Consider the following 72,089-nt stretch of genomic DNA (forward strand, 5'->3'; position numbering starts at 1 on the left):
AATATTTTCAGGTGTTGGGAAGTGGTTAATTAATACTGTGAGATGCTTCCTTAAGGTACAACTACACAGACGATTTCCCCGTGATTGTGCCGGATTTGACACGATGCACCAAAATGCAGGCGTCAAGTCGGATGCGACGGAAAACAAGGTAAGAAATACAAATGTCGGATGGTATCTGACGCGACACGACTGTCCGATGCAGACGCAGCATGAATCGTCATCATCCGGCAGTCGCGTTGGACAAACGCTGCAACACCATCCGACATTTGTATTTCTTACCTTGTTTTATGTTGCATCTGACTTGATGCCTGGGTTTTGGAGCAGCGCGTCGATTCTGGCACAATCGCAGGGAAATTGTCCGTATAGTTGCACCCTTAGGGCTCTCTTTTCTGCGCTCCCTTCGGTTCAGCTGCAGGGGAGCGCAGGAGTCGACGCACTCAATTATTGTGAAGGGGGCTGGACTCACACAGACGCATGTATGCACCTAATGCAGGTGAAATGCAACATGCTGCGTCCCAACCTGCGTTTGGCGCATAACTGCGTCTGTGTGAGTCCAGCCCCCTTCACAATAATTGAGTGCGTCGACTCCTGCGCTCCCCTGTGGCTGAGCAAAATACTTTTTATCCAATATCTGCTGTTTGGCTGTTTGGCTGACACTCTAGGGAACTTGTTCCATGGTCAGTCTTTGCCCTGGAGTGATGTCACAATGAAGCAGCACAGAGGCATAAAGCAGAGCAATAATGTTGCTCCTCTTGCACATTCCAAGTTTAAACCTGAGAAGAGAGAGAGCAGCAGAACCCTTTCCCCCTTGGCCTGTTTAAATGAGGTGCATTCTTTCAGGGCTGGCAGTGTCAGATTGTCTCCCATATATCTCAGTAATTGGACACAGATGCCGGCAGAGCGCAGACACTAAATCAATCCAACATGTAAATAACAAGATATCAGCTCTTGCAGGTGCTGGGATCTCTCACACACTCACGTGCCCTTTCCCATAGAGCCCTGTATTAACAGGGGAAGGCTGGTGCCTGTGAATTCAGCCTCTGGGGAACTATAACAGAGTAGATTGTAAGCTCTTTGGGGCAGGGACCCATTGTGTATAGAAATCACTTATGTATTTATTCTGGTTAGGTTTTTTTATTGCATGCATGTTGTGTAAAGCACTACATAGACTTGTGGAGATTACATTACAAACAAAATAGGCCCTTAGACTGTAAGCTCATCGGGGCAGGGACTGATGGGGATGATGTCTACATTGACACACAGGCCACTAAACCGAAAGCGTTTCCAATTCTGTGTTGTGTTGATAGTACAACACTAGAGGGCAGCAGTTAAGCACTGATTTCAATGTAGCGTTGGATTTGGATCTAAATTCATTCGAATTATGGAATGTTGTTTTTGCAATTTTTTATATTGAATTTCCTCACTTTGTTGCCAGGAAAACATACCTCCTACAACTGTTATATATTCTAACGTTGGTATCATCTCCAGCTGCTCTTTGCTACTCTGTTACTCTGTTACTCTGTTACTCTGTTAAGGGTAAATGTAGTTAATCTGATCCAATTTGTCTTCTTTGCTGACATGGCGAAGGCAAGTCTGGAGAAAAATGTAACGTTCTGCATCTTAGTTCATTTGCGGAGTAACGTCCATTCGCCAGAGCGAAAATTCGAATGGCGATAGAGTGCAAATCACAATTAGCGGCTGTCTCTTTCGCTAGGGAAGTTACGACTGCGCCCGTTAGTAAATCGGCCTGAAAGCGGTAACGCTGGCGAATCGTCACCAGCTTTACTCACTTCGCCCTTTAGTAAATCTGCCCTGGCAGGTTTCCCTTTGGTTTTCGCAGGGCATCTGCTTTATATTAAAATGGAATTTTAGCTTTGTGTTCGGTACACTCAGGCCACACTGGCGACTAATAGCTGCTGAGTTTCCTCCTTCCAAGGCCTGGAGCAATTCTGGTCATTTTCCTTGCTGGAAATAGCAACAATAGTTGTGAGTCCCTTCAAAAATCAGTCAGAGGTAGTTAAAGGGATACTGTCATGGGAAAAAAAAAATTTTTCAAAATGAATCAGTTAATAGTGCTGCTCCAGCAGAATTCTGCACTGAAATCCATTTCTCAAAAGAGCAAACAGATTTTTTTATATTCAATTTTGAAATCTGACATGGGGCTAGACATATTGTCAATTTCCCAGCTGCCCCAAGTCATGTGACTTGTGCTCTGATAAACTTCAATCACTCTTTACTGCTGTACTGCAAGTTGGAGTGATATCACCCCCCTCCCTTTTCCGCCCAGCAGCCAAACAAAAGAACAATGGGAAGGTAACCAGATTACAGCTCCCTAACACAAGATAACAGCTGCCTGGTAGATCTAAGAACAACACTCAATAGTAAAAACCCATGTCCCACTGAGACACATTCAGTTACATTGAGAAGGAAAAACAGCAGCCTGCCAGAAAGCATTTCTCTCCTAAAGTGCAGACACAAGTCACATGACTTGGGGCAGCTGGGAAACTGACAATATGTCTAGCCCCATGTCAGATTTCAAAATTGAATATAAAAAAATCTGTTTGCTCTTTTGAGAAATGGATTTCAGTGCAGAATTCTGCTGGAGCAGCACTATTAACTGATGCGTTTTGAAAAACATTTTTTTCCCATGACAGGATCCCTTTAAAGATACAAAAATATTTATTAGGACATAGTGGACAACGGCCTAACGCCTTTCGTGCCTGTTGGGGCACTTACTTGCTAGAGCCTATGAGTAAGTGCCCCAACACGCACGAAACGCTTTAGGCCGTTGTCCACTATGTCCTAAAATATAAATATTTTTGTATTTTTAACTATCTCTGACTGATTTTTGGAGGGACTCACAACTATTGCTGCTATTTTCTGGATATGCACCAGTGGACTGGGGTGAACTGTGACTATATCCTCCTCCTCCTCGCACTCATTTTATGCCTGTTTGCATCATTTATTGCAACTTTATTGATTGTGGTAGTGGATACATTGGCCTTTGGCACCTGTTCTTTTTGTTATCATTTTCCTTGCTGCCTATGGAAGCCGTCAATTCTCCCTCCCATCCCCTGTCCTTACAACTTGTGCCGGGTACAAATTCATACCTCCCAACATTTTGGAAGTAAAAAGAGGGACAAAAAATTTTTTTCCGCATGTAGCGCAGCAATTTTTTGACCACACCCCTTTATGTGGCCACACCCCCTAATTACCATGTTTGTTTTACAAAATTTGGCAGGTTATGAAAGTTTGAAAATATTTCTCCTTATCTTAACTGTGTTTTTGTGTCTCAAAATTGTTACAAAGTATCTTATTTGCACCTGTTAGCTGTTCTGGGCTCTCTGCTAAAAGCCAATTAAGTGAGAAACTTTGTTTCTTTTTCTGGCTGTTCAGTGCAGAGAAAAGAGGGACTTTCCAGTACAAATGAGGGACTGCGGGTTGAGCTGTCAAAAGAGGGACTGTCCCTCCGAAAAAGGGACAGTTGGGAGGTATGAAAATTACTGACAACAGGTGACTTGTTATAGCAGGAGACCAGGGGAGACGGGCTTAAATCAGAGGGAAAAGCCTTAAATCCAAGCCCCATACTCTACCCCTATGGAGGCCATACATTTTTAATATTAGTTTACAATACACAAAAGCCATGAATATCTTCTAAATTATATCCTTATAAATGGTGACTAGTGATGTCATCAGTTACAAACGGTGAGTAGTGATGTCATTTTTGTCACATGACTCACTAAAACTTGTGTATTATAATAAATAAAGTTCCCCTTGTTGGAAAATATGAGGATATTAGAAGTAACCTCGGAGTTCCAAGACCTGTATAAAAGCTTTTATATGGTCATGAAACTCCTCGGTGACTTATAATATCCTTATATTTTACAATAGGGGGTACTTTATTCACTATATATTGGTATATGTCTGTTCTAGTGATAAATTCGGCAGGTGCGAATTTGTGGTGAGATTTCCCGCTTTTCACCACCGGCAAATGACTTTGCGAAACTGCGGCGAAAATTCACCGGCATCAATAAATTTTTTTTGATGTCTGTGAATTTTTGCTGCAGTTTCGCAAATTCATTTGCCGGTGGTGAAATGCGGAAATTCGCCACAAATTCGCACCTGCCAAATTTATTCGCCCATCACTTGTGGCGAATTTCCGCGTTTCACCGCTGGCAAATGAATTCGTGAAACTGCAGCAAAAATTCACCGGCATCAAAAAAATTTTTGACGCGCATCAGAATAGTCATGCGCATAAAAACTGCCACGCGTCAAAATTATTTGGATGCCCAATCACGTTAATGCATTTGGAAAAGATAGGCGCGCGTCAAATTGTTGTGGACGTCAAAATTGTCAAGAGCGTCAAAATTGACGTGGGCATCAAAATTTGTTTTCGCAAATTTTTCGCCGTTTCGTGAATTTCTCAGAAGAAAATTCACCCATCACTAGTCTGTTCTAGTAGGGCTCTAACCCAGGGGTGACAAACCTGTTGTCCAACAGTGTTACTAAAGGACAACTCTCCCAGCTCTGCACAACAGCTTTTAGGTAGGGCTGGAACTAGAGAGAGGCAAAAGGGCCACTTGCCTAGGATGCAACTGTGTGGGTGGGGGGTGCTAGGTACATACTTCTTCTGAATGACTACCCCAAAGTCCAGACATTCTGTAGCTTTTCACCTCTCCTACCCCTCAATGTCCCTCCACAATTCTATAGTGCTGGTATCAGTACAGCAGGGGCAATTGGGGAGATTTCTTGCACTGGGTATGGGAATGAACGGGGTCCTGCCTTGGGTGCGTTCAAGGTTTGGCCCACCACACTGCTTTTAGACGCCGGAAAATAAGGAGAGCAATGGATCAAGGAATATATCATTAGAAGGTCAAAAAACTCTGGCTCATGGGGTACTGATTTTATTTCTGATGATGACTATACTCCAATATGCCTTGGGTAAGCCTCCCTGTGTGCCAATAATGAAACCTGCATTGTATAATCTATGGTCAGTAGGGATGTAGCGAACGTCGGAAAAAAAGTTCGCGAACATATTCGCGAACTTGCGTCAAAAATGCGAACGGTTCGCGAACGTCGCGAACCCCATAGACTTCAATGGGAAGGCGAATTTTAAAAGCTAGAAAATACTTTTCTGGCCAGAAAAATGATTTTAAAGTTGTTTAAAGGGTGCAACGACCTGGACAGTGGCATGCCAGAGGGGGATCAAGGGCAAAAATGTATCTGAAAAATACATTGTTGACACAGCGCTGCGTTTTGTGCTGTAAAGGGCAGAAATCACACTACGTCACTCAGGTGATGTTTCTGGACACGGAATGTGAAAAAGCTCACACAGCTAGGTGGCACTTGGTTAAAGACTGGGCAAACAATGCCTGCAAGGGCAACGTATACAGTAGTGGATACGGAATATATTATTGCTGCTGTATCACTCAGGTGATGTTTACGGACACAGAATTATTATTGTTATTTAGACAGAATGTGAAAAAGCTCACACAGCTAGCTGGCACTTGCATACCTCCCAACTGTCCCTCTTTTGACCACTCAACCCCCTGTCCCTCTTTTGTACTGGAAAGTCCCTCTTTTCTCTGAACTGAACAGCTAACTTAATTAGCTTTTGGCAAAGAGCTCAGAACAGCTAACAGGTACAAATAAGATACTTTGTAACAATTTTGACTCTGGTTGGTGCTGGTAGTGGTGAACTACTAGGAGGAGCAGCACACCAGTCCCACTCCCCAACACAGCTAGACTAATAGCACTGGGCTCTTACAGTAGCAAAGTAAAAAAACAAAAAAGAAAATAAAAGCAGTCCTTACAAGGACTATTGGGTTACAGGCAGCAGTCAGCAGATGAGATCAGAAGCAGTGCCCACAGCAGCTACATACAGAGCACTGCAGTAGAAGGTAGATTACTAGCCAGCAAAGCTACCTAACCTAAAATGTCCCTCAAATCCCTGCAGAGTTCTGTCCCTACAATACAGAGCAGTATCAAGTAGATTACTAGCCAGCAAAGTTACTATCAACTGTCCCTCAAATCACTAAACAGCTCTCTCCCTACACTAGCTCTTCCAAGCACACACAGGCAGAATGAAAAAACGCTGCAGGGCTTCAGTTTATATATGGAAGGGGAGTGGTCCAGGGGGTGTGGGGGTGGTCCAGGAGGGAGAGCTTCCTGATTGGCTGCCATGTATCTGCTGGTCTGGGGTGAGAGGTCAAAAATAAGCGCCAGCTAAGGCGAACCCAAATTGGCGAACGTCGCGTGACGTTCGCGAACATTCGGCGGACGCGAACAGTCGATGTTCGCGCGAATTAGTTCGCAGGCGAACAGTCCGCGACATCCCTAATGGTCAGAAGGCTTTTTATGCTTGACGTTGGGCTTCTTCTGGGTACTCAGGTTCCCTCTTACACTCCAAAAACATACAAGCAGCTAAACTGGCTCCAGATAACAGTGGCCATTATGAGTATGAATGTGATAGGGGCCTTAGATTGTAAGCTCCACTGGGGCAGGGACTGATGTCAATGGTTAATTAGGATATAAGTAACTCAGTCCCTCGGTGTATTTGTCTGTGGGTATGAGATACAGTTCAGGGGTCGCAAGGAAGCTTGTTTCCTTTCATGACTTCTTTTACTTTTAAAGTGTGTTTTGCCCTCCTGAGCTCCTCTCCTGAATGTTACATGCTATGGGCAGTGTTTGTTTTCATATGTCATGCTGGTTTATGGCCTGGGAAGTTCAGTATTGGCTGTCACAGGGGCGCAATAATTCACTGCACTTTGCTGGGTTTTGGGCTGGGAAGGATATCTCTGGAAAGAAACCTCACGCCTGTTCTTTCACAGGTCGCCTCTCAGAATACAATACAAACACAGGCCATATGAAGCAGCCTGTAAACTAAGGAGATGATACACAAACTTGGTACAAATATATCCCTTTCCATAAACCAATCAATTAGCTTGTCCAAGCAGCCACTGTCTCTTTGGATTTCAGACCGCCCATACTGTATGTCTCCTATTGTGTTATAACTCAAATATAAGAAGCCAGAAGGGGGCATGACCTAGGCAACTCCAAAACTCTTAGAGAGGAATATCATGAGAGCATGTTTTGTCACCCCTATTTTATTTAATTGTTGAGAAAAAGGGGTTGTGAATTTTCCTACCTACCCAGGAGTCTAGACCAGTACATGTAATAGGTGGTTTCTCGTGCCAGATATTGGACGCTGGATCTTATTAAAATGATGTCATACAAAGATGGAGCACTTGAGTAGACTGGAAGCCATAAACGCACCTTCCAACTGGAAAGATACAGTATTTGTAGCTCAAAGGGTATGGACTTACAGTACATAAAACATATGGATGTGTAGCCATCATATCAATGAAGAAGAACAAGATCCCAAATTCTCATCGGAGCATCAAGGAGAAGAGGCTCAGAACATAACTCAGAAAGACAAGTGGTTTGTAACCAACAGCTTCAAACATCAAAGGCAGCCATAAGATAAATCCCTCAGCCTGACAGCCTATCACTGCTTTTCTCTCCCAAAGGTTTCTGTGTATCGTCCTGCCCATGGCTTAGACTGTCAGCTAATAAGAATAAGGAGACTAATTTAGGGATAAGGTAGATTGTGTTGTATCAGTAGAGATGACCCTACACTATAAGGGTAAGGGCACACTCGAAGATTCGGGGAGATTTAGGCGCCCGGCGATTAATCAACTCTGCTTCAGGGCGACTAATCTCCCCAAACTGCCTTCCGCCGGCTAGAATCTAAATCGCCGACAGGATGGCACTGGAAGCGCTTCGTTTTCCAAAGTCACCCGAAGACTTCAGAAACCGAAGAGCACAGATTGCCATCCCGCCGGCGATTTACATTCTAGCCAGTGGGAGGCAGTTCAGGGAGATTAGTCGCCTCAAAGAAGAGGAGATTTGCAGCTGGGTGACTTATCTCCCCAAATCTGAGTGTGTGTCTCTGCCCTTAGATCCGCTTGTTTGGCAAGGTCGTCAAACAAGCAGATATTTCCCCTTATATGTCCACCAAAAGCAGGACGATACCAAGCTAATCTGATCGTTCGGCCCTAGGGCCAAACAATCAGATTACAATGATAGAAATAGGTGCTGACAGGACTAGGATCGCATCAACTAGCCAATGCTGTCATTGATCGCAGGGGAAAATCTAACCTGCCTGATCGATATCTGTCTTATTTTTGGGAAGATATCGGTCGTAGAGGCCAATTGGAAGACCCCATACATAGGCAAATAAACTGCTGAATCGGCCTAAAGGCCTAAAAGTGTATGGTCACCTTAAAGGGATACTGTCATGGGAAAAAAAGTTTTTCAAAATGAATCAGTTAATAGTGCTGCTCCAGCAGAATTCTGCACTGAAATCCATTTCTCAAAAGAGCAAACAGATTTTTTTATATTCAATTTTGAAATCTGACATGGGGCTAGACATATTGTCAATTTCCCAGCTGCCCCAAGTCATGTGACTTGTTCTCTGATAAACTTCAATCATTCTTTACTGCTGTACTGCAAGTTGGAGTGATATCACCCCCCCCCCCAGCAGCCAAACAAAAGAACAATGGGAAGGTAACCAGATAATAGCTCCCTAACACAAGATAACAGCTGCCTGGTAGATCTAAGAACAACACTCAATAGTAAAATCCAGGTCCCACTGAGACACATTCAGTTACATTGAGAAGGAAAAACAGCAGCCTGCCAGAAAGCATTTCTCTCCTAAAGTGCAGGCACAAGTCACATGACCGGGGCAGCTGGGAAACTGACAATATGTCTAGCCCCATGTCAGATTTCAAAATTGAATATAAAAAAATCAGTTTGCTCTTTTGAGAAATGGATTTCAGTGCAGAATTCTGCTGGAGTAGCACTATTAACTGATGCGTTTTGAAAAAAAACATGTTTTCCAATGACAGGATCCCTGAGTCGGTGACCACAACAATAGTGTGTTCCCTGCAGAGACCTCCAGTAGATTTGCCATTATTCAAACGTCTACAACATTCCTCAAGAGGGTTGGTCCAGATGTTTAGGAGCAAAAAATTGCTGCAGCAGACAAAACCGTGATTTGGAATTCTATCACCTCAGTTATTATATGTGTTTATGTTTTTGTATCAATTTTAGATTTATTATATGTTTATATTATTATATATCTATGCTTAATTATATTTCTTTTCTTTAATATGTTGGTTAAAACTGAATTTTTTTTGAGTTTGAGAAACGTGTGGACAGAAAAGAAATTCAACAAACAAAAAGAGAAGATTCAACAAACAAAGCTTTGTTTTTGTCTCAAACAAGTGACAAGGGTACACAGATGAAAAGAAAACAAATGATGGGCTCTCTATCACCTTTCTCCCTGTTGCTCTGTTAAGGTTTAGAAGGTGGGTTTTAAGGAGATGGAATTTTGCTTATTAGAACAAAACATTAGATGCTTGAACTTTCTCTATGGAACCTTGGGGTGAGTTAATGGCAAATATTAAAGAGATAGTCATCATATCAGATTTTGAGACCTCAAAAAGTGTTCTATAGTAACAGCATGAAGGGCTCCAAACTGTAATTAGGGTATACAGCATCTAGTGGAGATAGTGGACATTCTGAGTGTTCTACCATCTGAGTGGCTTCTTGAGTTCAGCTGAGTTGCAGGGAATTCTCTGGCATTTTAAGCTCTTAAAGGGATACTGTCATGGGAAAAAAAAAATGTCAAAATGAATCAGTTAATAGTGCTGCTCCAGCAGAATTCTGCACTGAAATCCATTTCTCAAAAGAGAAAACTGTTTTTTTTATATTCAATTTTGAAATTTGACATGGGGCTAGACATATTGTCAATTTCCCAGCTGCCCCAAGTCATGTGACTTGTGCTCTGATAAACTTCAATCACTCTTTACTGCTGTACTGCAAGTTGGAGTGATATCACCCCTCCCTTTCCTTCCCCAGCAGCCAAACAAAAGAACAATTGGAAGGTAACCAGATAACAGCTCCCTAACACAAGATAACAGCTGCCTGGTAGATCTAAGAACAACACTCAATAGTAAAAACCCATGTCCCACTGAAACACATTCAGTTACATTGAGAAGGAAAAACTGCAGCCTGCCAGAAAGCATTTCTCTCCTAAAGTGCAGGCACAAGTCACATGACCAGGGGCAGCTGGGAAATTGACAAAATGTCTAGCCCCATGTCAGATTTCAAAATTGAATATAAAAAAATCTGTTTGCTCTTTTGAGAAATGGATTTCAGTGCAGAATTCTGCTAGAGCAGCACTATTAACTGATTCATTTTGAAAAAAAATGTTTTCCCCATGACAGTATCCCTTTAAGGGTCACCAAAAAATAGTTTGACTGAACTTATTCAAGTAGACAGCATCGAACTGAAGGGGCCCCACCCCCCTCCCTCGGGACCCCCCTGCCCCAGCTCATTTAATTTTAGTTTCATCTAAATCCAATGGAAATTGGATTCATTTTTCTCCAAGAGTGTCTGGCAGTCTTTGTGTTCTTAGTCAATAAATGACTTTCTTCTGCAGCTCTCCATTTTGAAATTAAGACTGAAAGAATCTGTTGTTTATTGCTCTAGGGGATGCTGGGTGATGTAGTCCAGCAGCAGCTGTAAGTGACAACCTTGATGTATACTGTAGCAGGCACTGCATTCTACACTCAGGGTGAATATGAGGGTCTGACCTATGTGTATGTTGTCACCTTGGGTTAATTAGCATACTAACGAAGCTTGTCCTTTTCTAGTTTGTAATATTCTCATGGTATCTGATGTCCAACATAAACATGTCCACTACAGCAACAGTCATCTACTGAGCATTATAACTGGAGAATACCTCTGCTACCCTAACACGTAACTGTCCTGAAGAAGGGAGGCTGTGTCCCCCCGAAACGTTGATTATTGATTGTTGGTGGCATTAATAAAAGGGGCACAATCCCCGACTGCAATATTGGTGTGTGCGGACCGTTTTTCGAAATTACAGACCATTAATAACACCACCATTTATAACACCCACCAGCCTATGCTCCAGTAACTCTAGGTCATTCATTACCCAAGACACCATTGACCCTCAGCTATATATCAATGTGCCCTACATTATTAATTAGGGTATTGATACTTTCTAACTGTTTCTGGTTCATCTCTAACTTAGTGTTCCTACTCTCCAAGAAGTGGTTAGGGTGGGAATGTCCATCCCTTTATTTGGGAGATGCACATCACCCAACATTCCAGGCAGCCAACAGCAGTCAGATATCTGATCTCATCATCATCAGAGCCCCCACTGATGTAAATAAACACATCTCTGCATGCAAAGCCCACGTTTATAAGGAAAGAGTACATGGTACTTTCCAGGCTTTCTATCCTTACTGAAGACAACTGAGAATGCCTTGCCTAAGCCAACATTAAGTGTTACTTTCCCTTAAGCATCATTATCAAGGTTGAAAAGCCCAACACAAAGCTAACAGCTAGACAAAAACAAGAGTCCTCTGCACTCAACCCAATATCAGTATATTTAAGACACTGAGACATTTTGTGCTTTTTGTGTTTAAAGCTTACCCTTTAAACAAAACAGGGATTGTTTGTCCATATATTGCAATATATTTAAGCTGGCCAACTACGTCAAATTTATCCCATATCTGTCTTACGCTCAATTTTCATCTGATTCATTAAAGGGATCCTGTCATCGGAAAACATGTTTTTTTCAAAACGCATCAGTTAATAGTGTTACTCCAGCAGAATTCTGCACTGCAATCCATTTCTCAAAAGAGCAAACAGATTTTTTTTATATTCAATTTTGAAATCTGACATGGGGCTAGACATTTTGCCAATTTCCCAGCTGCCCCTGGTCATGTGACTTGTGCCTGCTCTTTAGGAGAGAAATGCTTTCTGGCAGGCTGCTGTTTCTCCTTCTCAATGTAACTGAATGTGTCTCAGTGAGACATGGGCTTTTACTATTGAGTGCTGTTCTTAGATCTACCAGGCAGCTGTTATCTTGTGTTAGGGAGCTGCTATCTGGTTACCTTCCCATTGTTCTGTTGTTTGGCTGCTGGGGGGAGAAGAGGGGTTATATCACTCCAACTTGCAGTACAGCAGTAAAGAGTGATTGAAGTTTATCAGAGCACAAGTCACATGACTTGGGGCAGCTGGGAAATTGAAAATATGTCTAGCCAAAAAGGAACACTTAGGGGCAGAGTTATCAAGGGTCGAATTTCGAAGTAGAAAAAGCTTCGAAATTCGACCATCGAATTGGAATACTTCGACTTTCGAATATCAAATTTGAAGTTTTTTTACATCGAATTTGGCCATTTGCGGTCAAAGTAAAATCGTTCGATCGAACGATGAAATCCTTTGGATCGAACGATTCGAACGATTTTTCTTCGACTTCAAAAAACTTAGAAAAATGCTCTAGAAGGTCCCCATAGGCTAGCAATAGACACGTACTTTCACATACGGATGCGCCGCTCTCGCATACGTCTTTAGGGCTGAAGGTGTCAATAGACGTACTGACCTGCCAGTATAGTAAACTACGTGCCAGTACGTGTCTATTACTAACACCTTCAGCAACAGGCAGCAGTATAGACCAAGTGGCAGATCATTTCACTAATGTGCCCAAATATTACAGTTACGGCTAGGCGATTCCTTGTTTAAATGGGTTAAATGATGTTAATGGTTCAAAGAATGTCAGGCTGAATGGTCCGCCCCCACACATTTTCACCTCACCAAATCTGGCCCTCATTGCAAAAAGTTTGGACACCCCCGGCCTAAAGTTTCATATTTAATGCAATTAGGAAAGTAAACTGAGAAAGAGCCAAAAAAAGCAGTGCTTGCTGCAAAGGTGTTTTATTCCAATGACATGTTTCGGGCTCAAAGCCCTTTATCAGGTATACTTGTAAGTGGTCTTTTTTGGCTCTTTCTCCGTTTTCTTTCCTAATTGCATTTTGCTATTACACCTGAGGCAGGGGTGTATACTGAAGATTAGAGCCTGGAATTGCCCCACACTTAGCCACCTATTAATATGCTTATGCCATCATAAGACGTTGGCCTTATTAAACTGATATCATTTAATACACTGGAATATAGGATTGCGAGGATTCTCTGATTCTCTTACAGAGCTTTTCCATTTGTACATAGGTATGTGAGCCACAAGGTCCTAAATAAAACCATGTATTTCACTTAACAGGCAATGAACAAATGACCTGTCCAATGTGGTTTTCCCTGAAAGTTAGCTTTGATATATGTCACCAGGCATCCTTGCTCAGATTTATATAAGGCCCTTAAAACACAGCTTCTCCGCGGAGCCTCTGGCTTTCTAAATCCAACAACTATTTCTAAAATGTGACTTATTCTCATAGGATACAAAAGCCTGGCTGAGGTCAAGATTCCTTGGAATTGAGTACAATTTATGGCTGTGGGCTGAATAAATAGAATAGAGAGGAAAATAAGGTGGAAAGTGCAGGCACTTCGGTGAAATATTTGACTCCAAATACATCAGTGTGGAACATAAAAAGAAGTCATACTCTAGTTGAGCATCTAAAGGGAAATGACCTACTTTTCCCATATGGAATAGCATGTGCCTTTTATCAAGCCAGGATGACACCAGCATCTATAGGGAGATATAAGAGGAGGGTAAATCTTATGGCGGAGGTCTCTTGGTTTTTCATCTCAATCTCCAAAAACTTACAGGCAGGTTCATTGGCTCCTTATAAACTTGACATCAATGTGTGAATGTGTATGGGACCTGTTTTCCAGAATGTTCGGGTTTTCCGGATAACAGATCTTTCTGTAATTTGGACCTTCATACTAGTCTACTAGAAAATCACGTGAACATGAAATAAACCCAATAGGCTGGTTTTGCTTCTAATAAGGATTAATTATTTGGATCAAGTACAGGCTACTGTTTTATTATTACAGAGAGAAAAAAAATCATTTTTAAAATCTTTTTTTTAAAAATTGGAGTTTTCTGGATAATGGGTTTCCAGGTAACAGATCCCGTACTCGTACTTAAAGGGGGTTATTTATCAAGGTCCCGAATTTATCTCAGTATTTCTAATATCCAACTCCGAGCAACTCCGAATTCCTGAATGGACCTTATTAATGAAGAAAAAAGCCCAAAAAAATAGGGCGGGGCAAACTTCTGAGCTTTCCCCGAAAACTCTGAATAGTTTGGAGTTTTCCGCAAAACTACGATTTTTTTTTGAGTTTCTTTAAGTTTTTTGTGCAGAAACCCTGAAATCATTGGATATCAGTATAGACATCAGCGCATACACCGGGACCTTCCCCATTGACTTATACCGGACCTCGAGAGCTTTTAGATTCCAGGGTTTCGGATTCAGAGGTTTTAGACCATTGGACTTTAATAAATCTTGAAAAATTCATTGTTTTTTTTTGCTCCGAAAACGACTTATTATTCTGGGTTCGGATATTCGGACCCTGATAAATAACCCCCAAAATGTTGGTTCCAGCATCCCTTCAATGGAAGCATTTACAAATGAAACAGCAGCAAAATATGCCAAAATGTGCCTCCAAGTAGGGGACAAAATTGGAAAATATGATCCAAATTTGAAAATATCTCACTTTTTCCCACCTTGTCTCCACCTTTTACACATTTTTGTTCTCACTTTGATGCATTTCTATAGATCCTTGCCATCCTCTTCAACCAAAATAACTTGTTTTGGGCAAAAGGAGACGTTGATATTTTGTTCAATTTCGGTAAAATTTGACTTTAAAATGTAACATTAAATTCTCTAAATTTAAACTTGCAGTACAGCAGTAAAGAGTGACTGAAGTTTATCAGAGCACAAGTCACATGACTGAAGGCACCTTAGAAACTGACATGTCTAGCCCCATGTCAGATTTCAAAATTAAATATAAAATCATTTGTTTGCTCTTTTGAAAAATGGATTGCAGTGCAAAATTCAACTGGAGCAGCACTATTAACGAATGCATTTTGGAAAAAAAACTCCCATGACAGTACTGCAAACAAAAATTGCATGGTTCCATTTATTTTCAACGAGTTTGTAAAAATGTCCTTGTTTCAAAAATCTCAAAAGATAAAATAGCTTGAATTTCTAATATACACTACCCACAGGTTTTATCTGTTGGAAAGTTTTCAAGATTTTTGTGATTGCTAAATTGTGAACATTGAGTTGACTTTGAAGAAATGTAAGATTTTTTTGTGTTGTTGAAGCGTGGAATAAAGCATGATCAAAGAATTGTTATACATGTAATTAAAGGGCATGTAAAAGCAAAAACATAAAATCCCATTTTTACTTTCTATAATGAAAAATAAACCTATTTCCAATATACTTTATTTAAAAAATGTATACCGTTTTTATAAGAATTTTTCTAAATTCTCCCTTCATTTACTGCTGTGGATAGGAATTGTCAGACGGTCCCTAACTGCTCTGCAGGGAAACAATCATACTTATGAACAGCAGGGGGAGCCCCCGCCTTACTTCCCAGCCATGCAGAACTCAAGCAGCTTTGTTTGTTTCCCTGTAGAGCAGTCGGCGACTGTGTAAAGATTTGTACTGGATATATATTTTTGCCTTTACATCTGATCCCTCTTTACTGTTTCCAACTCCAGCTGCAGGGACAAAGATCATGGAGCCAGATTTAAAGAGATAAACTGGGATTCTATTTGGAGGATTATTTTGCTGCAGCCACTGGTTCTGCAGAGTTGGAGAAAGTTTGTATTAAACAACACAAAAACTATAAAATCCACATTAGATTACATGACAACACAGGACCCAGTGCAGTCTGTATATTCTAATTATTAATCAGTCTTGTTGTATCAGCTTCTGGCAGATATTATATGACTTGTGCTGTTTTGATAATGTATGATGATCCCTAAGCAGCCCAGACCACACTGAGCATGTGCACAGTCTTGGTCTTGCAAAGATGTTTAACAAAGTTACAAGATGGTGACCCCCTGTAGCCAACTTTGAAAGCATAAACCATTTGTTTGATTAGGCTTGTGGTGCCGTAAACTCATGTTTATGTTTAGTATACAAAATACAGCATTTCTCAGCTCAATCATAAGAAGTCACCAAAATTTGAATCCTACTATTCGGCCGAATCACAAAACGAATTCTAGTCAATGAACTTTGTTTATTTCTATTTATTTTATTTATTATTTTCTCGTCTGTGTAGTATCTGCAATGCAGCCGAGACCAAACAAGTTGAGTAGGCAATGAGTTTAGACTGTGTAGCTCCGCAGATTAAGGCAGAACATCTCTGTAATGTCATTTGCTGCCCAAGCTGCCAAAACGCTTTAATATCAGCAGCTTTATCTGAACTCCGGTGTGTTGGAAGAACTCATTAGGACAGTATGTGATACTGAAACAGAAGGCTGCCTGTCTCAGGCTAGCGATGAGCAAGTCCCAGCTGAACTTTACAACTGATAAAGACTGGCAGATTCATTCTTTTTCTTCCCCTTCACTAGGCCATCTGTGTCCAGTCAAGGATAACTGCCCTTTCTAAGAAAGCTATCCATCTTGTTCAACCCAACACAACTTTCTCTTGAAGCTCTTGGGCAGAAGAACAAACATGGTTAATATACTCATCTGGAGCCAGAGGTCAAGACTGCTTTAGACAAACCAATGTCATAATAATATACAGAAGCATTGAAGTTATTTTGTATGTTTATGAAACCTGGTACCCAGGTCCATTGTTATCAGGCCTGACTATCAATTATTCAGCTGCTTTCAAGCCAGAGGCCCATAAATCTTGAAATCAGTGGGGTTTTTTTGACTCGGCTTGTTAGACTTTCATTTTATCACCTATTTATGTGTGTGCGGTGCATTTGGCGTATGAAATATTGCTGCTCCTTCCCCAAAGATATGTATTGTACTTGTATTTACTCTATGTCTAGACTCTTCTGGTTCCTCCCAGGTTAAGGGCTTATTGTGAGACTCTCTACAAAGTAATAACACAAAGACACTGGGCATGAAACTGATAATGCTAACAATCGATCTATTAAAGGAATTGTTCACCTTTAAATTAACTTTTAATATGGCGTGGAGAAGATAAATAACTAGTTAATAAATGGGAAGGAATTAATGGACAAAGATAAAAATTAGGGATGCACCAAATCCAGGATTCGGTTCGGGATTTGGCCAGGATTCTGCCTTTTTCAGCAGGATTCGGATTGAGCCAAATCCAAATCCTAATTTGCATATGCAAATTAGGGGTGGGGATTGAAATTGCGTGCCTTTTTATCACAAACCAAGGAAGTAAAAAATGTTTTCCCTTTCCCACCCCTAATTTGCATATGCAAATTAGGATTTGGGTTTGGTATTCGCCCGAATCTTTTGCAAAGGATTCAAGGGTTCGGCCGAATCCAAAATAGTGGATTCGGTGCATCCCTAATAAAAATTGATGCAACAATGGATAAAAAAAACCGAATTACATAAAACAATTAAAACTGATAACATTTTTGTGACAGTCACCTGAAGGACCACTAACAAGGCTGGTTTAAAGCACCAAAAAAAATTTGTTTGTATAGAACCAAAAAAAGACACCAAGACGACATATGTTACTTTATAATAGCCAAGTCATATAACTTACCAAAACTCCGCTTGCGCTTCTCTTCAGAAAAGGCGACAGGGCGACAATCCATCGTGCGGCGCTCGATTTCTCCTCCCTGCCTTTATATATGGCTTGGTGGGTTTTTTTCGTTCTGTACAAACAATTTATTTTTTTTATATTTTAAATTGGCGTTACTGGTCCTTTAAGTAAGATATAGTTCAGCTGGGTTAAATGCACAACAGCATTTTTTTAAAAAAAAAAGTTTTTTGTTGCTTTTTCACATTGTAAAAAAGGGTTAATAACTGTCTGAGCTAAAACATCCAGTTAAATAATCAACAATATCACTTCCCGACTTGTGTTTTAAAAAGTTGCCTGTGTTAATTATGCCTATGACTACATATCTTAGGATACGAAATGCGTCAGGACTTGATGTTTTTAATCTGCTGAAATAAAGTTGCTTTTTACCTTATGAGTGATGTCTGGAGTGCTTGCCGATACTTCTCTACAATTGGAGAGTGATAGTCTGAGATTAGTCGCAACTGGTTTAAATTTCTTTACTATTTGTGGTCTTCGAGTTATTTCGCTTTTTTTATTCAGCAGCTCTTCAGTTTGCAGTCAGCAGTCTGGTTGCAAGGGTCCATATTACCCTAGCAACCATGCATTGGTTTCAAAAGTGACTGGAACATAAATAGGAGAGGATCTGAATAGAAAAACTAGTAATCAAAAGTAGCAATAACTAAACATTTCGAGAGCATTTGTTTTTTTTCAAAAAGTATAAAAAAAATATAAATGAAGGCCAATTGAAAAGTTGCTTAGAATTAGCCATTCTATAACATACTAAACATTAACTTAAAGATGAACCACCTATTCATCCAAAAAAAACTTTGACTTAATTTTGGTTGGTCTTTTTGAATTCGAATTCAAAGTTTTTTCAATTCAAAATTCGACCCTTGATAAATATGCCCCTTAGAGGCACATTTATCAAGGGTCGAATTTAGAATTCATGTGAGTTTTTTTAAACTCCCATAAATTTGAAATTCGACTAGTAGAAATTTAGTAATAAGATCGAGTTTTTTAAACTCGAACAAATTAAAACAACCCGAAAACTCCAATTGAATTCAATTTGAATTATAAAAACTCGAATGTCAGGAAGGCTACAAACATCAACAAATTGATCGAATAGGTCCGTTTTCGTTCTTATTTGAATCGTATGAATTAAAGTAATAGCGCATTCGAAGTTTTCCCCCCCAAAAAACTTTGATTTTTCAAAGTCCACCAATTCACTCCAAATAGGTTCTAGGAGGTCCCCCATAGGCTAAAACAGCAATTTGGCAGGTTTTAGATGGCAAATGGTCGAAGTCGTATTTTTAAAGGGATACTGTCATGGGGAAATTTTTTGTTTTCAAAAGTGAATCAGTTAATAGTGCTGCTCCAGCAGAATTCTGCACTGAAATCCATTTCTCAAAAGAGCAAACAGATTTTTTTATATTCGACTTTGAAATCTGACATGGGGCTAGACATATTGTCAATTTCCCAGCTGCTCCAAGTCATGTGACTTGTGCTCTGATAAACTTCAATCACTCTTTACTGCTGTACTGCAAGTTAGAGTGGTATCACTCCCTCCCTTTTTCCCCCCAGCAGCCAAACAAAAGAACAATGGGAAGGTAACCAGATAGCAGCTCCCTAACACAAGATAACAGCTGCCTGGTAGATCTACACTCAATAGTAAAAACCCATGTCTCACTGAGACACATTCAGTTACATTGAGAAGGAAAAACAGCAGCCTGCCAGAAAGCATTTCTCTCCTAAAGTGCAGGCACAAGTCACATGACCAGGGGCAGCTGGGAAATTGACAAAATGTCTAGCCCCAGGTCAGATTTCAAAATTGAATATAAAAAAATCTGTTTGCTCTTTTGAGAAATGGATTTCAGCGCAGAATTCTGCTGGAGCAGCACTATTAACTGATTCATTTTGAATTTTTTTTTTTTGCCATGACAGTATCCCATTTAAGAGACAACACATGATAAATTTTGAAATTCGAATTTTTGGATTTTTTTCAAATTCTAAATGAATTAGGGCTATTTCCTAGTCGAAGTACACAAAAATTATTTTAATTCGAATTTTCACTTCAACCATTGATAAATCTGCCCCTAAATGTTAAAAATGTTCGGGGGTTCGTCAGAATCAGAAATAGTGGAATCGGTGCATCCCTAATATATATCTATGACTGGCTGCTATGGGTACCAAGCTCTGGTGCCAAAGGTGCGCCTTTAGTACCAATGAATTGACTGAGTGGAACCATCTTCTTTACAGTGATAACCGAACTATGGAGCATGGGGTGCTTGGATCCAAAAAGTCTGGAAACTATTGCTCTGGTGACTCTCATTCAGACATCACATTCCAGTCTCTGACAGTTTTGTGAGTCACATGGAATATTCAGTTACTGTCCGGATGATAAGGAAGGGGAATATATGAATTTACAGTAACAGAAACATAATATCTCAGCAGCAATATTAAGGCAACCGTACCCCAATAATAGAAAAGTATAAGGCTGAGCATAAGTAAATGTATTTAACCTGGGGGTGGAACAGTTTGATATTAAGAGATATCTTTGATACCACTCTCGCCCATTTGCTAAAGATATTTTACGTGCTGTGAAACTAAAGGCACATCTAGTAAATAGTTTCATTTAAACTGCCCTGTACCTCTTTATTGGGGATTTATATGACATTCAATGTTTTCATGGTGAGAGCTAAATTCCTGCGACATTCCTCGTGTAGCTCTCGCAACATAACTATTGAAATGCAACTACACGGCTTCAATTCAAGCCCCTGGAATTTCTGTTCTGTAGAGTGAAGAGGAATATGACATTTCCCGTATTATACAAAGCAGATCTAATGAAGACAAAGAAGGGTTTCCAGCTCGGCACCACTGTGTACCATGCAATGATTTCACCCTCTGGCTTAAAATAATAAAATGTACAAGACTGTGACATGATGCATCTGCTCAGCAACATACACACTCTAACTTGGCCTTGCTTTTAACCTTATTACGTCCTACACCTACACTTTCCATGGAACTCTTTCATTTCACATTTTCCACCTGAACAGAAATTGGTTGTTTTTTTTACCATAAATACATGGGAATGTGTATTGCTTAATTCAGGGAGCACAGCGCTTTGCTTTCCTGCATGTTTGCATTTATAGATATAAACAGTAGCCGCCATGGTTTTTTTTGCTTTTTTTTTTAGATCTCAGTAGAGATTGGTCTTCAGACTCTTTGAGGTTCAACAATTGGACAAAGTCTCCTATTTGCTGATTATAGCTTATTTCTGGATATAGGAAAACTCTGCTGCCAGAGTAGTTAGGACAGTTGACCCCACATCTTACTGTTTAAGTGACCTTCCAGCTGGGATTCAACAAGCATCTAGGAGAAGAAATTGGTATCCAATCTTAGCCTTAAGATGGCCATAGATGCACAGATAATATCATACGAAACTCATTTTCGTACGATATTCGGTGCGTGTATGGTGGGAAAAGAGTCGACTGATATCGGCAGAAGACTTGGATACTGGTAGGCTCGTTGACTTGAAGGCACCCTAACATCGGCCATTGTTAGTGCTGAATAATCAGATACAGGTAGAATTCTATTGTTTCTATTTGTATATCTGAAGATTCAGCTCTACACGTGTGTATTGAAAGTAACGATCTTTCTTGGAAAGATCTTTTCCAAGAAAGATCGTAATTGTTACGTCTATGGCCACCTTAACTGACCTTCAGGTTGGTCACAAAAGAGACAGACCCGCAACTTGGAAACTACTGCCTTAGACTCTGATGAAACTAAACCTCAAGTGAGCATACATTGATGGGATTATGTAGTGTCTGGAGTTTCCCTCAAAGTTAGTTAACATCATAGAAGGTCCCACTTACTGTATATCAATAATGCAATTACAGTGACTGTGTTTTTCTTCATTCTATTGACTACATCTTCTAGGTCCCTAAAGACAAGGTCAACCACCAACGATCAGGTTTCACTTAAAACAAAATCTACTGAACTTTGGAAAACTGTTTTGCAATTGAAATATTTTGCCGTTAAAGTATAAAAGTTCACAAGGATCGACCTAAACTGCCGACCCATTTTGGCAGTTTGGGTCGATCCTTGTGAACTTTTATACTTTGTGGATATATTCAGCAGCACACACAGTGGAGGTGCATCACATGGTTTTCGACTGAAAGTTTTTTCGCAGTTTGTTTGAGGTAACAGCACCATTTCTTATTGAATTAATATTTTGCCGTTGTTTTGGTAAATTAAATCTTCAAAATGACAATTCATTTGCAAGATGGGTCTATCAAAAAACAATAAGAGACTTATACCAGTACCTATATTCTGCTTCTGATCTAGAGGTGAAGTAACTCTTTTTAAACTTTGCACTTGTGTCTTTTTCCCTAATCCAACCTTCATTGGTCTTTATGGGTTGTCTTAAGTGTTTTAAACCCTCAATAAAACGACCCCACTCCGCCTTTTGAGAATCCTATATACATTGGCCTTAGATAACAATGAGCAAAAATGTTGACATCCCCTTCCAAATTGTTGTTTTGGCCACTTGTTAAATGTTTTATGGAATGGTTTGTGGAATGGTTTGTGATTAACAGCAAAATGTTTCCATCTTTTTGACAGCATTATTTCTTGGGTCACACAACTTAACAAATTACAGGCATAGTCTTTGGTTGTTGCTTTCTATTTTTTTTTTTTTAAATGGATCAACTGGTACTGAAGTAATCAGTGATATTATGGTCAGAAATTTCATCATAGAAAATCATGAGTTGTGTATTATTTCCATAGGCATCTAAGGCGTTTCCAACCCAACTCAAGAATTCTCATGTAAACTTATAGAATTCTTTCATAAAAGTAAGCTGGTCCATTGGATAGAATCATTCTATCCAACTCTAATCTCCAAAACGGTTAGGATGACCATTGAAAAAAATGTGTGAAAATCTCAAAATTTTGATTTGAAGATAATATTTCTAAAAGAGATCAAAGTTAAGTGATATATCTCAGTTGCATTGTTACAACCCTGTCCATTAAACAAGTTACATATGGCAGGGCGGCACATTATGCCCTGATTTTTATGCGGTTCACACATGGAATAATAAATCAGCATCAAAGTGTCCTTTGAAATTATATATGTAATTTTTTTAGGGATGCATCGAATCCAGCATTCGGCCTTTTTCAGCCGAATCCAAGTGCCTGGCCGAACAAAATCCAAAATTGCATTTGGACAAAAGAGTCGCGAGTGTATAAATTGTTGTGCGCATAAAAATTGTTGCGCATCAAAATTATTCGGATGCCGATTGACTTTAATGGATTTGGACAAAAGATTGGCGCTTATAAAAATTGTCACTTGCGTCAAAATTGTCATGTGTCAAGTTTATTTTGATGCACATTGACTTCAATGTGTTTTGCAAATTTTTCGCAGTTTCTTGAATTCCTGATTTTTTGGCATACCAAAACGGGACAGATTCGTTCATCACTAACAGTAAGGCAAGTATAGCACTGAAATAACATTAATGAAATTAAATTTAAATGTTGGGAAATATGAATTTCAAGGTTTTAGAAATAAGAAAAAAAACTCCAATGACTCAATGGAACAAGCTTTTATTAAAGCTGTGTGAATTATGCAGATTACATTTACAGTAAAAACATCAAAACAGTCAAATTATACATTTTCTACGCTGGAATGTTTTCTAAGAGCAATACCATACTGTATTTATATTACATATTTATTTACATACAAATCAAGCCTGAAATAAAAAAAAGACAAAAAAACAAACTAAAACGAATGTCCCTTGTTATAAAACCCTGGCTAATAATATTCTTCTTTTGTTTCATGGGCTTTAATAACATGGAAAGTAATTAAAAAACAATCTGAGAAAAAAAAAAATTATGGACCAGCCGTTTTGCATTTTCTTTATTACATTTCCGTACAGCAATATATTTACAAATCTCAGCCGCAAAACCAGTGCAGCATTTACAGTGTTCACAAATCTCTCACCTCTTTAGGGATTTGAAAGAGACACTTCCACTCACAACTATCATTGTGTTATTATGTGAGCGGAGAAAATCTAGACTTTGTAGCACAAGCATAGATTCACCAAAGTCACCTTTTTTTTCAGTTGCTTTCTAGAGATTTTTTTCCTGCAAGAAATTTTTCCAATAAATCGAAAAAAAATGCATTAAATTATTACACTGAAAATTGTAACAAATTGAAATCTTAAATTAAAAAAATTTAATTTGAATAAATTGTATTGTTAAATTAATAGACTGAAAAGTCTACATTATAATACATTTTTGGCTGCTGGAAACAGATTACTATTACAATTTCTCAAACTTCACAAAGTGAAATTGTGCCCCTTAACTTACTAGAGATCTCTGTATTAATGTTTAAATACATTTCCACTGATTATTAACCAACAATTTCCACCCAAAACGAAAATCTCTAACAGGTGAAAAATGTGCCTGGTGAATTATAACAGTTTTACCCCTATTTCTCACCACAAGGAATGAGCGAGGCATGGAAGATTAATCACCACTATCCCTTCTTGCACCAAAAGAAAGTCACTTTTTTTTCAGTTGCTTTCTAGAGATTTTTTTCCTGCAAGAAATTTTTACAATAAATCGAAAAAAATGTATTAAATTATTACACTGAAAATTGTAACAAATTGAAATCTTAAATTAAAAAATTGAAATTTGAATAAATTGTATTGTTAAATTAATAAACTGAAAAGTCTACATTATAATACATTTTTGGCTGCTGGAAACAGATTACTATTACAATTTCTCAAACTTCACAAAGTGAAATTGTGCCCCTTAACTTACTAGAGAGCTCTGTATTAATGTTTAAATACATTTCCACTAATTATTAATCAACAATTTCCACCCAAAACGAAAATCTCTATAAAACAGGTGAAAAATGTGCCTGGTGAATTATAACAGTTTTACCCCTATTTCTCACCACAAGGAACGAGCGAGGCATGGAAGATTAATCCCTTCTGGCACCAAAAAACAAATATAAAAAACAACATATTCTAGTGAAGTTGTAAAATAAATTAAAATCTACAAAAGAAAAACAAATCAATAAACTATTTAAAACAAAATATTTTGACTTCAACCTCACTTTTTCTTAAAGGTTAGTGGGGATATCCATGGTGCCCCCGGAAGAGTTGTATATTTTCTACTAATGAAGCAATTAGTTATAGAATTGAACATATTTATAATTGTTTTAAGTTCATGTTCAAATGGAAAATATTCTTTCATACCCTAGACTCTGAAGAAAGAGTTAAATGTAATAATCTTCTTAAAGGAAAACTATACCCCCCAAACAATGTAGGTCTCTATTAAAAGATACTGAGTAAAACAGCTCATGTGTAAAACCCTGCTTCATGTAAATGAACCATTATCATAATAATATACTTTTTTAGCAGTATGTGCCATTGGGTAATCTTAAATAGAAAATTGCCATTTTAAAAAATAAGGGCCGCCCCCTGAGATCGTAAGATTCACTGTGTACACATACAAACCACATGTAAGGTCACGTGAGCCAATTAACAGACAGAGTTCTGCCTTTTGCTTCAACACTTCTTCCTGTTACAGTTAGAGTTGTAGTATTTCTGGTCAGGTGATCTCTGAGGCAGCACAGATAGAGTCACGAAATGGTGGCTCAAGGCAAGAGATGTAAAAGGGCAATATTTATGTAAATATATATTCCAGTTTGGTAAGATTCTTTAATATGTCATTCAATTTGATATAAACTATCTGTTAATTAAGTATTCATTTTGGGGGTATAGTTTTCCTTTAATTGTTCTATGGATACTTAACATCATTTCCTTATTTTCTAGCCTTATTGGTTGCAATACCAGGAAAACTACTTTCTGATTGTTTATCTCATTGTTACTGATAAATTCTTGATGCTTATTTTATTATAATGATTTTTAGTTGAATTGTTTGGTTTTATTTTATGTTATAGTTTCTTCTTAATTGCTTGTTTTCTTTTATGAAGATAAACAATTACATGATAAGACAAAAAAAATTATATATTCTTGACAGAATACCAGTTTCCTTTGTTATTCCGCCATATATTTTCCCAGACAGAGAGACTAATATATGTTTTCATTGAACCTTCCTTCTCTGCATATTTTCCTGCCTTGACTTATTCCTTTTCCATAGACAAAAAACAGTTGTACATACATGGTCACTGGGCATGCCAAAGAACAATTTTTACATGGTCACAAGAGTTGAGAGAATAATCAGCATTTATCTACGTACTGTAGAACAAAAGCACGTATGCTATGGCCTCTAGGGGTGTTGTACAGGATGAGTATGTACAAGGGCTTGCTTTTTGTAAAATACATTTATTTGTATAGGGTCCATAGTTGTGCTTTAAAATAGCTATATTTTTAGTTAAAAGGCTGTTGCATGGAAGAATGTATCTATACCACTAATAGGTTTGTAGAACAGCAGTATTAATTTATGGCCTGTAGGGATACTGTAGAATGGCAGAATTAGTCTATCAGGTATGTAGAACAGCAGTATTTAGGCATAGCCACTAGGGGTGTTGTAGAATGGCAGAATTCATCATGACTGACCCCTTTGTTATTCGTCCCTTCATTTTCCCTCAACGAGAGACTTAAATATATTTTCACTGAACCTTCCTTCTTTTCCTGTCTTGACTCATTCCTTTTCCATTTGTATATTCCACACTATTTTTACATGATCACAAGAGTTTATGATGGGCAATATTAATCTAAATGTACTATAGAACAGAAGAATGCATTTATGATCTCTAGGGGTACTGTCTAGCATGAGTATGTAGGAAGTCTAACCAAATATATGTTGAGCAGGCACTCAGATACGGCAATCTTCCACCAGGATAAAAACAAGTGAAGACTAGGGGTAGGCAGAGTATGCGCCCGCCTAGGGCGCAGTCATAGGGGGGCGCAATTTTGAAAAGGAAAATTTTTTTTAAAAAATTTTTTTATTTTTCTTTAAATTTTAAACTTCTTGCGGCTGACCCAGGCCCCCATCAGAGTTCGGCTCTGCTTTTGAGATCCAGCCAGTCTCTACTTGTCCTGCTGGCTGGATCCGTCTTTTAGAGGCAGCAGGCCAGCAGCGAGCCAGCGACACACGTAATGTGTAAATCTATCCAATGATACGCCTGCATAAAGAGAGGCGCGCCGCCGCGCCGGCGTGCGCGGTGACGTCAGGACGTCAGGTGGGACCGAGGGAGCTGTGCGCCTGTGTAGTGTAGCCTGGCGCGTCGTATGGGTGACGCCGCATTCTCTCTTGCATAGTCTCCTTCCTTCTGACTGAAACTGGGTGGCTGCCTGTGCCTGGCGAGTGGCGACTCATCTGCTGCTACTAGTATTGGAATTTGGAGCTGGCACACAACAACAGGTACAGACTTGGGGGGGCTGGGGGGGAATGCATTTTTTTTGGCACAACAGGTACAGATTTGGGGGGCAATGAATTTTTTGGAACAGGTACAGATTTGGGGGGGCAATGATTTTTTTTGGCACAACAGGTACAGATTGGGGGGGGCTGGGGGGGCAATGAATTTTTTTGGCACAACAGGTACAGATTTGGGGGGGCTGGGGGAGCAATGAATTTTTTTGGCATTACAGGCACAGATTGGGGGGGCTGGGGGCAATGATTTTTTTTGGCACAACAGGTACAGATTGGGGGGGCAATGAATTTTTTTGGCACAACAGGTACAGATTTGGGGGGGGCTGGGGGAGCAATGAATTTTTTTGGCATTACAGGTACAGATTGGGGGGGCTGGGGGCAATGATTTTTTTTGGCACAACAGGTACAGACTTTGGGGGCAATATTTTGGGTGCTGCTGGGTGGCACATGTACATATTGGGGGCAATATTTTGGGTGCTGCTGGCTGATGTACATATTGGGGGCAATATTTTGGGTGCTGCTGGCTGGCACAGGTACATATTGGGGGCAATATTTTGGGTGCTGCTGGCTGGCACAAGTACATATTGGGGGCAATATTTTGGGTGCTGCTGGCTGATTAGGTGGTAAATGGTCCTACAGAATGGGGGGGGGTGCTGATGGAAGTCCTAGGGTGCCAAACTACCTTGGCCCGGCTCTGCATTTTGTGGTCAGTTGTAACACTCTTTTCGCCCCTCCTTTCAGTTTTTATGTATGAAGCCTCCCAAGGATTGTTGTAGAATAAACATATTTATACATGGTTACCAGGTGGGCTGTCGAATAGCTGTATATATCCTTTGTTAGTGGGCAGTTGTAGAACAGCATGATGTATTCATGACTACTATGTGGTTATCCATGACTTGACTGCTGGGAGGTCTGTAGATCAGCAATATTTATCCACAACCATTAGGGGTATAAAAAAAGGTATTTAACCATGACCAGCAGGAGTGCTGTAGAACAGGCATCTAGGGGAGGTGTAGGACAGTTGTACTTATCCATGGCCACTAGGAGCATTGTAAATGAGCCCTATTTATCCACTGCCACTGGGAGTACTGCAGAACCATAGATATTATCCAAGAGCACAAGGGGTGTTGTAGGAAAAAGGTATTTATGAGCTTTGTTGAATCACTGGAGGATACCACTAAAGGCACAAACACAAGGTGACCACTCATATGCCTGGATGCAAATATGCAAAGACGAAATGTTCTGTTGTACTTCTTCAACCTTCAGTGAAAATAAATGCAGGAAGACCCAAGTAAGGGAATAAAACAAGGAAAAGAGTAAGATATGGGATAAATATCAAAGCCCACTGTAGTAAGAAGACATATTTTATGGGAAGGAATGTCAGTAGTTATGGAATCTATACAACATATATTGGTGAAACTACACAACGGCTCGTCAGGTGAATTCAATGCAAGTCTGGGGGGCTGGTTTCCATGTTCTTGGGCTACACTTCCAAAATAGCCCTGTGTGCCTTTAATTATACACTAAGTTTGCCAAGTAACCCCTAGCAACCAATAAGAGGTTTGATTTTAAACAGGTGACCAGTAGCTACCTGCTGATTGCTTGCTATGGGTTACTGCACCTTAATGCCTTTTATTACATAACTCTTCAAGAGTTGTAGAGTTGATTTGATTGATGCAGAAAAGGAAATATGAACCTTGCATTGCACCATTGAATGCAACTGTTCAAGCATATTCTCAATTAGATCAGCTGAAATGCTAATAACTAGACCAGCGTATGACAAACAGACACTCAACATTCAAGAACATATCCAGGCATTATATTACTGGTTAGCTCCTTAACTATGAGAGATGAACAGAATCCCACTTAGTGGATAATGGCAGAAAATGCCTATTAATATTGGCACGAATGTTTTATATATAATACAGTAGCATTTTTTTCCAGTCCCATTGTCGTTCCCTTTTGTCTAAAGGGCCAGCTGGAGTTTGGTCATGTTCCTCTGGTGCATGTTGTGATGACGAACCAGTTCATCGGACCTGGCAAACTTCTTTTGGCAACTTGGCCATCTGCAGCTAAAGGGCTTCTCGCCTATCGAAGAAGAAAATTTGCCGTTATCAAAGAAGAGCTTTCCATTTTGTGTCTAGTAAGCACATTCTACTCTACCTGAAGAACGTGTACAAGAAATGGTTTTTACCTATGTTGTGTTTTGGTGAAATTTAGACAAATAATTAAATTCCCTGAAAGAAACTGACCTTCCTGATTATCTCATGCGATTATTTTGTGTTCTAATTAGGAACCAAACTTGGTAAATACTGACGTTGTTTCTCAAGTAGGCAGCTTGAAAAGACACATGGCTTGGGCTCTGTTACATTAGGCCTAGGATGCTCAAAGTGAAATGTGAACCAGATTAATGGGGCAGGTGGAGCTAATCTGCTTGCCTTGGCCAAAAAGAGATCATTTGATGTAAAATATTGGAAGATCTTACTTGGTGCCATAAGACTGGTTAATCATTGGCTTGAGTGCTGATCAGCACAATATATGGCACAATGTGCTTCAATCCCCAAAGCCCACCTTCATGCCTATATGCTATAGGGTTTCTCTATATTCTAATCTAGTTTGATGACCAATTAAACACTCTTCTTCTGCAGTTAACAGGTTGTCTTATTTGAGCAGGACAGGAGATAAACTTTGAAATTTGCATTTTCCGTGTGTGTGCCTTTCACTTTTACCCTTCAAACAATTGACTGGTTTCATTGTAGTTATGTCAATATTTTACATTACATCTGCATCAAAAAAAGGCATTCCCATCAGCAGGCTGCAAAAAGGACATAGGACCTCTGGGATTGGATAACTGGATGTAAAGCAATAGATTCAGCTTTGTGTAAAAATGGACCAAAATTATTATGAAAGTGAATTTAAAGCCCTATTTATTTTGCTTTTGGTTCCAAATATAATAATTCTCATTATGCACATCCAGAGAATTGGACTGAGTGGCAATTTTTTATTCCTTTATCCCTTCCATAGCAACCAAACGACAATCATATCAACATTCCCACAATTAAAGATTTCCCTGGACCCGGTGTACGTTAAGACTCCACGCCCAAAGTTCACCACCGGCCCATGCTGAAGATATCAACAATAAAGTAATAAAAATATGAAGAAAAGTATACGCACTTGTTTTACCTGTATGAGTCCTGGTGTGAGTCTTCAGATGGTCAGACCTGGAGAACTTTCGTTGGCAGGTTTTGCATTGGAAAGGTTTGATACCTGCAATGTGATGATGATATTAACACAATAACCATAAATGGTGATGCTCTGTCACATCTATAGTCAAAACCATATGCAGGGGGGAAATCATAAATGAATAAAACAGGGAGCAAAAACCTGATGAATCTTCATATCTGAGACCAGGCCATTAGCAAGAGAAAAGTGAAAAATATCCTACTTCCCAAAATCTCCCTTATGTTTTGCTTTTTAGGTTCTTGGGACATATTGACATATTTTTATTAAGGGGGACATTAACTTTTCTTAAACTTACTATTTTGCACTCCTAAAGTATATATCCCCATCCCCAATTTGAATGATTGTCGGACTTTGCACCCTGCCCTGCACATGGCAAATGACTGCTTAAGTGTAAACAGAGTAGGGATGCACCGAATCCACTATTTTGGATTTGGCCGAACCCCCGAATCCTTTGTGAAAGATTCGGCCAAATACCGAACCAAATCCGAACCCTAATTGACTTCCTTGTTTTGTGATAAAAAGTCACCCAATTTCCCTCCCCAAGCCTAATTTGCATATGCAAATTAGGGTTTGGATTCGGTTTGGCCGGGCAAAAGGATTCGGCCGAATCCGAATCCTGCTGAAAAAGGCTGAATCCTGGCCGAATCCCGAACCGAATCCTGGATTCAGTGTATCCCTAAAACAGAGCAAGCAGGATTCTCAATAGAGGATGCTCTTACATCCTGCGGAAGGACTTGATACCCTTGATAATTTGGTGGAGAATGCAGGGAGCTGTTATCTAGTAACATTGGGCGGAGCAGCACTTTTCTGTAAAGTCCACTTCACCTGCAATGCTTGCCTTTATTGCTACAATAGAATTTAACGTGGCCATACAGGCTACAATTACGATCTTTCCCATGACCATTGACTGTGCGAAAGATCTTTTGTCCACTCTACTAACGTTTAGAGCTGAATCGTCAGATATGCAGGTAAAAACAAATATATTTTTTTAGCTCTAGCTGATGATTCAGCCTTAACTTTACGATGTTCAAAAACTTTCAGTTGTCCAATCGAGGAGATGACCAATATCCCAGGTTGCCTTGTCTCCCACCACACATGCACCAATTATTATACAAAAGATTTTTCGTACAATAATATTGGTGCTTCTATTGGCACCGTAAGTCTAAAAACAGTATCTTGGCCTTCACCTAAAAACTAGGCATAGTTCTTTGCAAACCTAATTTTTATTCTTTGGGTACACTGTTTCAGAAGACCCCCAATCCTTACCATAGCCACCAGTGTAATGTGCTTGCCCTATCCAGTCTTTTCTTTAGTTATAATCAAATAATACAACAGTCCAACCACTGATCTGTGTGTCTTTTCTTCCCAACTTAACCTGATGGATCACAATAAATGTACACACCTGTGTGCCTCCTTTGGTGCCTTTTAAGTTGATCTGAACGAGAAAATCGCCTCTCACAGTCTTTAAAATCACACTGGTACGGTTTTTCCCCTGAGGAGGCAAAGGATAAACAAGAAATCTTTACCATTTTGAAGAACAAACATTAGAAATTGTACATTAACTTTAAAGCTTAATAGCGATGAGGGAAGCAGAAAGGAGAGTTGTAGTAGCAACACAGATGTTTAGCACTGGTGGGCCAACCATAGCAGCAAATTAGCAGTTAACTTTTGCTTGTGGGGCAATATAAATATTGGCAATATACTATAGGATTCTGGATGGAGCTAACGTTGTCCATGTTATTACATGTTACTCCTATAATATGATATGCCGCCAGCAGCGATCCTAGAGGGAGGCGGGCCCTGGCTCGCTCGCACCCCCTGCTCCCCCGGTAGTTCCGCCACTGTATGCCGCCACATGTCTTTTCAGTTTCCAACACATTCGGGTGTAGAAAACAATTCCTGGACCATTTATTTTGCAGACAGTTCCAATGGGGGAAATACGGAACTGTGGCTGTTGGGGTCTCAGCATGAAGTCTGTATAGAGTGAAATTTGGGGATAATGCCTTCTTGCTCTCTTGGATACCACTGAAAGACTAGGAAGATCAATTAAGATTTGATTTCGGATGCTGTCCTATATATTTTTGGAACACCAATGTTTTCTTCTATCTTGTAACCTTGTCATGACCTAAGAGGGGCTTTAAACAGCACATGTCCCTCAAGGGGAAATAAATCAAGTTACAGGGAATCCACTTGATAGCAATGCTTCAGATTACATCTCTCCTGAATATGATCTTCAACTGTAGGGTTCAAGTCTTAGTTAGGATGATCCACGACTTGGTAGGGGCACATAGGTGGAGGTTCATTTTTTTTGTTTGGTAGACTAAAGGCATTATCTATGCAGATTCTTGCTTTGTATCCCAGGACAACATCCAAGTATAATAACCCAGAACCCATGGCAGGATAAATAAAGGCCCAGTTGCATTTCTTATACCCCTATTCACATGGCAGGATAAATGCAGTGCAGTTTAATATAAAATAAATACAGTGCCAATTCCATATATAATGCCCCGGAATACATGGAAGGACAAATACATTGCCAATTCCATATATAATGCCCCCAGAACACATGGAAGGACAAATACAGTGCCAATTCTATATATAATGCCCCAGAATACATGGAAGGATAATTACAGTGCCAATTCTATATATGATGCCCCAGAACACATGGAAGGACAAATACAGTGTCAATTCCATATATAATGCCCCAGAATACATGGAAGGATAATTACAGTGCCAATTCCATATATAATGCCCCAGAATACATGGAAGGATAATTACAGTGCCAATTCTATATATAATGCCCCAGAACACATGGAAGGACAAATACAGTGCCAATTCCATATATAATGCCCCAGAATACATGGAAGGATAATTACAGTGCCAATTCTATATATAATGCCCCAGAATACATGGAAGGATAATTACAGTGCCAATTCTATATATAATGCCCCAGAATACATGGAAGGATAATTATAATGCCAATGCCATATATAATGCCCCCAGAACCCATGGCAGGATAAATAAAGGCCCAGTTGCATTTATAATACCCCTATACACATGGCAAGATAAATGCAGTGCAGTTTAATATAAAATAAATACAGTGTCAATTCCATATATAATGACCCCGGAATACATGGCAGGATAAATACCATGGCAATTCCATATATAATGCTCCCAAAAAACACACGGCAGAATAAATACAGTATAGTGCCAAGTTCATGTGTAATAAAACACATCTTTATGTACAATACCTTCATCCTGTTTCTTGGAAATTGACCATTATTTGTTTTTGGGGGTGGGCTTCCCTTTATTAAAATCTACCCATGTAGGGAAAAAATCTCTGCAAGTTCTGGTCAGAGAATCTATTGCTCTACACCGGAATTCAAGTTTTACCTTTGCGGCCCAGTATGGGTTATAAGATTTTGGATCTTCTTCTAAAACACCAAACAATACAAAATGTTGATTTGAATGAACCCCAAAAGTTGGGTCACCTGTGCCCCCATGATGAATTCCATAGGTCCACAAGTCTAGTCAGTGACAAGAGTATAAAACGAGTGAACTTCATAAAAACTGGGTTCCTTTATAAAGGGCATAGTGAGCATTCAGGCTCATCAAAAGCAGTTTATCCAATTTATAAATGGTCCAGTAATGTTGGGGGTTTAACCCCAAATTAAATAAAAGATGCAGCATGTGCACAAACTCAGTTCTTTTGATTTAAGTAAATTCTGGGACATGTCCAAGACCTGCCTATGATATTTAGCAATAACCCATATAATGTTACGTCCACATAACCAGAAGTGCCTAATTGCGGGGTACCTGTGTGTTTCCTGCTGTGCATCTGCAAATGGGACAATTTGAAGTATCTCTTGTTGCATCCTGGGTAGGCACACATGAACGGCCTCTTTTCATTGGCTTCTGTTGATCTGACTATAGCTGGAGTCACTCCAGGCACGCGCCTCACATCCTAGCGGAAAAAACAATGAATGATAATGAAATTTATAAGAATTGTTGCAGCTGATCCAATTTCTTGTGGTAGAACCAACTACACTTATTGGTATATTAATTATTCCATATTAGAGGAGCTCACATGGCAGCTTCAGCTCACTGAAATAAACACAAAGACGCTAACATGTTTTATTGTCACGCCTGTCGAAAGTCACTAGAATGTTAAAGGGAAACTTTTGAAATCTAAAATATATATATTTTTTTACAGTTATTTGATCTATTGCTCAGCATCACCTTTCAGCCACAAATAAAAATCCTTTATTCGGATGCAAGCAGCTGTTAATTACTCTTGTTAGTGATACTGTGCGGAAAGCAATGAGTCTTTTGTACAATAAATGACCTTTGCTGCTGCGTCAGCCGGGGGAAAATCGGCTTTAGGAGTCACCAGGGATTATATACATTTGTAAACTCCTCCACGCTCAGCAAATTCACAATGATTCTATCCTGTTATAGCACAGTGGGGTGTATACGGCTCATCAGCACCCACAATAACACACAATCATTCCATGCCAGGAACTAGGTATGAATCACAACTGATTTATGTTTGTAGCTATATATATATATATATATATATATATATATATATATATATATATATATATATATATATATATATATATATATATATATATATCCGATGTGTACCCCTTGGTAGTTAAATGTTCACCCGATTTGTTCACCCGAAGTTCCGGGGCTTTATCATTCAGATTCTCAATTAAGCGCAAGTTGCATCAGCAGCAATATGGGTGCTCCTGAGCATGTTTGTATGCAATTAAACTGGAGCAAGTTGAAGCACCTATTGGTGCAACATGCAAAAAGGACCCCTGAACAGGCCTACTAGGGGTAAGCAGAAGAGACACCTGCCTAGGGGGGCACTGGACATGTACCTGTTAAAGTGACTATTGCCAACCCCTAGTCCCTGTTTCGCTTCCCTCTGTCGCGCTCCCTTTCCTCCACTCTGTCGCTCATGCGCGGTTAGGGCTGCCACTGGGGTCGGAAAACAGGCAGAGGGCGGGGCAGATGATGTTGGAGGCGGGGCAGGACTGGTGATGTTGGGGGCGGTACTGGTGATGTCAGGGACGGGACTGATGATGTGGCGGTCAATCATTATTTTCAATGTCCTGTCTTGATTTTCTTAATTTGGAAATCTGGACAGAAAGTAGTAATGGGCAGGGTTGGACTGGGGGCTCGGGGCCTACCGGGACTGCTGTCCAGGGCTCCCCTCTGGCCTCCCCGCCCCCCTACTGTGATTTGTCGAATGCGCGAACGGCACAGAATTTTCTTAATGTAAAATCTGAATATCGGGAGAGGGGGTCTGGCCTGGCAGGGGCCCATGAGGGTCGGGCCCACCGGGTTTTTCCCGGAGGCCCGCCGGGCCAGTCCGACCCTGGTGATGGGTGAATTCGTCCCGTTTCGCTTTGCCAAAAAATTAGACCTTGCTCAAGGCAGATGTAAAGCAAAGGGTTCCTTTACACTAGAGTCTGTATTGTGTCCTGTTCTGCAATGCAGGCAGTGTTAAACTGGGCTGGTCGGATACAGGGAAAAAACACTGTGGGCCCTGGCCTTCATGTGCCCCACCGACCCAGACCCACTCTTAGGTTTGCCACTTGCTGGCTTTGAACAAGACAGGACTCTCCTAGATTGACAAATTGCAGATCGCCCTGCCCCATGACACCATTGACTTCCACATGACATCACCACTCCATCCGTGATGTCACTGCCCGCCCCCCTGCCCTACTTAGCCCTTATATCTCAGTGAAGAAGGCCTCAGCAGAGGCAAGTAGTATGGCAGATCTCTTCAATATGTAAAAATGCAAATATGCAAAGAACAAATGTACGCAGAATAATTTGTCTTCCTACAAAACAAATATTTATTACAGATAAGCAGTGTAACCCTATTCTCATTTATAAGACTGTACTTACTTGGATTCCTCTAAAGACCCCGTGCGTGTGAATCCTGTACTGACCCCCGCAGTTGTACAGCATCGGGGAGCTGTGACTGTCGTTTTCATAACTCGTCCCGTGACTGCAAATAAGACAGACATGAAACCCATCAGAGAGCCATTTTTATCCCATGATACCGGTACTGTACTTATTTCTCAGGAGTCAGGTGACCTGCCGCCCTCGATAACACTTAACACGGCTCTGGTGGGCTGGTAATGTAATCTCACCCCAGGTAGTTATTCCACTGTACGGCCCTCCAGCTGTTTTTGAGCTACAACTTTCAGTAACTGTTTTTTGCAAAACACATTGGAGTCTATGGACTTTTTTTTTTTTTTTGCGGCAAAACCTGGTCGCTCATCAGTGACTGGGAGTTGTGGTCCAGCAACATATGAATATGCCATGATGCTCACAGCCCGTTGTTTTTTATAAGGTTTCAGGGTATAAGATGACACCCCAGCTGAGTTGAATCTGCTGCTGGCTGAGGGTCCTCTCTTCCCCCTGACCCATACCTCCCAACTGTCCCGTTTTTTTCGGGACAGTCCTGATTTTGACAGCTCAACCCGCAGTCCCGGATTGTTACTGAAATGTCCCGACTTTCTCTTTGATCTCCTGCACTGAACAGCCAGAAAAAGATACAAAGTTTCTAGCTTAATTGGCTTTTGGCAGAGAGCCCAGAATACTTGGCAGGTGCACTTGGATACTTTTGTAACAATTTAAGTAGGGACGCACAGAATCCACTACTTGGGTTTTCAGTTAAATCCCAGAATCCTTCATGAAAGATTCGGCCGAATACCGAACCGAATCACAATCCTAATTTGCATATGCAAATTGGGGATGAGAAAAAGTGGAAAAATACATTTTTTACTTCCTTGTTTTGCGACAAAAATTCCTGTGATTACCCTTCCCGCCCCTAATTTGCATTTGCAAATTTGGGTTCGGATTCAGTTCGGCCAGGCAAAGGATTCACCAAACCGGACCAAATCCTGGATTCGGTGCATCCCTAAATTTAAGATAAGCAAAGAAACAATTGTAATGGTTTAGATAAGCAGGTCTCTTGGGGAAACTGTAACTTGCAGCTTAAAGGGCAATTCACCTTTATTTGCAAAACTGTAATAACGTAAAACATTGCCCTAAAACGCCCAAAAATGTGTTCAAACTAGGGATGCACCGAATCCAGGATTCAGTTCAGGATTCTGCCTTTTTTTTAGCATGATTTGGATTCGGTCGAATCCTTCTGCCGGCCAAACCGAATCTGAATCCTAATTTGCATATTTGCAAATTAGGGGCTGGAAATCGCGTGACTTTTTGTCACAAAACAAGGAAGTTAAAAATGTTTTCCCCTTCCCACCTCTAATTTGCCTTTGCAAATTTGGATACGGATTTGGTTTGGTATTCGGCCGAATCTTTCGTGAGGTATTCGGGGGTTCGGCCGAATCCAAAATAGTGGATTTGGTGCATCCCAAGTTTAAACTTATCATAACCTGCCAAATTTTGTAAAAGGGACATGGTAATAAGGGAGTGTGGCCCTAAAATGGGCGTTGTTTCCTCCCAATATTTTCAAAATATTGGAAGATATGCTGACCCAATGTCCCCATAATGGAAGTAGAAGATTGGCAACAACCCGTATATTATACACAGCTAAATCCTTTGGACGCTATACAGAGAGAGAAGCCTATCATATCAGACATGTACTGGGCTGTGCATTGTAACTCTCGGCTTAGGAAGACATAAATAATTTGGCTCTGGGTCTTAAAGATGAGGCTATGTCTACAGATTCTGCCTCTTTGGCCTAAAAAGTACAGGAAGAATAAAAAAAAAACAGCTCCATAGATCATCCATTGCCTTTCATTACTCCTAAAGCATGCGAGGGTCAAGCGCTTCTCTTTATTGACCGCCTGTGAACCCAGGGAGGCAGAACATAAGGTTTCTCCCTATTCTAACATTGCTATTGTGTCCTATAACTTCGGCAGCTCCCCATATCCTTACGTTCAGACGTTGGACCGAGCTCAAGGCCTATTTGTTTCCGCCACATTAATCCCCAGTGTAAGAAAATAAATAAGCCCTCTCCATAAATGTGTAAGGGAGGCTGATGGAACTCACTTAAAAAAACTAATTTTCAAACTTCCAAGGAAAAAGATTACATAGGTATAGGATCCCTTATCCGGAAACCCGATATCCAGAAAGCTCCGAATTACGGAATGGCTGTCTCCCATAGACCCCATTTTATCCAAATAATGCAAATTTTTAAAAATGATTTCCTTTTTCTGTGTAATAATAAAACAGTAGCTTGTACTTGATCCCAATTAAGATATAATTAACCCTTATTGGAAGCAAAACCAGCCTAATGTTTTAATGAATTTCTAGTAGACATAAGGCATGAAGACCCAAATTACGGAAAGATCCACTATCTGGAAAACCCCAGGTCCCATTCTGGATAACAGGTCCCATACCTGTATTATAGTTATATTTTCATGCATTGGAAAAAGGAAAGGGGATTTTAATGCTGAGCAGCGTTTGCCCAGTATATTAACTAGGGATGTGCCGAATCCAGGATTCACTTTGGGATTCAGCCTTTTTCAGCAGGATTTGGCCGAATCCTTGTACCTGGCCGAACCGAATCTGAATCCTAATTTGCATATGCAAATTAGGGGTGTTAAGGGAAATCACATAACTTTTTGTCACAAAACAAGGAAGTAAAAATGTTTTTTTTTTTTTACACTTTTCCCTTCCCATACCTAATTTGCGTACGCAAATTAGGATTCGGTTCAGTATTCGGCCGAAGCTTTTATGAAGGATTCAGGGATTCGGCCGAATCCCAAATAGTGGATTTGCTGCAACTTCCTAGCAATAGTGATGGCCAAATTTCTCCCATTTCCCCAAAAAAATTTTAATTTCCAGCGAAATTCGCAAAAAAATTGTGAAAAGCTAATTTTGACGCCCACGTCAATTTTGACACCTGCATTAAAGTCAATGGGCATCTGAATAGTGTTGACAACGGTTTTAACGCAATCTTTTCCGACGCGCGTCCAAAATCTTTTGACACCTATCGAATTTATTTGCCCATCACTACCTAGCAACCAATCAGCAATTGTTAATTAATTTACTGCAGGAAGAATAATAGCAGCACAATTCTGATTGGTTTCTGGGGCAAATTTGCCAAATGGTCAATTTCATGATTTATATTTCAGTGCAGTTATCCATGAACCCCAGTAGATTTTGCCTTTAGATGGATATGAAACAACACTTAAGCGCGAAAGACGTGAAATATCGAAATTTCATAACTGACCTTTTAAGTGAAGATCCCAAATTCATCTGATTCCATGTCATACAATCCAGTTGGGAGGTCATTGGGTAGAGATTATCGCTGCGGGGAATGTTTAGAACTGGTTATTGTGATGTACAATTACAGTAATACAGGGGTAGGCTAGTAATTCTTATTAGCAATACAGTAAAGGTATGGGATCCGTTATCTGGAAACCTGTTACCAGAAAGTTCAGAATTACGGAAAGGCTGACTCCGTTTTAATCAAATAATCCAAATGTTTTAAAATGATTTCCTTTTTCTGTGTAATAATAAAACAGTCGCTTGTACTTGATCCCAACTAAGATATAATTAATTCTTATTGGAAGCAAAACCAGCCTATTGGGTTTATTTAATGTTTATATGATTTTCTAGTAGACTTAAGGCATGAAGATCCAAGTATATTGACAAACAGCTATAGAATATTATTCCAGTGTAGGACTAGCTTGTATCACCCCAGTACAATTCCCTGTGAGCTGCTATTGTGCTGTACCCCACATGTACTTATTATAGGAGCAGGTTGTCTCTTGCCCCACCCCCGTGCTGGGCCGTACCAATGCTCTGAGCAATTCCACAAATTCTTGCTGTTACATTCATGTAATCAATTCCTTCAGGACCAAAATTCTTTTTTTTTTATTTGAAATACCATCCCAGGTCGCTTGCAGCAGGAGTTTCTCCGCAAATTTCATTAAGTTGACACATCGTTTTTAACTTGCTGTGTTTTCCTTTAATTCCTTTTCTCCATTAATCTCCATGTATCACAGGGCCATTGTTTTCTTTGGTAGAAACCATTACCCGTTTTGTTATAAAACAGGGACTGACAAGTTACCAGTGAATTTCATTAACCTCATAGGGTCTGAGGGGCATCAGGTTATAAGCGATATTTAAAAAAAAAAAAAAAAAGCAGCGTAATGAGCATTAAAGCGATATTTTTAAAAAAAAATCAGTTAATAGTGCTGCTCCAGCAGAATTCTGCACTGAAATCCATTTCTCAAAAGAGCAAAAAGATTTTTTTATATTTAATTTTGAAATCTGAAATGGGGCTAGACATAGACAGTTTCCCAGCTGCCCCAAGTCATAAACTTCAGTCACTCTTTACTGCTGTACTGCAAGTTGGGAGCGAAATCACCCCCTCCCTTCCCCCATCAGCAGCCAAACAACAGAACAATGGGAAGGTAACCAGATAGCAGCTCCCTAACACAAGATAACAGCTGCCTGGTAGATCTAAGAACAGCACTCAATAGTAAAATCCAGGTCCGACTGAGACATTCAGTAGGAGAAACAACAGCCTGCCAGAAAGCAGTTCCATTCTAAAGTGCTGGCTCTTTCTGAAATCACATGACCAGGCAAAATGACCTGAGATGCACCTACACACCAATATTATAACTAAAAAATACACTTGCTTGTTCAGGAATTAAATTTTATATTGTAGAGTGAATTATTTGCAGTGTAAACTGTGTAATAAAAATAACATCATAGAAATCACGACAGAATCCCTTTAAAGTTCAGCTCCTTATTTATTCCCATCTGAATAAACAGGCTGAAACCTCTGCACAATCCAATTTACTTTAGCTGCATTCTTTTGGGGGCTTTATTTATTCTTACAGTCAGCTGGAAACACTGGCAAAGGTGAAGCTGAAATTCTCATGTCAGTTTATGCTTCTGCCCATTTTTAATTATTTGTCTTCTTCATCTACTTCTGCATCAGGGGTTGTTCACCTTTAAAATGAACTTTTAGTATGATGTAGAGAGTGATATTCTGAGACAATTTGCAGTTTCATTTTTTATTATTTGTGGTTTCTGAGTTATTTAGCTTTTTATTCAGCGGCTCTCAAGTTTGCAATTTCCGGATAGCAGATCTTTCTGTAATTTGGATCTTCATACCTTTAGTCTACTAGAAAATCATATAAATATTAAATAAAGCCAATAGGCTGGCTCTGCTTCCAATAAGGATTAATTATATCTTAGTTGGGATCAAGTACAAACTACTGTTTTATTATTACAGAAATAAAAGCAAATACATTTTAAAAAATTGAATTATTTGATTATAATGGTGTCTATGGGAGACAACCTTTCCCTAATTGGGAACTTTCTGGATACCTTACCTGTACATACCTTGTTGGAAAATATCAGGATATTAGGAGTAACCTTGGAGTTCCATGACTTGTATAAAAGCACTGATAATATCCTTATATTTTACAATAGGGGGTACTTTATTCACTATATATCCTATATAATGAGTCTCTGCAAGCTGTTCCCTCACTTCCGACAATAATAACGTGTTCCCACCAGTGAAGGTTGTACACACTCTGCTGTTCCTTTTGTTTTGGGTTTGTTGGCACTTTCCACGTGACACCCGGAGCTGCCAGAAGCAGGAACACCATCAGCCTGATGAAGTTACAATCTGACAAAAAGTTATCTCTAAACAAGGACAGTTAAATAGCCAGCAGACATATACATGTTTGTTTGGATCAGCAGTTTCACATTCTCATTTGTGCCCGGAATTTTTTTATTAGCCTTTTTCCCTAAAATTTGTTGTATTTTCATAACTCAAAGGGAGCATTTCCTCCAGCCACAAGAACCGGGTCTAGAAGCTTAAATGTGCCTCTCTAGTATGGGTACTGTGTTTTCATAGCTTCAGTTCAGGATGGGACACCAAACCATTATCTTGTGCCAGAGCCACTCAAACAGTGGAAAGTGCACTGGTCTGGGGCTTCTTCCATTGAGCACCATGGAGTGATTGGTTTCCTTCTTCTTTCTTCAAATTTCCCGGGGCAGACGTATGCGCAGTAGAACGAAACAACCAGCTTCTTCGTTAAAGTTCGGCTTTTCACGCTACTTGCCATGCGCACCTAGGGTTGCCACCCAGCCGGTATTTTACCGACCTAGCCAGTAAAACACCTGCCAGGGCCGGGGCCGGTATTACAAATTTACCGACAATATAGCTGCCGGTAATTTATAATACCCTTAACAAAAGCCCTTGCCCTCCGGTGGAAACTTACCTTTTGTCATCTGGCCCTCATGCGTTGTGGCCCCGCCTCTTTTGCATCATGACCCCCCTGCGGCTCTGCACCTTTTTGCGCTGTGGCCCGCCCCTTTAGTCCCCGCCCCCACCACTGGCCTGAATTTTTTTTAAAAAAAGATGGCAACCCTATGCGCACCTGAACAAAGAAACGAGAAGCCAGAAGATGGTCGCTCCGTGGTGCTCACTGGAAGAACTTCCGGACCGTGCAGTTTTCTGCTGAGCAGAAACACCACCCGAGGGTGTTAAGTAAGTATATACAATCACTTGGGTGTGCATAACTTTTGGTACCCCCAAGAAAAGAGAGCCTTTCCTTCTTTAAATCAACTCCTACACAGTCCCTAGCTTTCTCTGCTGATGTATTGACCCCAGTGCAGGGGAAGGGTCTTCTGGTTGAGCACCCTACACCCTCAGAAGTGTTGAAAAAATTTTTAGGGTTGATTGAACTCTACACTCTATCACTCTATCATGCATTATCTCGAGCTTCTGTAAAGGAGTTTTTATGGGGTTGCAGTTGCAATCTTGTAGCACCAGAAATAATGGTTCACAGAGCATACCATAGTTCGTTGCAACTACATGACATGATATAGCAACCAGGGCCATTGTCTCCCACCATCAAGGGTATAGCCAACCCAAATATACAGTATATGGAAGTACAAAGGCTGAGCTTCAGCAGGAATGACCCTCGCTGATACAGACAATAAATATACAAATTCTCCTGTGCTAAATATCTGTATAGAGGCCATTTAATGTACATGTAAGAAATACATTAGTGAACTGTCCTGCTAGGTATTAATGTTCAGCAAGAAACCAAGCCCAGAACATAGAAGTAAGAGTCATCAGACATATATCTTCACCTTAATAAACAGAAATAACCTAAGTGGGAGGTTCCCAGACAGTAAGAAATTTGAGGAGCTTTTACTGAACATTTCAAGGGACTGAACTCTGTCAAAAATCACACAGTAAATCAGCTTGGATGTCTGAGAGGTCCCTGATGGCTCATAGAGCCTGTAAATTAAGAGCCTTCTGGATTCCAATGGTTTGACCCTTTACTAACACAGCAAGTGAGGGATGCTTCATGACGGGACACTGTGTGCTTTTAGATCTAAAACCAAACAATTGTGACTGGTCTCTTTTACAAGGAAACAGTTTCAATAGTGTTTTAATTATTTAGCCCTTCTTCTTCTTCTTTATTGTAATTCCTACAGAAGGTTTCCATCTTCTCATCCTCTGTCCCTTTTGCTGCTTTCTGTTCTGGGTTTTGATTGTCATTTCGTTTAGTCCCTCTACTTTCTCTGTTACCTTGTGTCCTCTTTCCCCCATTTTTTAAGGAATTATGGGGGGGGGAGGGGAGCGGTATGGTCGAAAGAGGTCATATATTACCAATATTGGCAAACTAAGTCAATAATGATATATCCAACAATTGATCTATATTGCAATGTAATATAATCAATGTATATTTTTATACAAGGACATTTTCTGGACTACTGGACATAAAGAAGTAAAGGGCCCTGGGCTAATACTTTCTCTGCCCTGTCCAAGAAAATTCCGCACTGGGGTTACTACATTTTGCCCCTATCTCAATACAACTTAGAATATTTGGACCAGGCCAAGGATCTACTCTCAGAGAAATACATCTTATCCTGAGCATTGCAGAACATGGTTTAAGAAGGATAAGAACCTTCCAAGATTCTATACAGTGAGATACACAAATCTTAAGTGATAAAAAAGTGATACAGGCCACAGAGAACCCCAAGTTGGTGGTGTCCATATTTTGCAAAGTAGGGTGTTATTTCCTATAAGCTTCAGAGAATCAACTCACTAAGCACTTTTTACACAGAATTATAGAGCTTTTGGGGTCGCAAGGAGGCAACTCACTTGACGTCATTGTGCTGCATCTGGTTTCAGTAAGTCATGTGACAGACATGACATCACTAAGCACTATTTACAAAGATAGGATATCATGGCTCTGGTGTATTATAAGGATACACTTGCATATGGGGCATATTTATATAAAAGGTGAGCAAACAAGTTAAAGTAAAATTCTTCACGGGAAGCGACAGGTATGGGAAACCCGTTATCCAGAAGGCTCCGAATTACCTAAAGGCCGTCATAGACTCTATTATAATCAAATCATCCAGATTTTATAAAATAATTTCCTTTTTCTCTGTAATAATAAAAACGTAGCTTGTACTTGATCCCAACTAAGATATAATTAATCCTTATTGGAAGCAAAACCAGCCTATTGGGTTCATTTAATGTTTACATGATTTTCTAGTAGACTTAAAGGGATACTGTCATGGGTAAAAAAGTTTTTTTCAAAATGAATCAGTTAATAGTGCTGCTCCAGCAGAATTCTGCACTGAAATCCATTTCTCAAAAGAGAAAACAGATTTTTTTATATTCAATTTTGAAATCTGACATGGGGCCAGACATTTTGTCAATTTCCCAGCTGCCCCAAGTCATGTGACTTGTGCTCTGATAAACTTCAATCACTCTTTACTGCTGTACTGCAAGTTGGAGTGATATCACCCCCTACCTTTACCCCCCCAGCAGCCAAACAAAAGAACAATGGGAAGGTAACGAGATAGCAGCTCCCTAACACAAGATAACAGCTGCCTGGTAGATCTAAGAACAACACTCAATAGTAAAAATCCATGTCTCACTGAGACACATTCAGTTACATTGAGAAGGAAAAACAGCAGCCTGCCAGAAAGCATTTCTCTCCTAAAGTGCAGGCACAAGTCACATGACCAGGGGCAGCTGGGAAATTGACAAAATGTCTAGCCCCATGTCAGATTTCAAAATTGAATATAAAAAAATCTGTTTGCTCTTTTGAGAAATGGATTTCAGTGCAGAATTCTGCTGGAGCAGCACTATTAACTGATTCATTTTGAAAAAAAAATTTCCCATGACAGTATCCCTTTAAGGTATGAAGATCCAAATTATGTAAAGATCTGTTTTGGATAACAGGTTCCATACCTGTACTATACAGCACATGCACCTGCCTGAACTATTAGGTTCCAGATATGGTACAGAAGAAAATGGCAATTATCCTTATCTGGAAAACCTCAGCATTCTGGATAACAGGTCCCAAACCTGTACAAGTGAACAGAGTTGAAGAACTATGCGGTCCCCCTTTGCCAAATATTGAACTAAATTGTCTAAACGACACCTTTTTTTAAAAAGAGTTTTTTATGTTCAAAACTCAACTTTTTCTTCGCTATGTCCCATTACAGAACTTGGCTAATTTATTGTATAAATCAGTGTAGTAAGATAAGGCCTGGAAATGGTTAGAAAGCTATTGGCAGAGAAGGAGAGAAAATGTTGTTCTCTGTTTATGGAATATTCCAAAATGAGAACAACCAATGGAGGACCAGAGAGAGAAGAAGAGACAGCATTTTTGCAAACTGTACATAGGGATCACATTTTATCAAGTTTTTTGTCCTATTGTATTTACCAGCCATTTTTATTCTAGCTCATTCCATGAGTTTATTCAATAGATATCAAAGCTCTGCAAGTAGATTTCTCTTTTACCGCTAGTTCTACTATACAAAGTAGGGATTGATGAGTTTTGGAGTTGTATGAAAGGGAAAAAAGGACTTTTAGCATAAAGGAACTTTAAAGGAACCGAGTCGTAGATCATCCAGAGTTTGTTTTGGCCTAAAGAGAAAAGATGATGGTGCCTGACCCTGCAGTGGTTACGGCTTTAATCTACACTGAGATTCCCCCATTCAGCAGCGTGACTCATATTACATACTGGATAACCTTTTCATTGCCAAATAGGACACTATAACTGATTTACTGACTGTCAGCTGAAGGGGAGATGATAACAAGTACACTGTTTCATTGCAGTAAAGGAAGCAGGACTTGCACTGCATTGCATATATATATATATATATTTTCAAAGTATAACAACTTTTATTTATCGCATAACAATCTGACATTTCGGTCCCCTCTGGGGACCTTTCTCAAGGATCCTCAAGCATCCTTGAGAAAGGTCCCCAGGAGGGACCGAAACGTCGGATTGTAATGCAATAAATAAAAGTTGTTATACTTTGAAAATGAGAGTGCGGATCCTTTATCACCTATATCACAAATATTGATCAAGCACATCCAATCAACTACTGTCAGAGGTGCGGGCACTCCAAGAAATAATTATATATATATATATATATATAAATACTCAACATTAACAAGCACTTGTATAATCCAACATACAAGTTACAAACAAATACTAGTCAATACAGAAAGTAAAGACTACCCTGATCAACAGAGCTTACAATCTACATGATAGTGATGCTCTGCCCTAAAAAGAGTGAATTCTTATGCACATGAGCCAATAACAGCTGGAGACTTGGTTCTTCCAGACCTGTGTATTGGGTCCAATATGACTGATATCTGACCAGAAATTGGACAGACATCAACCTGTCAGGTTTGATTTTCCCATTGGGGTGAGAAGAGCATTGGCTCATTGATTTGCTTCTCATCTGACGGCCTACATTTACCTTCTTTATCAACCGACCGTTGGACCAAGGGACAAATAATAGGATCAGCTTGATTTCGCCCAGCTCAAGGGGGCCACAAACAGCGGATCTCCAGGTGTATGGCCAGTTTATGTTTTGTGCTTAAGCTGGCCATACTGGGAGAATTATGGGAAATATGGCATTTGTATAAATTCTCCAGTAGTTACTATATCTCCATAAACCTCCATGAATCCCACCCAAACCACCCTGAGTTGGTGTATCTTATCCACTGTGCCACTCCCCTTTTTAAAATTTACAGGAAAAAAATTCTAATTCATTTAATTTTCAAATATATCTAATCTAAACCACAAACTGTGATACAATAATATAACAATAAATGACTCTATTATCTATTACTCTATTACTATTATCCTCTTATGTACAACAGACTGTGTAGGACTAACAAGTCACATTCATTTTAACACAGGTACAGGATCCATTATCCAGAAACGCTTTATCCAAAAAGCTCCAAATCATGGGAAGGCGTCTCACATAGACTCTATTTTATCCAAATAATTCATTTTTATAATGATGCAGTTGTTTGGGACTTTGGGGCAGATTCACTAAATGTATATATTTTCTTATATTTAAGGTGGAAAATACCCTAAACATAAGGACCTAAAGTGGGAAACATCAACCTATTTTGAGACTGCTTTTATCAGTCCCTTTTTTTCCAGTGCCGGTAACGTATGACTTGATAATCCCTGGAATTTAAAATACAGGTACGGGATTCGTTATTCAGAAACCAGTTATCCAAAATTACAGACTATAGACTCTATTCTATCCAAATAATGCAAATTTTTAAAAACAATTTATTTTTCACTATAGTAATAAAACAGTATGTTATACTTGATCCCAACTCAGATATAATTAATCCTTATTGGAAGCAAAACCAGCCTATTGGGTTTATTTAATGTTTAAATGTTTTTCAAGTAGATTTAAGGTATGAAGATCCAAATTACAGAAAGATTAATTATCTGGAAAACCCTAAATCCCCAAGCATTCTGGATAACAGGTCCCATGCCTGTACTGCTGGAGTTTTCCCATTAGCAACTTAAGCTGGTCATGGAAGACCCAATGGTTGGTCATTGTCCCATGTATGGGGCCCAGAATTTTACTCCATAAATCTGAAAGAAAACCCCATTGGGCAAGGACTGTATTTAGAAACAGATGAAGTTCTCTCCTGACCAGTCTACGAGAAGGTCCCTGTGTTTGGTCCAGTCGTTGGCCCATGGGTCATACAATTCATATGAGCTGGATTTGACCCACTGCTAGCGATGGGCGAATAAATTCGGCAGGTGCATTTTCGCTCTGAATTTCCACGTTTCGCCGCCGGCAAATAAATTTGCGAGACTCCTGCAAAAAAAAATTTGGACGCGATTCCAAAAAGTCTCTCGCATCAACACCGTTGTGCGTCAACACTATTCGAACGCCCATTGACTTGAAAATTTACGTGAAGGGCAAAATTGATACCAATTGACGCGGGCGTCAAAAAATTCAAATTTCGCAAAACGGGAGTAATTCGCCCATCACTACCCACTGAGAGCGGATTTGTCTGTGAATGGATTTCCATTTAAAACCACATAAGAACTCTTTCCCCTATATCTAATATAAGGCACTAAGTTTGCCCAGGAGCAGTAACCCAGGGTAACCAATAAGATGCTTGCATTTATACAGGTACTTAGCAAATTCTATCTGCTGATTGGCTGCTATGGGTTATTGCCCCTGGGCAAAACTTTGTGCCTTTTATTACATTACCCCATTTGTGTCTTGCCGTGTATCATACAGGCGATAATATTTTTCAACACGAATTTTTGAAAAAAAAAACTTAAAAATATCCGGCATAAAAACTGTTTAACAGTTTATATGTTCATTCTGGTGTGAGTGTAAGCTCAGAGGGTGCACTTGAGTTTCTATCCCATGCCTGGGCAGACTTTTCTAAATATTTTGCTTACATTTAAAATTCTTGCATAACTGAAAGTAGTGCAGGGAATTTAAACTTTTTGCTCCATTTGTGCCGCTGGAGCTGTAAAATGGATTATCATCCAACAGGAAGACTGACCGACCCCCTCCACAATTTAACTCTTTCCCTTGACGTCAGCCATGTTTTATAGAGCGAGGTTAAGGAAATTACTTAATTTCAGTGTAGAATACATTAATAATTGTTTTTTTATATTTTATTTTAAGTAATTCTTTAAGGGGGCTTGTATATGAGTTATGGCTTCCCTTTGCTATAAGTGGAGCTCTTTGTACCAGTCACCAGACAGGCCTTATCAGGCTGATAGAGGAGCACAGCCAAGTTCACTGATATCTGCAACCGCTCACTGCACTAAATGTTAGCGAGGAACAAATACAATATTTTCTGAGCAGGGTCTGAAATGAGATCTGTTTTATCTGATTATTTTTTTATATTTTTATATAAAATATTATATAAAAATGAATGGTAAATTATTAAGCATCAGTGTGTTTGTATTACACATGATTATTATGTCTGTCTCACTATGGACGTACACCCTCCAGTCTGGGGTGACTACTTATTGCCCCTTGGCTTCAACAGAACAACCGACCAAACCATTCGTTCAGGTGGGGAGATCTTATAGGGGTGGTTCACCTTTAGGTTAAATTTTATTATGTTATAGAATGGCCAGTTCTAAGCAACTTTTCAATCGGTCTAAATTGTTTATTTATTTTTTTATCGTTTTTAAATTATTTGCTTCTTCTGACTCTTTCCAGCTTTCAAATGGGGGTCACTGACCCCTTCTAAAAGACAAATGCTCTGTAAGGCTACAAATGTATTGTTATTGCTACTTCCTATGCTCATCTTTCTATTCAGTCCTCTCCTATTCATATTCCAGTCTCTTATTCAAATCAATACATGGTTGCTTAGGGAATTTGGATCCTAGAAACCAGACGGATGAAACTGCAAACTGGAGAGCTGCTGAATAAAAAGCTAAATAACTCAAAAACCACAAATAATAAAAAATGAAAACCAACTGCAAATTGTCTCAGAATATCCCTCTCTACGTTATACTAAAAGCTAATTTAAAGATGAACAACCCCTTAAAATGAGCGGCTAAATTCTTTCTCTGCAAATATGTCCGTAAATTAATATATACGATGGGTGTATTATTTCCAGGCAACAACAATTGGCAAACAATCTTTTCATTTCTGAGCGTTTTTGTAGAAGAAAATCACAATATTATCACAAAAAGTAGGTGAACCACTTCTTTAGGGCAGAGACACACGTGGAGATTCAAGGAGATTAGTCGCCTCTTCTTCGTGCGACTAATCTCCCCGAACTGTCTTCCTGCCAGAGGGTTGCGTTTGGAAAGGAAAAAAAACACCCTCTGTTGCATTAAAAAATGCCCTTAAACCCAATATATTCGTGCTCAACATGCGTTTAAAAAACAATGAAAAAACACCCGTGTGTAAAAGCCCTAAGAAATAAGGGCACTCATCTGAAAAGTAATTAAAATTTGCTGCAGACACAAATCTAATACATTTGCCCTGAACTTTCTTTTTTTTTTTTCTTGCAGTTTTGGATTTTTTTCACCTTTTAATCCTGTCTCGCACCATTAGGACAACTACCTGTTATCCAGAATGCTCAGGACCTGGGTTTTTCTGGATAATGGATCTTTCCATAATTTGGATTTTTATCCCTTAAGTCTACTAGAAAATCATGTAAACAGTACTTAAACCCAATAGTCTGGTTTCGTTCCAATAAGGATTAATTATATCTTAGTTGGGATCAAGTACAAGGTACTGTTTTTTTAATAGAAATATTTTTATGTGATTTTACTTTAAACCATACAAATCAAATTGATACAGAACATATGCAGCTTAGGAAAAATACTGCAAAACAGTTGTTGTTTTTTATCACAGAAAAAAAGGAAAGAATTATTAAAAAAATTTTGATTATTTGGATAAAATGTAGTCCATGGGAGACGGCCTTTCTGGATAACGGATCTCATACCTGTACTTATAGATGATTATTTTGTTGGTCTGTGTGGTTGTGTGTAGACTGTAGTGCAGATTTTGTATCATGGATGATAGTTAGGCTATGAGAGTTTTATCCGAATGGCTTATTTATCTGTCCACTAAGGCAAATCTACTTGAGAACTTACCAGGGATTTGTATTGATGCAAATACAATAATGTTTTGATTGTACAACTGGGATCTACAAAGGTAGTTCCCTACACACAAAATTCCTTTGCAACATAAAAGTAGCTTTACATTGGTTGTGGATATCATTTCTTACCTGTTATAAGGAGTTCTCAGGAGAAGCGCTTGGCTCCCGGTACAAGTGTCAGTAGGGGTGTGACAGCCGTACACTGGAGGGGGGACAGAATACTGCTGCTCTCCTGTAGGAACATCACATCACATTAACTCTGCAGCTTACTCATCTCTTGCATCAATTTCCCCTTCTGTCTAAGAGATTTCACAGACCCTACAGACTGGGACCAGGCCCTTAACAAGTGATTTATGGTCTGTGTAATTGTAGACTTGAACTTGCAAATGGGATTTCAGAGATGCTCATATTTAATCAACATAATATCATTCTTTGCATTGCTCTATATGAGACCCGTCGGAACATCACAACTATCTCCATAAACATCTCTGGTTGCTGAGTTTATGTTCTAGGAAGGAAAATCTCTGTGAGACACAGGAAAGCCAAGCACAGCCATTAATTATACGGAGAGGTTCCCTTCACTCCTGCTTCTTTGTAAGGGATACAAATAAGGGGGATTTGGGACATCTAAGGAGAGGACTTCAAAGGGTATTATCAGAATTTATAGGAAAGGAAGGCAAGGAAAGAAAAGGGAAGGCTGGGTTGGAAGGAGAAAAATGAATGGGGCAAAGAAGGTGGAGGTTAAATGGAGGGGAAGAAAATAAGGGAATTACTGGTAGAGAGGGAGGAAGCAGAAAAGAAAGAAAGATGGAGCAATGGAGACAGCAAAGAAGGAGACTTCATACATCCAATGAGAAGAATAATATAAGAAGGGAGGATGGAAGGAGGAAATATAAATGGAGCAAAGAAGGTGAAGGCTAGTAGTTAAAAGTGAATGAGAAGAAGGAAAAAGAAGGGAGGGATGGAAGGGGGGAACATAAAGGGATGAGGTTGGAGGTTTAATAGGAAGGAAGGAAGGAAGGAAGGAAGGAAGGAAGGAAGGAAGGAAGGAAGGAAGGAAGGAAGGAAGGAAGGAAGGAAGGAAGGAAGGAAGGAAGGAAGGATCTAAGAGAACATTTTAAATGATAATATTAATTATGACAAAGGATGGAAAAAGGAAGGAGTGATAGAAAGGGAAAAGAAGGTGGACATTGGAGGTTGAATAGAGGGAGAGGAAGGAAGAAATGAAGTAAGGGTAATAGGAGGAGATAAGTGTAGGGAACAGGGAAATTGCAAAGGAGGGCAGTGAGGAAGGTGAGGAGGAAAAGTGATGTAATGGAATAGGAAGAAACATTTGAAAGAATGAGGAATAGAGGGAAGATCAATGAATAGGAGGCAGGAATTAATAGTGGAAGGGAGGAAGAGGGATGGGAAGGTGGATGGGGAAAGAGGGTAGAAGGAGAAATGCAGAGGGGGAGAGAAAAGAATGGAGGGAGGCAGCATAGTCTGTTTCATTGCTCACACAAGTCAGAGGAACTAAATAACTAAACAGCAGTTACCTAGAGAGGTCTGTTGGCTGAGGGGGTCCTCATGTTTGAAGGAATGGTTTGTGAACTGTGAAGTATGATGAGAGGGGGTGTGCCCATAACTTGGGGTACCATCAAAAGCCACCGCGCTGTAACCTTACAAACAAAAACAAGAGAAGTATAATGTTATTCACTTGCAGATATCCAAAAAGAACAAACATGATATGGGACATAAACAGCATTTTAACTTTTATAATAGTTACAGTGCAATATTAAATAACCTAGAAAAACTATTTTTCTGACATCAGAGGTCTCTCTATGATAAAGATCTTATATTAGATATTAGTCTGCAGCAATACCACAATGCCCCCTGCTAGAGTCCACTTCTGCATTCAAGTGAGAGCCTCGTATTATATCAGAGGATTTGTAGTCTTTCTGGTCATACCAGTGAGAAAAGAAAATTAAATTAGAAAAGGAAAGGAAAGATTTGACTGGTTGCCACGGTTAACTGTCCAGGTACAATTTATTGCCAACAAAACGAAAACAACCCCAACAAACTCAGTATTTAAATTATAAGGACATCAGACTTTGCTTCCTAGTTCTGTTCTCTCTGTAAACAGAAGGCATGTACAGGTATGGGACTTGTTATCCAGAATGCTTGGGACCTGGGGTTTTCCCGATAATGGATCTTTCCGTAATTTGGATCTTCATACCTTAAGTCTACTAGAAAATCCTGTAAACATTAAATGAACCCAATAGGCTGGTTTTGCTTCCAATAAGGATTAATTATATCTTAGTTGGGATTCAGTACTGTTTTATTATTACAATGATGTGTCCCATCTTAAATAAAAGTGAAGTACCAAATATCTGCATCTGCTAAAAGAAAATACATCATAGAATTGGGGACTTCAATGTCATTTGTTGATGTTTCAATAAATAGAGACTCCATAAATGAATAAGAAGAAGTCTCACTGATGAAGCAAGTGCACATGCAATTTCTAGACACAAAAAAAATTTGGACACATTCCCCCATATGGGGGGAATAAGTTTGCCCAGGAGCAGTAACCCATAGCAACCAATAAGATGTTTGCATTTAAACAGGTAAATGCTACCTGCTGATGGGTTACCAATGGGACGACAATTCCTATGTTTTATCCATGGTGATTCCTGCAGCTCCCAATGGCAAGGGATTTTGCAGCCATGCATGGATATGAATAAGAGACTGGAATATGAAAAGGAGAGGCCAGAATAGAAAGATGAGTAATAAAAAGCAGCAATAACAATAAACATGAAGCCTTACAGAGCATTTTTTTGAGGGGTCAGCGACCCCCATGTGAAAGCTTTGAAAGCTGAAAGATTCAGAAAAATAAAAACTGAAGGCCAATTGAAAAGTTGCTTAGAATTAGCCATTCTATATTATACTAAAAGTTACCTTATAGGTGAACCACCCCTCTAAACGTGATTATTTTGCCCCATAATCAATACACAATCATCCAAACGAATCTCTCAGGGTTACATGTGTTGTTATAAATATAAATCTCCCTCCACTGACTATACTGAAAGTTTCCTTTCTACAGTACCCCATTCCTCAATGTTCAATCAAACGGGTTTTCTGATCCCTAAAGGCCTATAAGACCTTGGAATCCACTCATTCCGGCATGGAAAGAAAACCTTTATAAAGAAAGGGAAGTGTGGCCCCTGTGCCTTCCGGATCAGCCAATCACCTCCCACACACGACAAAGGGAGGTTTTTACAGACCGGATTCTCTCTCCAGGCAGACATGAGTGGAAAGGAAATTTAAAGGGTAAGCTCTCCAATTCTTGAAAAGGATGTACAGGTTATCCAGAACCCCGTTATCCAGAAATCTCCAAATTACGGGAAGGCCATCTCCCATAGTCTCCATTTTAATCAAATAATGTCTGTAATAATAAAACAGTAGCTTATACTCTATCCAACTAAGATATAATTCAGCCTTACTGGAAACTATTCTATTGGGTTGAATTAATGTTTAAATTATTTTTTAGCAGATATAAGTTATGGAGATTCAGATAAGAGAAAGATCCATTATCTGAAAATACCCTCCCAGGCATTCTGGATAACAGCTCCCATACCTATAATTTCAAAAAAGTTTCTTTCTTTCTTTCTTTCTCTGTCCACCACCCTATTCATTTTAGTGTCTTTAGTGTCTAGCACAAGTATGGGATCCCTTATCTTGAAACCCGTTATCCAGAGAGCTCGCAATTACGGGATGGCAATCTCCCATAGACTCCTAGAATTGTTTACTCATTTAATAGGTGAAATCTCTCTTTTTCTGGCATTTACAGGGGATTACACATTTATATTCTCCTGTATAGTATATACTTCTACTTTACAGCTGCATAGTAGTCAAGCTGGAAAATATTACTCTCAGGTAGAAGTGAAAAAAGGTGCATTTAGTTTTGAGCCTTTGTTACAGGCTCCTCTGAGTCTTCTTCTCCTCTGACCTTTGAGTGCAGGAGAGAGAGAGAGAGAGAGAGAGAGAGAGAGAGAGAGAGAGAGAGAGAATGAGGAATAGAAAGAGGGAGAGAGAGGGGGGAGAGAGAGAGAGAGAGAATGAGGGGAAGAGAGAGAGAATGTGGAATTAAAAGAGAGAGAGAGAGTGAGGGATGAGGGAGAGGGAGTGAGAGAGAGAGAGAGAGAGAGAGAATAAGGAATAGAGAGTGAGGGGGAGAGAGAGAGGGAGAGAGAGAGAGAGAGAGAATGAGGGAGAGAGAGAGAGAAAGAGGTTTTGGGGTCACATGTATAGTCCTGTATTTGTACCCTTTGTTAACTAAAATAGTTCTGATCAGTCTCTGTGTTGGGAATTTAAAAATGAAATGTAAAATAATGAAATTCCAATGAATTCCTTAATTTCTGACATTTCAGGAAATATCCCCACAAATCGATTTCAGCCCATTAATATTGATACAGTAACAAAAAACCAGCATCTTTGGGGTTAAATCAGCTGCACCTCACTGAATGGAAAACGACTTGCCAACAAAATAAACTCTTCATATTTTTAGCAAACAAACTCAGCCCTTGTCCTGACCCAGGAGTGACTCTGCACCCATTAATCAATCCATGGGAGAAGCACTTTCATTAATTCCTGGGAGCCAACCAAACAAATGCAAAAAGCAATTAGAACCTGATATTTTCTTTTTGTGGCCTCAAAAACTAGTCATGAAGCAAATGATACGATTCCCAGGACCAGAGTATCTTATTATGATATTTTGTTCTTACTTCTGTTCCTGTTTTATATTTTTACTTCCACCTTTGTCTAGAATTCCACCAGTATTTTTATTTCCTAAAATAAATTCCTTAAAATTAAACCTTTCCTAAAGCCTGAAATATTTCTCAGCACACGATCCTCACCCAAAACAAAATCAAATTGGCACTGGCTCAATAACGATACCGCCCCTCTACACTATAAAATCCTTTCTTTAATCAATATATGACTTAGTATCCCAGGAAGCCACTTCCATTCATTGTCACTAAACAGTTTCGTTACTAAACGAATGCGGCCAACGGGACTGACGGCAGAAGAAGATGTTACTCTGGGATAAGAGGGGAAATATAATGTCTCTCGTGTTGCATTTGTTTCCTAAAGGGACATTTTAATCGAATATTTTATTTATTTTTATTTATATTTATTATATTAAATACATTTCCACTTTTTATATATATTTATATATATATATATATATATATATATATATATATATATATATATATATATATATATATATATTATATTTCTATTATATATTATTATATCAAATATTATTCGTGTCAAATGAACTAAGACTTTTTATCCTCTACATTTAAATCGTATAATAAAACCAATTTAAATCAAAAAACCTATATATATATATACATGGACGAATACATAAACGAATATAAATGAGGTATTTTCCGAGTTTTGGTCTCAGGAACGAATTAATATTCTTGACTTTATAATATATTTATTCTCTTTCGTTCTGCGCGTCAATACAACTTCTGACGATTTATTTGGGGATAGAAATGTCGCCTCCATCAAACCTTCTAATCATGAATGATTCTATCAATCACCTACCTGCCTGTCTGTCTGTCTTCCTACACCTGCCTGTAATTCTGCCTGAAACCCAAGATAGTTGTTCCAGATGTTTGTTATAGATTTGTACAATTTATAAAATCTACAATACGCATTTTGGATAAATAAGGGAATTAAAAAATAATATATATATATATATATATTGTATTTTTTAATATTTTCAATATACCTATATATATATATGTATATCTATAAAATAAATATATAGTATTTTTATATATATACTGTATATAAATATATATTGTATTTTTAATATATACCTATATATAAATGTATATATATATATAAAATAGATATTTTGTATTTTTTATATATATATATATATATATATATATAATATATACAAAAAAAAATATATATATATATAGAAATTCAATATATTTATAAATATAAATATATATTGCTATATTAAAAATTTTAAAAAATACAATATATATTTAAATATATAAGAGAAACTATATATATATATATATATATATATATATATATATATATATATATATATATATATATTAAAAATACAATTTCCTTTTTTCACTCAATACAAAGAGCAGCAGCAGTTTGGTGGATACATTCTATCCCGGATACTGACTCTATGTTTTGTTTTTTAATTTCTTGTGACCTTGACAAAATGCAAGATATAATGTTTTGGCCAAAAAAAAAAATAATAATAATCCCCCCCTGTCTTGAGTGACCCAGAACTTCAGGAATTTGATAAGAGGCTTTTGCTGTGTAACACCCAGTTCTCTTTAATTAGAACCTTATCACCTGATTAAAAAGTGCTGAAAAACGTGAATGTGTTGGAGAGAGACAGGGGGGCAGCAGGGAATTGTTTCTCTATGACTCAATGTATCTGGACACACTTTTCCAAGTCCTCCTTCTGTAGATCTGGCACCACATCCAGAACTGGATCAAGGTGAAATCTTTCCCACAACAGCAACAACATACAACTCATTCCTAGGGCTGCAACCTTGGTGTTCTCACAATTGTGATTTCATTGTTATTTCCCCACTTAGCAGATTCCTTTGCTCCCTCTGTCATGGGAGGTATGTGTGGAATCCAACCAGGGTGCACATTATTGATTAACCCAAAAATAATAAGAACTGTGCATGCCTCATGTTCTGCTAATATTATTAGATCGTTTTTTTTAAATAAATTATTTAAAGGGTGGTTCACCTATAATTTTACTTTTAGTATGTTATGAAATGGCTCATTCTAATTAGCTTTTCAACTGGCCTTCATATTTTATATTTTGTATACATTTTTAATTATTTGCCTTTTTCTTCTGACTCTTTCCAGCTTTCAAATGGGGGTCACTGACCCCATCTAAAAAACAAATGTTCTGTAAGGCTACAAATGTATTATTATTGCCACTTTTTATTATTCATCTTTCTATCCAGTCCTCTCCTATTCGTATTCCAATCAATGCATGGTTTCTATGGTAATTTGAACCCTAGCAACCAGATGGCTGAAACTGCAAACTGCAGAGCTGCTGAATAAAAATCCAAATAACTCAAAAACCTCAAATAATAAAAAACGAAAACCAATTGCAAATTGTCTCAGAATATCCCCCTCTACATCATACTAACAGTTCATGTAAAGGGGAACAACCCCTTTAAATTGTTTCTCTGCAAATATGTCCATAAAATAATATATATTTACAAAATTTGATTTATTTGTTTTTTTTTGTTTTTTTTTAAATGAATATATTAGAATGCTTGTATTAATTACCTTATTAATTATTGCATTTGTTTTGCATGTACTTTCTGTTGTTATTGTACATTTATGTCATCGATGTAACTATCTATTCATAAAATAATTAAAAAAAAAAAAAAAATATATATATATATATATATATATATATATATATATATATATATATATTTCCAGGCAACAACAATAAGCTAAAGATCATTTCTGAACATTTATATAGAAGAAAATGACAATATTTGTTCCTACAATACCATTCATACTTTTATAGCTATTTATCTGTCTATATCTTTCCATCTATATAACATCTATTCATTGTTCTATGTCTCATCTATTTCTAATATTATTTTTGTCAGTAGAGAAAGACTTGAAAATATTTTGTATACCCTTTAATAAATGATATAGGTGTCTGTGGGGGGTGTAGTTCACTAGGGAAAAAAACTTGTTGCTAACCAAATCACTAGGAATGTGTAATTAGCTGTAAGATGAAATAAATACAGATGGTTCTGTTACATGGGAAAGCGAATGTGGCAGGTTTCGTTAGAATGAAAAATAATTGTACCAATAATTCTCACCTCCAGTAATTAACGTGCAGAAATATAATGTATGCGACTTTTTCTTTTTTTTGTATTTTTCTTTGTTTTGATATATTTATGTTTTTTTTTTGTGTGTGTCTATAAATAAAGGGAAGATCAGCTAGAAACAAGAGTCTGTATGTAGATGCAGCAGTAGCAGCACAGGGTTTGGAATAACTGATCAGCCATATAGAAGAATAGGTGACTCCCTGCTGCACCCCAGATCCCTGACAGTGAGTCAGTAACTGCCCTCCTTGCTAATTACACCTCATTACACTAATCCTGTTAAATATTACAGCACCTTCCCCAGTCAATTCTTTTCACCCTTCCTATGGGAAACTCTAAACTCTAACTTTATTCCACTTTACATCAAATCCATCAATCTCACTGATACCGAATGTGTCTGATCTTAAGGACTTTAAAATAATATATGCTTATGTATGTGTATGTGTGTATATATATATATACCTATCTGCTTAGCTACCTGTCTCCATGCTTCGAATCACCTGTGTATGTCTATCCCCCCTGTCCACCTGTGTATAAGAAATCTGATTTAATTTTAATTAGAGATTGTATATGCATAATACACACAACATTACACACGTTAAATACTAGGGGCAATATATCTGATGGATTATGATATAGATAACAGAGATTGCCTGTTGATGACAGATGATAGGCATATCATAGAAATAATATACACAGATAGATGATATAAAATATCCAAACACCAAGAGAAGTTGCACCACTACAGAATATACAAATTTCCCAACACACAACTATCCAGAGAAAGCACTAATAATAATCTGATTAAGGGGGAGAGAGAAAGAGAGAGAGAGAGAGAGTGTGTGAGAGAGAGAGAGAGAGAGAGAGAGAGAGAGAGAGAGAGAGAGAGAGAGAGAGAGAGAGAGAGAGAGAGAGATAGATAGGTGACTTACCTTGATTCCTCATGCCCTGTTGGTTATCTAGGCAATTGGACAGGTAAGGGGCATTGGAGAACATCCTTGCTTGGCCTGTTGTTGCCTGACTGGGTGTTGGGGCCCCAAAGGGCCCATACCTACAAGCCCCGGCTGTCCCAGTGAACTGACCAGAGAAATGGACAGTAAAGGCGCTGAGACACTGATCTTCATGGGGGTCTGGGTTCCAGGTGGGTTCTTGTTTGATAAAAGAGTGAGGGGTCAGGGAGCTGTAAGGGGCCCCGGGGGGGAAGTCCAGGACTGGAGCCCATTGAGCACTGCTACTAACTGGCATGTTACAGCTGCTGTTCCCGGACAGACTAGAGACTGGAGGCAACAGATTCATATCCCGGACATCAGACCCCATCTGAAAGCTCAGCTGCTCCTGGGGTCCAACCTACAGGCTCCCTGTGCTGGGCTGTGCTGGGCTGTACTGGTCTGGCAGGAGATGCACCTGGTATGTCCCGACCCTTCCGAGCTCACAGCACCCAGCAGCACCCCCCTGTTGGCTTCAGCTTAGTCAAGTCCTGAGGAAATAACTGTGGAGAGTGGGAGCTGCCTCCTCTTGTGTCTCCAACCCCTCAATTCCCTTTGCTCTAATAGGGTTTGACATGGAGGGGAGGAGCTTGGGCAGCTCTGATGCTTCTCTCATACCCAGTCCCTACCCGACACCCTGATCCTGACAGCACTGCTCTCCCTGGGACCAGCCTCAGCTCAGACTCTCTAGGGGAAGGTGTGGGGCACGAAACGAGCATTTGTTGCCTCTAGGATGCACCAACAATTCAGGGGAGTCTGGAGAAGTAAGTAAGTATACTTGTTGTAAGAACGGGGTGATTAGAGAGAGAGAGAGAGAGAGAGAGAGAGAGAGAGAGAGAGAGAGAGAGAGAGAGATGGAGAGATGATAGAGAGAGAGAGAGAGAGAGAGAGAGAGAGAGAGAGAGAGAGAGAGAGAGATGGAGAGATGATAGATAGATAGATAGACAGACAGACAGTCAGACAGAAAGACAGACAGACAGACAGACAGACAGACAGACAGACAGACAGACAGACAGACAGACAGACAGACAGACAGACAGATAGATAGATAGATAGATAGATAGATAGATAGATTCAATGAAAATCCTTATATTTACAATTGGGGTAGATTAATTTGTATAATATACTTGTCAACATCAATTAATGTATTGCAAACGACTAGCCAGACAGACAGACAGACAGAGACTCTCCATTGGGAGACAAATTCAATTGTCACCACTAGACGTTGATGCAAATGGAATATATTAATATCGATACAAGAAAGTTGGAAGCATCGAACCTCATTTGCAAAAACTAGAAAAGGCCGGCAGATCGGCCGGGGAGATAGAGATGAGCCGCAGATAAGAATCGACAAGATCAATTAGAGTGAATGACAGTCAGGGAGATGCCCATTAAGAATCATGAACTCTCACCTCTCTCCTGTCACTTCACTTTGACTTGTCCTTCTAAATACTTTCACACGCTCAGGAAGCTGCTGAGATGTTGGGGTTCAGGGTTCTCTTGTATATGGGCTTGTTTGACACCAGGTGCGAATTATCGACCCATAATTATCCCGAGCTCACTGAATTTGGGCCATTCAATTTGTATAAGGAATTTAGCTCAACCTCTCTGCTAAAATTTCACTTAAACTTTATTTCTCTTTAAAAAAAAAAAAAAAATACATATATTCTTTGTTACTTAAATTAATTTTTTCATCAAACTTTTCTGTGAACGGCAGGTAAATGTTTGCTCATTGGTAGAACAAATCATTTCTGTCTGTTAAAAAAATAAAATTAGAGTCTGAGTTTTTTTTACATTCCTTTACGTTCCTTTTTAATTCGTTTTTATTTATTTTTAACAATTTGCAGGATAATTGTACAATCAATCTCTCTTATTTAAAAAAAACTATATATATATATATTTATATATATATTAGGGGCTTATATGAAATAAGGTATTTCATTCATAATAATTTGGAATGAAGCAGCCTCGCTTCTTGCATGTTATAGATCTCAGCATATATTTTCTTTCGTATAAATAAAGTGCAATTATATTAATTAACTATAATTAATTACATTAATTAATTAAATCATAGAATTTAGCTTAAAATTTATGTAAAAATACACATTACATAAATAATATACATATATATAAATGAAGTATTAAGCTAAATTCTATAATTTAATTAATTAATATAATTAATTATAGTTAATGAATATAATTGCACTTTATTTATACAAAAAAAAAACAAGATTGCTGAGATCTATGCAAGAACCGAGGCTGCTTCATTCCAAATAATTATGAATGAATTACCTTATTTCAGAGGAGTCTGAATAAAAATATATATATATAGAGAGAGAGAGAGAGAGAGAGAGAGAGAGAGAGCGAGAGATAAATGTATATAATTTGACTATTTTATCATGCATTTAGATATTATATTATTTATTTATTTATTTTCTCTTTATTTATTGTGTTTTTCCAACAAATAGATATTTATTTTCTGTAGCAACAGATTTTCTTATTCGCCAAAGTAATTGTCGGCATGTCGGCAAACTGTCTGTGGATGAAAATTCGGCTCCCTGAGCAGGTGGATCAGTAAGAGGAGAAAATGTTTGCGGTGTATAAGGGATAAAAATTAATCCCCGTAATTAAACAGAAGATTAACGCAAATTTGCGCCCACACGGCGCTAAAATAAAGCCGAAATGTATTATATGCGCGTTGTTGTGTTAATGTTCCCTGAGGCTTTGCCAGTCACTAAAATCAAACGAAAATATAGGAAACATACGCCCGAATTAATAAAATATATATTTTCAAAAGAAAATTATTATTATTCATGATTTATTGTTCTATGCTGACAAATGTATTAATGGCTGGGAAACAAAATAAACTATAATTAGTTTGGATGTGTTAATTGGGTACCCAGATATTCTTATATACAGGCAATAGTTCAGTATAAATTTTTGTATTCCAATGGGGCCCTCACCAGTGTTACCCCATATTCTATATAGAGCAAATTTCAGTGAAGAGGGGCCCTAGAAGGAAGAAGGTTAGGAGGGTAGCATTTATAAATTAGGGATGTCCAAATTGAAACCTGCAACCCTAATGTTCATCTATGGGGTGTCTGGGAGTTGTATTTCTAATACTAGAGAGCTGGAGGGTGACGCATAAGATTTAATCTCATATACTATATTTTGTATGAAGGGGCTGCTCAGTTGCTGGGGACCCTAAAATCAGCACTGCTATGTGTCACAAATACCCAGCCAATAGCTGCCTATCCCCATATCTGTAAATTGGAGACTTGCAGTGAGAGGCTAATGAATCCCACTAATAAAGCCTTGTGGAGAGTCTATTTGCCGGGCAATTAACCCTGTCATGGCAGTTGGAGGGCCAAGCTCTGATTTAGTGGGCAGCAGGGAGATCACAGGGAGCCTTTGTGCAGCAGCCAACACCTTCCCATCCATTTCCTTGTATTCAGCCCCCAGGAATGGATCTCAAGGGAATAAGAATGATCTGGTTCTATTGTGAACTTGGTTCTGGAACTGCATCTCAGGATTCAAGGTCAGTCTGGTTGTTATGAAGGAAGAGATTATTCCAGGAGCCGGTGCATTGGGAAGATCTGTAGGTAGAGGTTAAAGTCTTTTTAGGCTAAATTCAGATTTCCTATGATTGTCAACTTAGAATACAGTGACTTGTTACAATTCAGATGTGTGTGCAACACAATAGTGCTCCTGAGAGCTGTTTCTTTTTACTAAAAGCTGCTATAGAAAATAGTATTTTAAAGTCTACACTTCTAACTATGGTTTTCATGAACAGCACAAAACAAAATGTTATCTCTCCCTACTCAATGGATAGGTATGATTTATAGAAGCAGAGTATTGTGCCTATTGGTGCTATATTAAGGGGGTTCCAATTAGTGCGGCTGCCTAAGGACTACTCATAATGGGAACAATATGGGGGCATGAAAGTGGGATAATAGTCTCTGGGAAGGGAGTGTGACTGTGGGATAGCAGGTATAGTAGGGAGAGATGGTGCCTATAGTAACAGTGGATAATAGTCTCTGGGAAGGGAGTGTGACTGTGGGATAGCAGGTATAGTAGGGAGAGATGGTGTCTATAGTAACAGTGGGATAATAGTCTCTGGGAAGGGAGTGTGACTGTGGGATAGCAGGTATAGTAGGGAGAGATGGTGCCTATAGTAACAGTGGGATAATAGTCTTTGGGAAGGGAGTGTGACTGTGGGATAGCAGGTATAGTAGGGAGAGATGGTGCCTATAGTAACAGTGGGATAATAGTCTCTGGGAAGGGAGTGTGACTGTGGGATAGCAGGTATAGTAGGGAGAGATGGTGCCTATAGTAACAGTGGGATAATAGTCTTTGGGAAGGGAGTGTGACTGTGGGGATAGCAGGTATAGTAGGGAGAGATGGTGCCTATAGTAACAGTGGGATAATAGTCTCTGGGAAGGGAGTGTGACTGTGGGATAGCAGGTATAGTAGGGAGAGATGGTGCCTATAGTAACAGTGGGATAATATTCTCTGGGAAGGGAGTGTGGATAGCAGGTATAGTAGGGAGAGATGGTGTCTATAGTAACAGTGGATAATAGTCTCTGGGAAGGGAGTGTGACTGTGGGATAGCAGGTATAGTAGGGAGAGATGGTGCCTATAGTAACAGTGGGATAATAGTCTCTGGGAAGGGAGTGTGACTGTGGGATAGCAGGTATAGTAGGGAGAGATGGTGCCTATAGTAACAGTGGGATAATAGTCTTTGGGAAGGGAGTGTGACTGTGGGATAGCAGGTATAGTAGGGAGAGATGGTGCCTATAGTAACAGTGGGATAATAGTCTCTGGGAAGGGAGTGTGACTGTGGGATAGCAGGTATAGTAGGGAGAGATGGTGCCTATAGTAACAGTGGGATAATATTCTCTGGGAAGGGAGTGTGGATAGCAGGTATAGTAGGGAGAGATGGTGTCTATAGTAACAGTGGAATAATAGTCTCTGGGAAAGGGAGTGTGACTGTGGGATAGCAGGTATAGTAGGGAGAGATGGTGCCTATAGTAACAGTGGGATAATAGTCTCTGGGAAGGGAGTGTGACTGTGGGATAGCAGGTATAGTAGGGAGAGATGGTGTCTATAGTAACAGTGGATAATAGTCTCTGGGAAGGGAGTGTGGATAGCAGGTATAGTAGGGAGAGATGGTGTCTATAGTAACAGTGGATAATAGTCTCTGGGAAGGGAGTGTGACTGTGGGATAGCAGGTATAGTAGGGAGAGATGGTGCCTATAGTAACAGTGGGATAATAGTCTCTGGGAAGGGAGTGTGACTGTGGGATAGCAGGTATAGTAGGGAGAGATGGTGCCTATAGTAACTGTCAAAGCCAGACCCCACCACCACAGGCCTGATTATCAGTTAGGAAGCTGTGTGATCATTTCCTTTCCTAAAAGGATTGGTGTCTTACTCCTACTTGCAAACAGATCCCATCACTACATCTCTAGAATCCACACATAACCCTCCGTGGTCTCTGTATCTGTTCACAGGCACATGTTCCACTACCAAAGAACTTGCAGAGAAAGGATCTGAGATTTAATAGATGATGAGCAACTTTCAAATGCATCTACTGCCAGTGTCAGCAACAGAATGATGAAAGAAACCGTAATTCTAAGCAATGTCCCAATATTACATTTTTTCAATACGTGATTGCTTTTGAAAGCAGTATCTGTCTGTGTGTGGCATCTGCACTGCTACTTCTGCCTCCTGAAACAATGTAGCAGAAGCCAGACCTGGAGAAGAACTGACATCCGCTACATTGTTTCAAGAGTCAGAACCAGAGATCAGAAAAGGATAAACAAACACTGCAATTACATGAACAAATCACTTTCAAACCATCGAAAAGGTGCAATGAACTTATGGTGGGAACTTGCTAAAAATTACACTTTCTTTTATCAGGCTAAATTGTATTGTTGGATTTATATCCCCTTTTAAGGGTTTAGAGTTGCTTAATATAAAAGACTTAATTTTAAGGTCACCCACCCCTTTAAAATGTGTATATATATATATATATATATATATATATATATATATATATATATATATATATATATATATATATATATATATAGCAAAAAATATATATATATAAATATTATGTTTCCCTTGCTTCACTTGATCGATTGTAGGCCATCTAGATTGCAAGCTCTTGAGACCAGGGCTTCTCTTCTTTTAGTGGCTTTCAATGTTACTGCATTCTCATAGGAAATTGGATGGGATACATTTCCAACCATATTTATCACCCATGTGTACTCATGAGAGGCAGACATAGGAGTTAGTGGAAATGCATTGAGATTTCTAATTTTATAAATTTTTAGGTACAGATTCAAATAACAGACCCCCTTTCTGGAAAACCCCAGACAATCCAGATAAGGAATCCTATGCCTGTTTCAATCATTGCTCTTTGTGTATGGTTGGAACAAGGCACTTCCTAATTTTCACGTGACCTTTTATACTTCCTTTCCGGCAATATTACAGCAGTCCTGTCTTGCTTTATGGGCAGGATTATAGATATACACTCAGCACCAGCAAACAGGTCTCACAAGTCACACAGCAGGATTCATTAGATTTTTTGACAAGCACAAGTCAAAAGGGAACATAGTTTGGGGGGGGGGGGGGTTGGGCAGATTGTGGGCTTAATTTTGCCATAATTGGGGCAGATCAGGGGCATGAATTTATTTATTTCCATTGGGAAATTCTACTTGTTGGCAGAGCCCACCTCCCGGGGTGTCCAGGTGATCAATGGGTTAAAGGGGGGGTTCACCTTTAAGGTAACTTTTATTATGTTATAGAACGGCCAATTCTAAGCAACTTTTCAATTGGTTTTCATTATTTATTTATTAAAGTTGTATAATAATTTGCCTTTTTCTTCAGTTTTCAAATGGGCGTCGTTGACCCCTTCTAAAAAGCAAATGACTTGTAAGGCTGCAAAAGTATTGATATTGCTCATTTTTATTACTCATCTTTCTATTCAGACCTCTCTTGCATGGTTTACAGCACCGCGTATCTTGTCGGCTCTATATATAAATGATGATGATGGTTGCTAGGGTAATTTGGACCTTAGCTACCAGATTGCTTACAATGCAAATTGAAGAGCTGCTGAATAAAATGCTAAACATTTCAAAAACCTTAAATAATAAAAAATGAAAACCAATTGCAAATTGTATCAGAATATCACTCTCTACGTCATACTAAAAGTTATCCCAAACCCTTTAATAAATTAATAGCATGGGGCCCCATGAATACTGATCGGAGCAAATGAATAGCGGACACAGAGCAAACACAACTATTAAACTGTGAATATATGAAATCGGAACCTTTGATGCGGCTCCTGTTGGGGGAATTTGGGGGTTTTGTCTGTATATAATAATAAGGTTTGTGCTAATGCCACATAAGAAAAAGTATATACGGTACTACTCAAAGAATAGTTGGTAAATCAAAAATACACATTTTTAAGTTGATTATAGAGGATTTACTCACAGTTCACCCCAGTTCCAAGGTGCAAGTCCAAAACACTATATCCAAAAAAGAGATGTGAGGACCTCCAATAATGAAGAAGCAATTATGTTAAAAATTAGAAGATTTATTAGGACATGAAGACCTAACGCGTTTCGTGCCTATTGGGGCACTTACTCAATAATGAAGAAGCAATTATGTTAAAAATTAGAAGATTTATTAGGACATGAAGACCTAACGCGTTTAGTGCCTATTGGGGCACTCATGAGTAAGTGCCCCAATAGGCACGAAACGCGTTAGGTCTTCATGTCCTAATACATTTTCTAATTTTTAACATAATTGCTTCTTCATTATTGGAGGTCCTCACATCTCTTTTTTGGTTTTTTTAAAACCTACTAGTAATGTCCAACTGTACAAACAGACAGGGGAGCAGCAATGTGTCAGGCCCAGAGAGGGAATAATGAATAGAGGCAGTGACCTCCCTGTGGCCCTGAGTAGCAACAAACTAAATACACACTCCTTCCTACAGTGAATGTTATTGGACTTCCAAGTGCTGCAAATTCCAACCTGTAACTGCCTGAAAAATGGAAGTGACTTAATAAACAGAGAGAGTTAATGAGCAAGCGTTTGTAGGACGGGCATCATCAGACTCAGCACATCTTGTATTCTTCTGTCACGCCAGCCTTGGTCAGCTTGTCCATAGCGGGTATCAGTTTAGAAGCTATACTGTATTTATACCATCTAGTCATTTTGAGTTGAGATTTTAAAGGGGAAATATACCCAGCAGAAGGCTTTCCCATTTGTGGCCCCTAGGCACCCACACACAGGGCAGCCATCAGGGGGGGACAGGGGGGAGAGTTGTAGGGGGCCCCGAGGGTAAGGACGTTTAAGGGGCCCTGGCCACCAATTTTCTCATAATGTGGGGAAGGGGGCCCTGGCAACCAATTTTTTTTTCACACCAATATTTTTTAATGGGGGAGGCCCTGGCCACAAATGTTTTTTTTATGGGGGGCCCTGACCACCAATATCTTTTTATTTTTTATTAACATGTGGGAACCCTACCCACCAATATAGTTTTTTTTGTTTTTTTACTGTGTGGTGGGGGGAGGACCTGTAGGTGGTGCTCGCGGTGGGAGTAGTCCAGGGGGCCCAGGAAATTTTGTCATGAGCTGTGAGCTAACCTGCCAATGAGAATCATCCCTATGGGCTCAGTGGCAGTTACCTTATTGTACAGTGCCGTTTGGTATGCCAGTATTACTCTAAAACTAAACACTAGAGGGGCAGACAGTTTATCTGTGCAAAGCTAAAGTAAATAGCAGTCATGTAGACCCTGGACAGAAGTGCAAGACCACTTAGGCTAATGTCAGATGGGGCTATTTTACAAGAACAGCCCCTCCGCTCAAAGCTGCATTTTGGCACCAAAATCCATTGGCTCTGGGTGTAGGGCATACCTCCCAACATTTTGGTAGTAAAAAGAGGGACAAAAAAATTTTCCCCGCACGTAGCGCAGCAATTTTTTGACCACACCCCTTTCTGTGGCCACACCCCCTAATTACCATGTTGTTTTACAAAAATTGGCAGGTTATGAAAGTTTGAAAATATTTCTCCTTATCTAAACTGTGTTTTTGTGTCTCAAAATTGTTACAAAGTATCTTATTTGCACCTGTGGCTGTTCTGGGCTCTCTGCTAAATGCCAATTAAGTGAGAAACTTTGTTTCTTTTTCTGGCTGTTCAGTGCAGAGAAAAGAGGGACTTTCCAGTACAAATGAGGGACTGCGGGTTGAGCTGTCAAAAGAGGGACTGTCCCTCCGAAAAAGGGACAGTTGGGAGGTATGGTGTAGGGTTGCCACCTGGCCGGTATTTTACCTGGTAAAAATGATGGTTGATCCCAATGTTATTGATAGGGAAAAAAGATAAATATATAGGAAGGCCAGTTTTTTTTTTCCAGAAAAGGTGGCAACCCTATCTGGGTGCAGACACACTTTCCATGACAGTAGAAAAGGAACCAATAGCACACAGGACTGGTGAAATCTTCCAATTATTTTATTGTGCAAGCGGAGTGCAATGCAACACTTCCCATGACACCTTTCTATTAAACTACTTGTAATATTCTAACTGTCTCCAAAATGTGTTTTATTCGCAATTGAGTTTTAACTTGAAACAATGAGTAACAAAAGTAACAGTAACTTACAGATTTTTGTATATTTTTTTTGCATCCTAGCTTTAATTCCTACTACTAACAATTCACCTTTCCTTTCTGCCCCTCTGGTTGCTGTGGGCAATGAAACAGATCCACTGGGAACTATACTTTTTTTTTATACTAAATCAGGGCAAAAACATTTCATTTCTAGGACGGTCCTCTTGCATGAAATGAACCAGCGGTCTTGGAGATTAGATTTATAGTTAATGTTAGATCTTACTCCTTAGAGAAGTATACAATGTATGTATTTGTTGGAAAAACACAATAAATAAAGAGAGAAAAAAAATCCAGCCCTGAAACTACCCACGACTATGGCTGGCAGCAGCATGCTCAATATAAATCAATATAAATCAACGGAGGGCACTCTAAAGTACCAATTAGTGATCTATTTAATTTAGGAAAAAGTGCAGCATGCTCAATCCTGTTTGGGGTATGCTGGGAATTGTAGTCCACCAATATCTGGACAAAGACTTGCTTTAAAGCAAAGTTTAGGTTCCCTTGAACAACAAGCCCATCCTGTGTATATAACAAGTAACAATGAATAACATGTATCAGTTAGGTACATGTATATAGTGTTTAGTGATGGGCGAATTTGTCCCGTTTTGCTTCGCTGAAAAAATTCAATAGGTGTCAAAATAATTTTCTAAGGCAGGAGTGAGGGGCAACTCTAAAGCTAGAGCTGATCCTACTGTAAGAAATGTCAGCTGTATGGTTTGAGGCGAATTCTGATACATGTACTGGGCAGTGTATAAGTAGATGTGTCTCAGAATTACTGTACTAAAGGCAAAATGTCACTGCTGAAAATGTAATAATATTACAGTTAATTTATATTTAGTGTTTGTCCTGCAGAGTGAGGCCTGGGACTCGGGGGTCTCTAATCCCCTTTGGTGTGTGTCCTGCTCAGGGTTACAGTAAATAGATCACATCAGAGTTTCACCTTAAACTTGAGCCAAAAGAATGGAGCGGTTATTTGTAGCCCACTCTATTATATTACCGTAAATCTTGTACATTCTGGAACTAATTACACCGAGGATATGTCTCAATTTGTTCTGCTTTAATGCCGCAGTCGGAGTCACCAGCAGAGCTGATTCTCAGCATCATGAAATTGATGAAGTGAGACTCGTGGAGTCCTAAATAACCATGTGGAATTCCAGACTGAGGTTACCAGGAGAGCCCCTGACCCCAGGCTCAACTTTCCACAGAGAAGACAGTGTAATCTCTCTGCACCTGCACAATGGGAGATCAGATGGAGCTGCCCTACTGCTTGGTTGCCTGCAAAGCTGTGAGGCTCATGGAAAGAAATGTTCATTTTAGGGCACAGTTTGAGAAAACATTTAGAAATGACTAGGGGGCACATTTACTATTGGTCGAATATCGAGGGTTAATTATCCCTCGATATTCGAACCTCGAAGTAAAATCCGATATTCGTAGTCGAAGGATTTACCGCATTTCGTTCTATCGAATGATCGAAGAATGAAATCCTTCGAATCGAACAATCCGATATTCGAAGTCGAAGGATTTACCGCATTTCATTCGATCGATCGAAGGAAAAATCGATCGATCGAACAATTAAATCCTTCGAATCGAACAATTCGAAGGATTTTAATCCATCGATCGAACGATTTTCTTCGATCAAAAAAACCTTAGAAAGCTTATGGGGACCTTCCCCATAGGCTAACATTGAGGCTCGGTAGGTTTTAGGTGGTGAAGTAGGTGGTCAAAGTTTTTTTTAAAGAGACAGTACTTTGACTGGTCGAATGGTCGAATAGTCGAACGATTTTTAGTTCGAAACGTTCGATTCAAAGTCGAAGTCGTAGTTGAAAGTCGAAGTAGCCAATTCGATGGTCGAAGTAGCCAAAAAAAACCTTCAAAATTCGAATTATTTTTTATTCTAATCCTTCACTCGAGTTTAGTAAATGTGCCCCTAGGTGCCAATATTCACATGCAACATAACCGGGGACTTACCAGCACTTTCCAGTGTAATAGACACCATAGACTGTAAGCTCTACTGGCGCGATGACTCATGTCCACGATATATATATAAACAAACAAAAACAAAGCATCGCTGGGTGCAGGTAAAATGTGAACAAAATAGTAAAAAAATACCTCACTCAACAGGCTCATTTAGAGTAACTGATTTTAATAGAAAAACGAAAGAAATTCTATATATATATATATATATATATATATATATATATATATATATATATATATAGCAATAAACAAAATTTTTGCACTAGGTAAGAATTTGTGGTGGAATACCGCATTTGGCAAATATTTTTGTGAAGCCACCACAAAATGAACTGCAAACATTTTTTTTTAAATACGGAGACAAAAAACACCCGTAGACCCCAATGTATGCTGTAAAAAAGCACCTCCAATGTATTTTGCAT

At 39.1% G+C, this 72,089-nt stretch overlaps 1 protein-coding gene across 1 annotated transcript; it reads right to left on the minus strand.

The window, feature by feature from the left end:
- Positions 1–28,917: 28,917 nt before the first annotated feature.
- Positions 28,918–60,351, minus strand: wt1.S (WT1 transcription factor S homeolog). Its single transcript, NM_001085588.1, is given in 11 exon segments — positions 28,918–29,049; positions 30,145–30,228; positions 31,607–31,696; positions 34,021–34,168; positions 36,133–36,235; positions 39,440–39,517; positions 51,260–51,362; positions 52,669–52,791; positions 59,967–60,195; positions 60,197–60,233; positions 60,236–60,351. Coding segments are annotated over 11 exon segments (1,233 nt in total). The 3' UTR covers positions 28,918–28,927.
- Positions 60,352–72,089: the final 11,738 nt, after the last annotated feature.

This window comes from Xenopus laevis, chromosome 4S (assembly GCF_017654675.1).
Source record: "Xenopus laevis strain J_2021 chromosome 4S, Xenopus_laevis_v10.1, whole genome shotgun sequence".
NCBI classification, from domain to species: Eukaryota; Metazoa; Chordata; class Amphibia; order Anura; family Pipidae; genus Xenopus; species Xenopus laevis.